Source organism: Aegilops tauschii, chromosome 7 (assembly GCF_002575655.3).
Source record: "Aegilops tauschii subsp. strangulata cultivar AL8/78 chromosome 7, Aet v6.0, whole genome shotgun sequence".
NCBI lineage: Eukaryota > Viridiplantae > Streptophyta > Magnoliopsida > Poales > Poaceae > Aegilops > Aegilops tauschii.
The window spans coordinates 570,532,447-570,604,535 of record NC_053041.3 but is presented as its reverse complement, the minus strand read 5'-3'; the positions used below and the strand labels follow the sequence as shown (position 1 = coordinate 570,604,535).

The window sequence follows — 72,089 nt, the reverse complement described above, 5'->3', positions numbered from 1 at the left end:
ATAAATATTCGAGTGAACCTCCAGTTGTCGTGTGCTATTCCTGTTGCTTCGCGATATGTTACAAATACCCGAGGCGAGACATGTTGGCATTCCCGTGGATCAACAACTTGTCCACTATGCTAATTACCTCGTTACCGGTATTGTTCTCTTTTCTCGTTATCGTGTTCGGCATCCCCGTGATCAAATCACAAAGTGTCTGGCCAGACGATGATGGATACCGTAACACCGAGAGGGCCCAGAGATATCTCTCCATCGTCGGAGGAGCAAATCCCAATCTTGAGCTATCAAGTTACTTGACACACTTTTCCCTGAACCCGTAAGCCGCCGTAATAGCCACCCATTTACGGATGACGTTTAACAAACCCCAAAGTTCATGAAGCAAGCGTGAAGAAACTCGATACTCTCATGGTCTAAGGAATCATGCAAACGTTAACCATCTCTGTGTTATGTACCAATAAACTTGTGACGAATGAATCTCATAGCATAACATCAATCTGGGTCGATTCAACACAAATGTTCTCTTAACATTGTGCCCTCAAAGTTGCTGGCATAGACATGCCCATGACCAGAAAAACAGAATCATCATGCAACACTTGAGCTAGTCTTAGAGGCCAGACTAGGAATACTTCTTACCGTTTATTATTCCACACGTGCATTTGAGTCTTCCTCCGAGCCTCGTGGATATTGCAGACTCGAGAATCATTGCAGTTATAGCATGGAACATAAACATAATTATGAACTCGGAGATAAATAATATCATTTATTATTGCCTCTAGGGCATATCTCCTACAGAATCCACATGAATTTTGGTGAAAATATAGACATATTTGAACCTCATAGAGAAATCTTGTACCTTTCATAAGGCTTATCTTCGTGAGTCCTAAGAAGCTTCAAAGTTTGAATTGCAATGTTTTTGTCCCATGTAGGATTCAACAAATTATCAAAATCAAACATTTTCCTTATTTTTTGCATTTACAATATGCATTCCAAATAGACTCCTTGAACTTCTTTTCTAATTAAGTTAACTCGAAAACATCCTTATCGGCTTACATCTATTCTAGTGCGGAAAGTGTGTGGTGATCAGATTGCCTGATACATTGGGGTGGGCATGGACGGCCAAAAAGATGGCTGCTTGCACAACTTCTACCATTTTTAGGAAATGCATTATATTTCCTCACTAATTCCATGTTCTTGCATAGGTCCCGAATAGTTTCAAAAATATTTGGGTCTCAAAAGTTTGCAATTGACCAATGCTAGGCTAAGAATAGGTGATTGAACTATTATTATTTGGACCAACCATGAGTCTCTAACTACACTCCGGGGATCTAATAAGATTATTTTCAAAATTTATTCGCCTGCATATGACACCTTGCAAATAGTTTGACGACCTACAATACACTTACGGCAAGTCTATTGACTTCGACATCCTCGCATTCACACTGTCGTAATTTTATTGGCGGAAAATGCAAAGTATTGACTCACTCATTTCCTTCCGTGTGCTCAAATCTTGATTAATTTTGGCAATTTAAGGCTAAAATACACATACCATATTAATTTACACTAACTCCCTTCCTTCCAAGCACTTTTGTATTATTTTCCTATTGTTGCTCCCTCGAACTAGTGTTGGTTGATTAGTTGCTCTTCATTTCCTCATAAAAAATATGTTCTTAACTTTCAGCGGTCACCAGGTTGATGACCAGGTAGTTGGATTGGAATGGGATGTACTGGGAGAGAGGTATGCGGCGAGATAGGTATGGTTAGTTTATAGTTATTCGTAGTCCACCTGGGCGATACCCAGCAGATACATATGGATCTGACGATGATATAGTCAAATGTGATATATGAGTTGTGTTACGTGGAACTGCATATGGATGGTTATAGTTGGGATTTGTCTTCAATATGGCTGGTGTACTTGTGCTCTGGAGAAAATTTGAACTTGTGCACTTGTAGAAAATGTTTAAAACAGTATGCAAAAAAAGAAGAGCGGAAGGTTGTCTTGGTATTGTATGAAATACCTCTCATCTCTTTTTCGAACCTTGAACCATAGCTTTATTTTAGATATTTTCATTAATATAAAGGATAATATGTACATAGAGAGGGAGAAAGAGAAAAGAAAAAATAAAGCATCCTAACCACACTATCCAATAAGAGTTGTGGGTGAAATAGTGATCATAGGGAAATTAATCTTAAAGCACCAAAATCAAAGTTGACTATCCTTCCAGGCGCAGAGGCCAACTAATTTATTTCCTTCACTTTGTGCCCAACTTGAGTAAGATCTTGCTTGAGAAGATATTTACAAGAGTCAAGTCCCTTAACTTCATTTCTGAAGATTTTCCAATTTCTGTACTTTCATATATTCCAGTAGCCCAAAATGGTAATTTGAATGCAATGTCCCTAGGTATGTTTTGGTGAGCCAACAAAATCACATCATAGAAGGAAATTCCTTTGTTTAATTGATAAGGATGGAGAGTAGGACACTGAGAGTAGGTGCAGTCCCAGAGGAGATATGGAGCCGTTTCTTCTACCTTTTTTTGTACAAAATACAACGATAGTAATCCAAGTACAATGATTTTCTTTGTAGTAGATTTCTGGTGTTAACTCTTTGATGAAGAAAAAGGAAAAAAATGTATCTATGTCTATTAGCACATTTTCATGACCATTTAAACATAAATATGTGAGCCTCTTGATTTCCCTTCATCCAATTGCAATTTTTATATCTAAGTATATGTTGCATATCCATTGGTAAGTCCAAGTATTATTGTCTTGGGAGGTACCATTTTGCTTGATAAGTTTTGGTGAGCCAAAAAAAATTACCTTTCTAATTATGGAAAAACAAATTAACAAATATCAATCACCATGACTAGTGGGTCCTAACGCTAAGTGCACCTCATGTCATTGTATAAAGATGCAATAATCTAATGACAGCCTTAGTTTTCTATGAAGTTCCTCATATGCCAAAGTTAGAAAAATACTCCCTCCGTTCCACAATATAGTGCGCCCGCGCTTCTCGAGATTAAAGTTTGACCGTAAATTTGACCAACGAGACCAACTGCGGCGGGAGCAAAAATTATATCACTGAATTCGTATTTTCGATATGAATTCAGTGATATAATTTTTACCCCCGCCGCAGTCGGTCTCGTTGGTTAAATTTACGGTCAAACTTGAATCTCGGAAAACGTGGGCGCACTACATTGTGGAACGGAGGGAGTATATGATAGTAGGTGCAGTCCCAGAGGAGATATGGAGCCATTTCTTCTTCCTTTTTTTGTACAAAACACAGTCACGGTAATCCAATACAATGATTTTCTTTGTAGTAGATTTCTGGTGTTAACTCTTTGATGAAGAAAAAGGCAAAAAAATGTATCTATGTCTATTAGCACATTTTCATGACCATTTAAACATACTGTGAGCCTCTTGATCTCCCTTCATCCAATTGCAATTTTTATATCTAAGTATGGTGCATATCCATTGGTAAGTACAAGTATTATTGTCTTGGGAGGTACCATTTTGCTTGATATGTTTTGGTGAGCCAAAAAAATTACCTCTGTAATTATGGAAAAAACAAATTAACAAATATCAACCACCATGACTAGTGGGTCCTAGCGAATTGCAACTCATGTCATTGTATAAAGATGCAATAATCTAATAATAGCCTTAGTTTTCTATGAAGTTCATCATATGCTGAAGTTAAAAAAAATATGTTTATACACTACTACAAAATGATAGAAGCAACCGCAGTTAGTCCATATAGAATATCAGCCAGGTGATCCCTTGCCCGTTTTCCTGTGTCCATGCATGTGTCATCGCTTGAGAGTGATGTCATGCCATTTTAAAAGTTAGTATACACCTGATGGTGATATTCCTTATATCCTCATATCCACTCATCTCTATTTACTCACATAGGTCTACTATTCCTCCCTATGTTGAAGTTCCAACTAACCCTCTTCACAATCTTCTTGACATCTCCATACTGTACTGCAAGCTCTTTGTCTAGCTTCATTTCCTCTTCACAATCATAACCCACATCGCTTCACCTTCATTTTTGTAAATTCATTGGCCTAATTATTCGTATGCTCCGTCAGAGTGAGTCAAGTGGTGCTCAATAGCCACATCAACTTTTGTGCTATTCGTGTACTTTTCCTCTATTTCGGTGCAAGTGGTGCTCCAAATGCTTTCTCATATGGAGTCTGGCAAACTTTGATTTTCTAGATGCCCAAGTGAAGATAGACACAGGCACTACCAGCAAGCAGCAAATAGTATATATGGTAAATGATGTCGCAGATGATGGATGGTGGATACATTTTCGTCATGAAAAGTTATGTTGCGGCATTAATTAGCCATATCAGTAGCCTCAACATATGTCTGACATGTTTTTGTTGAAAGTATTGGTTTGAATCTCCGCACGGAGCATAATGCAAAGTGATACCTTTGTTGATTGTAAACGCCAACAACGATGCACATGTGGTGATCCCTTCTAGAAGGCATGCCCTTTGTATGCCCTGTTCTCCGATAGTTCATGTGAGATTGTGTGGGGAATGATCCTTGTTGATAGGGATGTAATACATGGTAGAGAACACGACGGTTGTGAGGCACATTGCAATCAAAGATGATGACCTTGGGATTTGTTTATCTTTTGCAAAGAGATTTATTCATCCTTCATATCTAGTATAGTTGGAACATTTATAATTTTGTGTATTTGTGGCTAGCCTAGGAGGCTTGACTGTACCTCCAGTCCAAGCTAAAAGAATTTGTTTTAGCTTTGTGCTAAAAAAATATACACGTGAAGTTCTGTGACTCACTATGTTATTTACTCTTGGTTTTATATCATATTTTTATCTTTTATTATACTCACTTTTATTCTCCAACTATTACAGCTCTAGCCTTGACACATGGACCCTCTTTTTAGACTACTTATTTCGCTCCTCCCTTTGTACTAGCAAATGCTATAACTAATTTCTTGTGTGTTTAGATAATGCATATGTGCACACCAACAGACTAGTAGGCATACACTTACTCTAGTCTATACTGTATATGTTATATGGTGGTCAAGTTAGTTAATATTTATACATCATAAGATGGGAATTATATTCTTTATTTCTATTTTTTATTCCATTCTCCTAGACCCGTTTGTTTTACAATTTGGCATGGGAGGTATCAAGATGCACAAATGTGTCGGAGGTACGCCTTATTGTATCCGAACTCATGTGATGCTCTGACTCATTGCGAATACTTGTAGTGCGAGTATATGATTAGTTGCCATGTTGTACAAATGGCATATGCGGAAGTCATTGGCAGAGTGCAACCATCATCCAATTACCAGTATTAGTAACATCCCATCTTAGCCCATGTACATGAAGCAAACCATCATGGAGTGAGATGTTGGTAGAGTTGTATCCTTATTTTACTCCATGATTTTCAGGTTGAAATAGTAACTCTGCTTTTAACCCCCCCCCCTCCCCAATAATGGTTTTTATGGTTGGTGGTATCGTTCCATGAGTGAGGTCGCAATCGTAATTATGTGTTATCCCTCTCATTTTCGGCACTTTTCAGCTGAATGATTTTATCCTTACCTCGTGATTAGTGTGTAGTTGAAATAGTAATTCTCCTTTACCCTATCATTCAGACACTTTTCAATTCAATTTTTTTATCCATACCTCTTGTTCTGAGTGGACTGCACAAAAAATACATTCTGAGGTCGCCATAAAAAAGTAAACCATGACTAATCTACAATTAACATCTAAGTGCACTTTAGCATAGGAGGCATGAATATAAAAATTCCCATTAATCAACTCAATGACGGCATCCATGACTACTCTTGTCCACCTGACGGTTCAGCATAGCGTGTCACTATGCAACGTTCGCTAATACTAATTCTCCTATTTTGTCGGGAACAAGTGGGGTCAATAACACCATGGGCGAGCGTGACCAAAGGACTTTCTGACAATCTAGTGCAAGGCCAAGGTTGTAGTGTTGCTCCTAAGGCTAAGAAGACATGATTACATGAATGAATGTATGTGCTATATGGTTAAGTCTCTGGCTTGGTCATCAAGTGCTTCATGATGTCTTCTTTTTTGTAGAACTATGTCTTATTTTCCATTCTTATGCTATGATATATGGGAGATGTGCATCTTATTATGAAGAGGTTGTGTATGAGATATATGTGGCTATATCGCATCGATGTGTTAGTCAATTAAAAACCTCTTTTATAAAAAATGTGACTACGATCTAAAATTGAATTGCATGTTAGTGTTTCCACGAGTGCAACCGACTGGTTGAGGTTATTAATCTCAACATTGATAGTTTGTTTAGTAAGAGATTGAAGCAAGGAGGATTCTTGAAAATAGAAAATTGTTTTCCTGATAGAAAAAAGTTGTTGCTGGTGATTTGCTAGGACGTCATGTGGATACAAGCTTGTGTACAACAACCAATGAGTAGATCCGGCAGAGAGACTCGAAGAAAGAGATGACCTGCAACCAAAAAAGATCCCAAATCAACCAAAGGCGGGCAAAACAAAGGGAACCATCTCCTTCGCTGCCTCCTCCTCATCTTCCTAGCTCTCACAGGTGGCGGCGTACAAACAAGAAAAGGTGAGGGGATGGGCTGACCAAAGATCATCTCGTCCATCCCTGTAGCGGCGCACCTCTGCAGCTCGAGCTCGGCGACGAGAAGTGTGAGAGGAGATGGGGGTGGGGCAGCATGAGAGAGGCAGTAGGGAAATGACCGGCCACCATGGCGCGTTGCCGAGCCCCGGACCAACTCCGGGTGCCTCTCTCCCATGCGATGGCGTCTCACCTCAGTAGGAGATCCTGGTCACTCTCCTCCGGGGGATGGCGAGAGGCAAGCTCGATGGGACTGCAGTGGCGGCGGCGAGCTCGGCGACGGAAGAGGAACAGGGAGGAGGAGGGGTGGAAGCGCGGGGGCGACGGCTCTGCGATGGGGAGTGGGGCAACGCGAGTGCGGGAGGAAGACGAGGGGCGGTGGAGGAGCGAGTGCGGGAGGAGAAGGTGGCGGCTAGGTCTCCACGGAGATGTTGCAATATATACCTATATGTGAAATGAGGAAAATGCCCTTGGCGGGGCAGTTTAATTACATGTGGTGGCATCGCTGGACGCAACACTATTCATTGCGACAGTGTCGCGGCCTCAATCCGACGGCCCAGCTACTCCCACCGCTTGATCCAACGCCCAAAAATGCATCAAGCAACTCGATCGGATGGGCGAGAGTCGCTAAACTCTGAGAGAGCTTGGTTTCCCCCGCGGTTCTTATTTCTGGATTCACCCGTATTACTGCACGAGCTGTTTCAGCAAATATTAATGCACGCATCATCTTGTACAGGGAATACTGATACCTGTTGATAGGACTGAGGTAGATGGAAGATAAGTTGATTGCCTCAAGAGCCACTACACATAACAAAGCTGATGATCTTGCTAATTTGTTGTTTCTCTTTTGTGAAAAAAGAATTTGTCTTCGAGATGTTGTATCTTTGCAATAGAAGTCAGAGGCTAGCCCAGGCTAGGCTAGGCTAGGCTGGGAGGCTTGACCATACCTCTCTTTCAAACCAAAGTAATACCAATAATTGAGTTTTGTACTAAAACGCAATGTTCAAAATACCGTCTGATTCACCAATTTATCGGCCGATTTACCGCTTATCAGGGGGTGACCACTAAGATTATACCTTATCTTTGCTATTTATCGTTTGGACCGACTTATCACTGTGACAAGCGATTAATCGGAAATCTAGCAATTAATCGGGCTGGCCCCTCGTTGTAAGAAACCCCAAAACAGGCCATCCCCTTGAGTAGCCTCCTGCACGTCACACTTCTTCCCCCATTTGATAGGACATGTGTTGTAGTCTTGTCCTATTTTGTTTTTGTCATTGACTCATTGTTTGACATGTAATATATAGGTATGTATTAATGTAATGTTGTCATGTTTGAAGGCTTAGAGCACACTGATGGTTGTTTTCATTTTGCCTTACAAGTAGTACTTGAAACTTTGGAATTGCAAGCAAAGTTGTCCAATTAATAGTCGACCGATAAAATCGATTAATCGACCAATTTCCAATTAATCTCCCCGACCGACCAAAATGCTAACGATAGTCAACATTCCTAAAAAGTACATGCAACCTGTATAGCCCTTGTCATTGTAGTTAGGAGTGGCCAAATGATTTGCAGTTTGTTTGGTATATGATTTAAATAGACAGGTAATCCCCATGTCCCTCAAAGAAAATAATGATAACCTCTATGAATATCTATAAGGAAAAATGCAGTTGTATTTTAGTGGTTTCTGGTTGAAGTATATAAAGGTCTATAATCCACTCTTTTGTAGCTATACTATCTATTTTCCCATGGTTTTAGAGGATTTCCTCTAACGGGGCTTCTCTCATTTATTCTACTCATTTTCTCTCTTCAACTACTCTAGTTCTATTCTTCATACATGGATCCTCCTTTTAGACTACTTCCTCTCCTCCCTCTTTAGTGACAAGTACTATAGCTACTTTACTGTAAGCTCGGATATGCATATATACAGGCAAGCATTCAGTTCAGTCAAATACTATATAAGAGGCAGTTGAGTTGTCGATACATCACCAAGATGAGTAGGATATTTTTCTTTCATTTTTTGCTTTATTCGTTCTCCCTTGTACTCGTTAGTCTGACAATTTGCCATGAAAGGCAGGATGAACAAAGGTGCGGGTAGTAGAGATGTCAGAGATCCAACAAAAGTGGTGGTATCCTCCCTGGTGAACGTCTGCATAGCTAATACATGATTAGTTGCCATGCCCCCACTCACACGCACTTCAAAACTGAAAAAAAGAACTTGATTTGTCTGTGGAGCAAACGTTTAGGTGCCATGCGACACTGTCAATGAACTGTTCTGTATTTTCTGAGCGGATATACTACGCTTACGGATGTTATTGTTATAGATTAATATTACGAGATGACCAGCCCACACTTTGCCGATCTGCATATATCTTCCATTTCTTTCGTGTTCCTCATCGGCCGGACATCCTCGACCTGCTGCTGCTCGGCAGTGAGGCGAAGCCTCTCCCATATCCCACCACCACCGGTGCACCCATTTGCATGTCAGCTGCATGAACCAGGACGGCCAAGAACCAGAATTCAGTTGTGTAGCCTTACGGTGATGTACATTTATGGCCTTTGCTAGCTGAATAACTCTGCTTTATGTGCACGTCAGTTCACTCGTGTATATCCAAGCTGAGCGCGTTCAGACTCCTCCATGCGGCTCTCGTGGTAACCTCCACAATGCTGCCTACTCACTCATTGATAACCAATGTACTCACTCAGTGGTAACAAATCTTTGGCTCACGTGAAATCTTGATACGGATGTTGGACGAGTAATTAGTAGTTGGCCTCGAGTTCATGTCAGTATATTATCCTTTCTTTTTGCGGAAGTCAATATATTATGCTTGTGTTGAACATTTACAAGTTCGCATCCTCTACGTTCAGCTGAGAGGCATACCTTCCTCATCTGCCAAAACCCAACTGTCCCAAGAGCTATGATATCCTCATCTTCTCCCAAAAGCCAAAGCTCTACTGTTCTTCTCATCTTGTCCCTTTCTGTTCAAATTCTAACTTTTCCAGGATAGTTTCATTATGCCTCCCATGATGTACTAATCTGGCAACATTACCGGTTGATGATATATTGTCACCTTTTTTTTTATCAAGGCCTGCAGGTCGCTTTTGAGCATTGCCCATGTATGAGTAGAAGAATTTTTGTTAGTGAAAGTGAAAGTTCATGTCAACTTTTCAAGTGCTTGGTGTAGTTAATCTCCTCAGCTTGATGGGATTGACTTGACAAATTGAGTATGCAGCACAACACGGAGGAACAACTGTACGAATTAACAACACGGCCTAGTTAACAACTCCCTTAATTACTTCGTTTGTTCTCCCACTGAGATCTGCTTGGCTGCACAGATCATCCTCAGGATCAGCCTCATGAAAATCTTATATTCCCTGAGAAGGTTCTACCACGTGGAAACGCTCTTTAATGGAACTTTCGTTGTATAAATTTGCGGAATCAATAAGTACCGAACGCACCGTATTCTGGCGTTTTGACCCGAACGCCTCCTTAGCCGTTTGATTTCTAGCACAAATCTTATAGCGTGGATATCAGCCACGTCACGTTCTTTTTTGTTCGGTAGAACAACGACTCGTCCCGAACGCCTGTCGCTATCTTATACTGATCTCCCAGTCCCTTCTCCACCCCTCACTCGCATCACACACACTCGCCTCGCGGAGAACTGTCTTGCGCCGGCGGTGAGGCAGGCGACGTCAGAAATGAGCTAGGGGGCGACGGAGACGAGCAGCTGGAAGAACGCCGTCTAGCAGCTCCACCGGACCCAACATCGGGGGTGTCCCGTGGCGGAGACGAGGCGGGCTGCGCCATCCTCGAGACGTTGCGGCTTGCGGCCATGGGGGAGGAGGCTGAGGAGGCCCCCTGGTTGTGCTCCGACGGATCCCGGATGGAGAGCCCGAGCGCTAGCGTGGGGAGGAACCGCCGGTTGCAGCGGTGGCGACGGAGAGGAGGCGCGGACGAAGGAGCAGTGATGGAGGTGGCCGGGCTTAGGTGCGGCGGGGGCAGGCGGAGAGGACGCCCGGCGAAGGAGCTGTGATGGAGATGGCCGCGCTTAGGTGCGGCGGGGGCGACGGAGGGGAGGCGCGGCGAAGGAGCTGCGCTGGAGATTGCCGCATTTAGGTGCGGCGGTTGTCAAGATGCAGCCGGAGACCTACGCTGCGTGGTGGCACTGCTTCCGTCGGCGCTGGCCGCACACTTCCTGGTGCACCACGGAGCTCCACCTTGGCATTCACGAGTTTGAACTGCGCAGGGACGGGACGGCTCACTGGACTAACCATGCCATGTCTACTACCAATGGCGCCCGAGCCGGCTGTCAACGAAGAGATGGTGTCATGAGGTATGCCATGTTTCTCAGTTGTTTTCATACGAATTGTGCATAGCTCTTGACCACGGAGATTACAAGTTCGCACATCTACTGAGCGTGTGAGAAGCTCATCTGGTTCTGGTAGAGTGTGGAGTTAAGGGCTTTCAATCAAGTTCATGTCAAAATGTTGGCAACACGTTCTATATTTCAATGGCAAATATCAGATGGCAAGATCTAGAAATTGTTTGCCTTGCATTTTTGAAATATGACCAATTTTAATCAAAATCCATGGCAAATTTGCATAGTTGGGCAGTGAAATGTAAAGTTAACAATTCTGGGATTTTGTACATTATGCTATATTACAACAATAAAAAACAAAAAAATGTGCCACCACGTCAGATTTGTTTTGTATGTATAGGTGGGGAGGAAAACATCCCATAGCTGATATATCGTTCATTGACAAAAATGATAGTAAAATGGTTAATAGTCGTGGCAATTGCTAGAAATTATTTAGTATTGGTATGATGGCAAGTTTAAAATTTGTCCTTACAACAAATTTTCAAGTTTGCCACTCTACTGACTGAAAATCATTTGTTTTGTGTGATCTGAACAAAACAGACATACTAGTCTTCCAGGACATAATGGTATTTTTTGTGTCCCTAGTTTTTGTTTTTGTGGTGATAGGCTATGAGTTTTGAGAAGAAAATAAATGATTTGTGGCTGAATTGATCAGGGTAAGTGTGCTGATGCTGTAGTGGGGAAAGAGATTTTTAGAGGTTGTGGTCATCTTCGTTGAACAACATCAGCGATAATTAAACTGAAAAGGGATATGGAGTAATCAAAGCTTGCTTTTCATTTAGAGAGAATGATTCAGGACTAAACATGTACTGTATGATACATTTTTTCTTAAATTTGCCGTCTCACTGTACAATTTTTTTAAACTTTTCCTGGAAGATGGGAAATATTGTTATCAAATGATGGTAAATTCATTCTCGGCTCAAGGAAAAATCATTGTTTTCTTGCCATGGCAACTTTCAATTTTGGATCATGGCGCAAATTTACTGTTTTCTACCATGGCAACTAATCTTATACTTTTTTGCCATGTAAACATAAAAAAATTAGTTGATTGATCATGGCAAAATTTAGTTTACGCATCATAGCAAACTCGCTTCCTGTAAGATGGCAAACATAGTTATCGAATCATGGCAAATTTAGTTCTCGAATCATGGCGAATTCCTTGCTTTCTTGCCATGGCAACTTTTTATTTTTAAAATTTTCGTGGAAATTCTTTAAATTGTCGAAAACAACACAGAATGGCAAATGTTGCCATGGCAAGTTTTACTAATTATTTCACCTTCATTAACATGGCAAAATTACCTACATCCCCATGGCAATTTTAACACTTTATTGCTATGGCAAGTTTTACTATTTATTTTTCATGGCAAATTTACCTTTATTAACATGGCAAATTCACCTAAGTCCCCATGGCAATATTTAACTTTTATTGCCATGGCAAGTTTTACTATTTTTTGGACTTTTATTAACATGGCAAATTTACCTAAATCGCCATGGCAATATTGAAATTTTATTGCCATGGCAAGTTTTACTATTTATTTGCCATGGATAATATACCTTGGTTCAAGAAGTTGTGTAGTTGATACTTGCAAAGCTCATGGCAATTTTATCTCTGTCCTTGTTCATAAACAACAGCAAATTTATACTGTATAAGGCTCTATCTGTCAAAATTCATGTCATTTGCAGTGGCACCTTTTTATTTGAAAACATGGCAAATTTACCATGGGAAGATATGATTTTCAGAAACATGGCAAAGTTGATAGATGTTCAAAAACATGGCAAACTTGCCATGGCAAATTAAGATGTTAAAAAAACATGGCAAATTAATATGTACAAAAACATGGCAGTTCTGGGGCCTACAAATATTGTAATTTGTTTTTAATTCTTGAAGGCAATTGTGTTTCTGGGCTGGGTTGGTCCGCTAGAGGGGAGTGAGGGAGGTCGTTGGGGAAGGAGAGCTCATTCGATCGAACAAAAACATTCGTCGCGAGGGAGCTGATTTACCGAACAAAAGGTTCGGTTTGGGATGCCCCCAGACCGAACGGTCGGTGGTTATTGGGGTCTAACTTTTTCTATACATGCACAATGGCAATTTTTGTACAAATATTTTTTGTTCTATATTATATGGCCATTTTTCTGTTTTTTTGTGTTTTTTCATAATATCATGGCAAAAATTTCACACTCATTTGCCATGAAGGGTGCATGAACATCATGGCAAATCATTTCTGTAATATACCTTTTTTTCTTGATCATATGGTAGTTTTGTTGATTAAAGGATGGCAACTTTTTGTTTCTAGATTTTTTTCAGGCGGTGTTTTTCTTCATCCAGTTCAGTTTTAGGCCTTTTCGTGTGTTCTCTTTTTTTGGGACAGAAGCAGTTTTGGGCCTTCAATATTGTAATTCTTTGTTTTTTTTAATTTCTTCAAGGCAATGATGTTTCTGGGCTTGTCCAATTTTGGGCTGGTTCGCTCGAGGGGAGGAGCCAGATCGCTAGCGACAAGTTTGTGCGATAGGAATGCAAGAAACTGGATTTTTTCAATGCATGAGATACTATCACAAAAGGAATTTGTTCTCCTGGTGGTAACATTGTGGTCCGTGTGGAAAGCTAGATGGAAGGCCATCTATGAGGGTGTTTTTCAGAGTCCCCAATCCACACATCAGTTTATCCAATCGTATTTGAGGGATCTTAACTCAATTGAGGAAGAGAAGAGAATCAAACTGATGGTGCAGGGAGTACCCCGACCCGCACAGTGGATCCATCCTCCGGATGCAAGCTGCAAGGTCAATGTGGACGGAGCAGTATCGCAGAACCAGAAGAGGGGAGCTGCAGCGGCACTATGTAGAGATCATAATGGCACTTTCCTGGGGGCATCGGCTATACTTGTGAAAGGTGTTTATGATCCACCAACACTTGAAGCCCTAGCGGTTCGGGAGACTCTAGCACTTGCTGAAGATCTAAATGTGCAAAGTATTCACGTTGCTTCAGACTGCAGAACGGTGGTTGAGGATATCAAGGAACGAAATCCGGTGAGCTATGGAGCAATTCTACATGAAATCATAGACCAAGCTAGTTATTTTACCAAGTGCAATTTTGTTCATGAGTATAGGAGCTCGAATGTCGAGGCTCACAATCTAGCGAAGCATGTATTAAAGTTAGGGGTGGGTCGCCATGTTTGGTTAGGGCATCTTGGTAATCTCTGTTTTGTACCTGTAAACACTGAGTCAAGTTAAATAAAGCTTCGTGTGATTGTCGAAAAAAAAAGTTTGTGCGATTTGGGATCGTTCGGGCTGGAGGAGTACTTCTACCGAACGAGTTTATTCGTTCCAGTGACCCTTAGCACGAACGATTCGTTCGGGCTGGGGTACCTCCAGACCGAACGTACGCGTGTTATCGGCGTCCTAAATTTGAGGCACACGACACAAGCCCTTATATTGCGCTTCATTTTGTTGGAAAATAATCCAACTATATTCAAGTTGGCAAATCAGGTACGTGCTACTCCCTCATCTATTTTGGAACGGAGGGAGCAGTTGTTTACACGTACGAGTTTAAGTCGAGTCCGTGTCCTAGTATTTGTTGGTAGCCGTCTATACCAAGTAGTACTAGTATATTTGGGAGTAGTATGTGTCCGGTCGTACTCTAGCTCGTGATGTCCGAGTCATGTATGTATGTGATGGAAGTCATGAAGGATTAGGAGTCGAGTCGTCACTTGTGTTGGGTCTTGCCGGACTTGAATATATATATATAGATAGACCACAGCTTTGTAAGATGGTGGAGAAAATTGAGCAATAAAAAGAGAAAATAAAGAACACGATACACGCCCTTTCCTACAAGTTTTTTGTGCGCGTGTGTATTTGCGCATATTGATGTGATTGATTCTGAGGGCAGAATTCCAACACATTTAGTTTTTGAGGGCACTCCCGATAACTGCCACACGTGTGGTGTATCGGGTGGTTGTGCCGCACGCCTCGTGTGGCATGGATAGGAACCCGCCCGCACGACCGCGTCCGGGCGCGCAAAGCCACAGCTCGCACGTCCGGTGTGTGGCAAACCCGCCCACACGTCCGGGCCAGACGACCACGCTGCCCGCACGACCCAGCCGTCCCGGCCTTCTTTCGATCCCCAGTCCCGACTGCTGCCATCGTCTCCCACCTCTCGATCCCCTACCTCCATCGCCGGCCTTCTCTCGTTGCCATGGCAACCAGAGCAGATCCGTAGGGCCTTCCCACCGCTAACCACACCCCCCCTCCCCCACCCCCCCACCCCCGCCCCCCACTCCAACCCCGCCCTCCAAAGACAACCAGCTAAAAGCATGTGAATCTCCGATCTCCTACTGCTTCTCATCCTTCTTCTGGGCAGAAAATTGCAAATTTACCAATGAAGGTGGCGACTGTATCCACGCTATGGGGGCAAAACACTACATGGTTTTGTGTGTCTTCGCATTTGCCAAGCAACATACACCAGATCTGCCATGTACTACGCTAGAGTTAAGCTTAAGTTCTCAGTTCGCTTGGTGCAAGTAGTTGTTAATGAATGGATGCGTAGGAATTCCTAAAAAAAGGGAGAGAAATGAGAAATTTGGAATAAAGGGGGGTAGGAAAATTAGTTGCCACTTGTGTCTAACGTCAGTTGCCACCTATCGTTACTGTTAACGGCCACCATGTTAACCTGTTGCTTGCCATCCTATGGTGGTGGCTGTTGCCATCGAATCGAAAGGATAGCTGGCACCCAGATTTTAGAAAAGAGAGTGGATGTCCATGTCCTACTTGCCATGATGTGTTGGTTGCCTACACATGAAAATGTGATAAGACTGTCGTGTTATCTTGTACGTGCAAGCAGTAGAAGAATACATTTTTTGCGGATTGTTGATGCGTTCTTGTTCATGCAGTGATTGAGAACACATTGGCAGAAACAAAATGCGGAAAGAATGAATCACGAAGATGGCGCTGATCCTTGGGTTTCTCAAAGGCCAGAAACGCCCCCTTGGGATGCAGCAGAGTACAGTCAACTCATTTCAGGCATTGGTCACGAAGATGGCGCTGATCCTTGGGTTTCTCAACCTGCTGCCACTACTGGAGCAGTACGCAGGCATTGGTATGATGCATGATAACAAAGAAAAGAACATTTGCCATGTTCGCGATGATGAAGATGACATTCTACTTATGTCCTACACTGTCATTTTTCGCAGGTTCTTATGACCAAAACACACTCAGGGGGGCACCATGGCAAGTTCAGTCACAGGGCGCTAACACTGACAAATGTACGGGCAGCCAACTTCAACTAGCTAATGTGGCAAATCAAGGTAACGCATACGAAAATGAAACATACTGGTGTGGACATGAAAAATAAACTTGCAAAGGATGGCAAAAGACTCACGAGTTATGTCGGGAAAAATGCAGAACCTTCATGCAGCACGTGGCATCAGGCGACACCCATGTACCTGCCATCGACGTCATACACAGGTGAGTCCATAAAAAAGTGAAGTTGCAGATGGTGAATTAGCAGAAGGAGCATAGTTGACAACTGCAGTTGCCATGACTGAACAACTGCAGTTGCCATCCCTGGACAACTGCAGTTGCCATGTCTGGACAGCTGTAGTTGCCATGCCTGGACAACTGCAGTTGCCATGCCAGGACAAACTGCAGTTGCCATGTATGATCAAAAATGTGATTGCAATGTACAAACAACCGTGGATGACAAGTGTGAACAAATCTGTGTGGCATGGTTGGACCACTGCATGTTCCATGTTGAAGAAACTACAGTTGACATGCATTGACCAACTACTACCATGATTACAGGTTATTACGGTGGTGCTACCTCGGCAAACGTCTCATGGTAAGCTTCACAGATTGCAGACAGAGCACGTCAATTTGGTGTGACAGACCACACAAGATGGGCGCATGCGGCACAACAAGGTAAGGAAATTTGAACCACAAAAACAGAACTGCATTTGTTTTTGTGGGAATAGCATGTGAGGAAAAGAAGATTTGTAGCAGTGATGGTGGAAAAAATCAAACAGAAAAAGCTGACAAGTGGTCGTGTGCAATGACTCATATATTGTCTTCGGGATTTGCCAATTGCTAAAAGCATGTGTGCAGCACTAATGATTGATCACATTTGCCTAGTGAGCTCAAGCCTAGAATACAAAGTTTTGATGCTAGAATATACTGGTTGCCATGTATTGGCAACAGTATTTACCATGTATGTAGGACTGCAGCTGCCATTGATATAGAATCCAAGTTTTGGTACTGAAAGGAGCTGGTTGCCATGCATTGGCAACAGTAGTTGCCATGTTTGTTGGACTGTAGCTGCCATGACTGGAGAACTACAGTTGCCATGCATGTCCACATGCAGACTCACGGCTTTCTTTTTGAATGATGTCATGCCAAATCACTTGTAGTTTATGTACTCCGTTACGATAAACATGTCATTCAAGCAAAATCTTACGCTCGTACATGTTTTTTTTATTACAGGGCCTTCAACTACAATCAACAGCGGCGCGGGGACATCTACTGCAGGGAGCTCTGAGCGCATGGAAGACGCGTTCCACCAGCCAGCCAACAATCATGCTGCAAACAATGCCGAGTCAGAGTCGAAAATGGCAATCATTCCAGCAATGCCGACAAGCACACCTTTGAACACAAGCACTGGCAACACTCAAGTAGATGAAAGTGCCGCCGATACTGAAGTGAATGATGAAACTGATGACGCAAGCACAAGGGGATGAAGATGGTGGGCAATCAGAGATCATGGTACCTCAGCCACCTTACGTTGGGCAGAGATTTGAATCGTTCGCAGAGGCAAAGGAATTCTACCAGACATATGCAAAGTTCCGTGGATTTGCGGTCAACACCGAATACCATAGGAAAATTAAGAAAACTAACGAGTACAGCAGAGGTGAGATGAGGTGCCACAAGGCACGAAGGAACAAGAAGGGGAAAGGTGTTGCGCCTGTCGTTCCGGAACGAAAGAGAGGTATCATTCTCAAGACGGAATGCCCTGTCCGGTGTAAGCTAAACGTAGATGGAGCACAGTGGGTGGTCACTGAATATTTTGATGAGCACAACCACAAACTCATAAAGAAGTTCGACCTGGTAAAATTTCTGACCGCCCATAGAGGATTCACCCCCCTCGAGAAGAAATTCATAAAGCTGCTACATGATTGTACCGTCGGTCCATCAAGAATGGTCCAGATACTATCACTCATCCACAGCAAAAAAGGGACTTTGAGTAGCATGCCCTACATACCAGCTGACGTCACAAACCTAAAGGCAAAGTACCGTAGAGAGAGCAAGTTGGCTGACATAGAGGCCACAATGGCCTACTTCGATGAGAAAGCGAAGGAAGATCCAGATTTCTTCTACAGGATAAGATTGGACGATGAAGACTGTGTCAGGAACATGTATTGGGTGGATGGTGCTGCAAGAAGAGCCTACAAACATTTCCGAGATTGCATTTCATTCGACGCGACATATCTCACTAATATGTACAAGATGCCATGCGCTCCATTCATAGGAATAAATAACCACAATTAGTCGTTGTAGTTCGGATGCGGGCTCATTCGGAACGAAGACACGGATGGGTACGTTTGGCTGTTCAAGACCTTCTTGGAGTGCATGGGTGGACTTGCTCCGATGAACATAATAACAGACCAGGATTTTAGCATGCGTGCAGGCATAGAGGAGGTCTTTCCGTTGGAGTGCACAGGCACTGCAGGTGGCACATTATAAAGAAGGCTGAGGAGACCCTAGGACCCTTCTTTGCTGATCGTCCAGACCTGCACAAGGCATTCGAGCTGTGCGTGGACTACATCTTGACCGTGGAGGAGTTTGAAAGGAGCTGGATGGCTATGATTGAAACATATCGAGTCCAAGACCACGAGACGCTTGCTAGCTTGTGGGAGAAGCGAATGTACTGGGTGCCGGCCTACTTCATGCAGTGCTTCTTCCCGTTTCTGCAGACTACACAACGCAGTGAGGGGTTCAATGCTGTTTTGAAGCGGTACGTGAGCCCTGGCAACTCATTACTACAGTTTGCCAAGCAGTACACCGCTTTGCAACAAAAAATACTGGGATCCGAGCTACAGCAAGAAGCAAACACCGCGCTCAAGCAGCCAAAATTGCTAACGTATTTATCAATGGAGAGGCAGATGAGCAAGATATACACCAACACGATTTTTAACAAGTAAGTCAGTTGTGTTACAATCTTATTTGCACAAATCATGAAGGTACCAGGTGCCATGTAGAATGCAATGCAGTTGAAATGCTTATTTGAAAATGATGATTGTGTTGAAAAGTAGCCATTAGGTACAGAGTAAACATGATATGTAGTTGTCGTGCTTAATGAACTACAGTTTGCCATGCTTAATGAACTGCAGTTTGCCACGTTCACTCAACAACAGTTACCATGTTTGCGTAACTGCAGTTGCCATGTTTGATGAACTGCAGTTGCCATGTTTAGTGAACTGCAGTTGCCATATTTAATGAAATGTAAATTCCATGGCCATGATGGTATGGAATGCAAATGCCAAATTGAAGTTGTTATGTAGTTGCCATGTTTAAATGAAATGCAGTTGCCATGTTTAATGAACTGCAGTTGCCATGTTTACTCAACTGCAGTTGCCATGTTTAATGAATTGTAGTTGCCATGTTTGAACGAATTGTAATTCCATTGGCCACAATAAACAAAAGGTGCTACAAAAAACTGCACACAAGAGTTTAAAAAAAACACACAAAACTTGCAGATTCCAGGAAGAAATAAAGTGTGCCAGCATGTACACGGCTTTCCACGTGCACGAACATACATTCAAGGTGTGTTCTATCATGGGCATGTCGGATTCAGAACCTGAAGACCCAGACAAGGGAAGGAACTACTTTGTGAAGGCATCGATAAGCGAAGGCGAATACTACTGCCAATGCTGCAAATTCGAACGGGACGGGATTGTGTGCTGTCACATTCTAAAAGTAATGGATTTGAATGCGGTGACACGAATGCCCCGCCATTTCATAAGGCGGCGATGGACTTGGGACGCTGACGACGCATTGGCGCCGCAAACATCAAGCGCAGTTTTGGCCGTGCATGACGAGAGACCAGAGTCAACCATGGAAGCCGTGAGGCACGTTGTGTTGACAAAGAACTATGCTGAGCTAATTGATGAAGCGTGCAAGAGTGATGAAACAGCAAAGGTCGCAGAAAACACAGGAAGACCCTCAAAAGAGAGCTTGATGAGATCAAGAAGAGGAAAGCCGAGGAAGCCTTACACAGGTTCCCCCGCACATCAAGTGTGCCTTCGTCCACAGGGCCATCATCTGAAAACTCGGAGTTAGGATCTGGAACAGCAAGCACACAAACACAAGTTAGGAACCTGCCCCGTTCCATCACAAAAGGGCGTCCAAAAGAGATATGATACAAATCGGGATTGGAGATTCAAGCAAAACATAAGAAACCAAAGAAAGGGACGGGCAATCCGTAAACAACATTGGAGCACTTTGACTTGGTCCATGGTGACATTTTTTTGTAATCCAGATGTTCTAAATTTTGTAAAAACTGTAGAATGACTCTTCAGGTGCATCAGAATCTGAAGTAAAAATGCCATGAAGGAATAGCTGCAGTTGCCACGTGTATGGCACTGAATTTGCCATGTTACTTGAACTGAAGCTGCCATGCAATTTCTGCTGAATCTGCCATACCATTTCTACTGAATCTGCCATGCCATTTCTACTGAATCTGCCATGCCATTTCTACTGAATTTGCCATGTTATTTTTTTACTGAATTTGCCATCTTATTTTTTACTGAATCTGCCATGTTAGTTGTACTGAACATTCCATGTTAGTTGTACTGAATCTTCACCGCGTAGATTTCCATGTTCAGTCAGCGCATTTTAGTCACACATATTGTATTCTGGTGCAAACTATGGGAAACAAGCTGAAACGGCCTCGTGTAGAAACCGCACAGGTTACTGCTCCGTGATCAAACTACCATGCTAGCCGGTACAGTTAGCAGTGCAAAAAACCCAAAAAGCCAAACAAGAAAGAACGATAACTTTCACTAACCATGACTGATCAACTACATTTGGCATGTTTTCAGACATCAAGGACGCATTCAAAACACCATGCTGGTACTACCAACCCACAAGCACATAATAATACTGAAAACACATAAACGTATCTGCTGTCAAACCTAAGTAGGTTCACATCCACACATATATTACAAACTATTCAAATGTCACTCACACGCCACCACTGTATACTAGACTACGGGGAGATGCAGTCATAGCATATTACAAAGGACATAGTTTTGAAAAAACAAGGTAATACCTTACATTCCTCGACAACAGAATGTAAGGTAGGCGTTCGGTCAGGAGCACCACGTGATCACTTGTACTTCTTGGTGGCTATCTTCACAGCTTCCTTTATGAACTCACGTGCGTTGGACCGCGTGTTGAAATCTTCATTCATCAACCAGTTCCATGTGTAAATTTTGCGGAGCTCGACGACCATTCCAGCTGTGACGACATGAACCCGTCGACCTTCCCACTTTGCAAGGTATTCCAACATGTGGAAGCCGCAGTCGTGCCTAAACAAGAAAAGAGTCAGGTTAACTCACAAGAACATATAGAAAAAATCATAAACTTCAATTCAGAGGTGACAAAAAAGAGAGGGTGAGCACTGGTTTGGAGGACACATGAGGAAAAGATGGGAAAATACTGGTTTCCATGCTTCGTAGTCGCCACGTACTCAATTGGAAAATGTCTGATCTGGACCTTTAAGTTTTCATAGTGACGGTTCCATGTCTCTTTGAGGTTGTTGATGAAGTATTCAGCATGCGTAGTAAGGTCTGCATCAGCTTCTGAACGCATTGAATCAAGCACCTCAAACCGTTGGTTCTTCAGGTCAAGGCAGATCGCATAGTGGTGACCACACTTGTCGTGTGGGTCATGTGCTGCAAGCTCCTGGAACATGGGGGAACAAGACCTGCAAACAAAAATGAAGAAAAGAAAAGAAGCAGAGCTCACATTAAGAACAGAAATGATGTAGTTGGGAAAATGACATGTAAAGATATCACCGGTTACACTAACAGGCACATGAGTGACTACGAAAGCATCAAGGGTCCAAGAAAAGTGGACAAACGTATAATGTTTAGTTGTAGTGGGTAATTGAAAGAAGTTGCCATCCATGTATGAACAAAGTTGCCATGTATTTTAGTTTGAAGTTGCCACATAGGTTGTATTAGGAAAGCAAATCAGAAGTCATTTTACATGGCAGCTGTTGCCACATGAAACAGCTGTCACAAAACAGGGTGTAGCCCACATTTGAAGCATAGCTACTGGCAAAAAAATAACATGGGAGGAAAAAAATGTGCAAAAAAGGAAGGAGTACTCACACATTTCTTCATTGTGAGCTTGAAATCACCATGCGCAGCAAAATGCTTCCTCATGATTTTGTGGTGGAAGTCGCCATCCCATATTTTGCACGCCACAGTGTATTGCATAATTGTTTTTTCGGGAGACATATTCATATGCCTGTTGGTGAAGTCAATCCCACATGCAACTACATTCTTCGACATTTTACCGAGTGGCCTCACAGACTCGGCAAGATCACCCAGGTCGACGCACGTCGCATCACATTGTATGATCTTGGTTCTGTCCAAACATGAGCTGTATGAAAATGATATAACATGAAAGAATCATGTCTACTAAGTGAAAAAAAGAAATAAAACGTAAACGGAGCATATCTAGAAATATCAAAAAGGATGAATAGTAAAAAGAGCAAAGCAAATGAGAGGTTTATGTGGGTGTGGTCATTACGTTTCAGCTCCTTCATGTGATTGATGTTGGACCTCGCATTTCCAAAGCGCTTGACAATATCAGCTGGTTCTGATCCTTTGTGGCCTTGAATTCTGGCTCATAATCATCCGCGGGTGGCGCGTGAACTACCCTACGCTGCCTCACAGAACCAGGGGTGGCACTTCTAATGGTATCCTCAGATACCGACTCAGCAGGCGCGTTGGAACTTGATTGGCCCTGACCTCGTGAGGACCTCCTCTGCAATGCTGCCTCCTCAATCCTGCGGTAAGCTTCATCAAGTGATGGCGTAATCTCCTCGGGGGTGGCTGCAAGGATCAAAAAAGTGGGTTAGGATACCTGGAAAACAAAACAAATTTAGTATGAAAGAAAGGTTGAAGAATATGAAATGTAGGCACAGAAAGTAGGGAGTTGCCATGTGCAGGCAACTCCAGTTGCCATGTGCAATGCATTATAGTTGCCATGTGACAACAACTACAGTTGCCATGATCTATCAACTGTAGTTGCCATGTGCTTGCAGAATGGAAAATGCAGCATGGCGACAGAAAAATGTAGGTGACAGCATGCAAGCAAATCCAGTTGCCATGTCCATCAGATAACATTTGCCATCACAAAAGTGAGAACCCAAAAAAAATGCTTGGGACAAAAGTCATACTAAAAAGATGTATACACGAATATGATAAACGCATAAGAAATGTACCTTGCACAACCGTCTCTGCGAACTTCACAGCCTTCTTGCCCTCGACCATTGGCTGCACCATCATTGGGGCCATGCCTGCCGGGAAAGCAAAGGCAACTGGTGAAGGATCTTGCACCACTGGTTCATCTTGACTGCGATCGATGCCAAGGCTACAGCTCGGTGGGGTGAAGGCCATTGGGTGCCTCTCCTGCCTACTGGCCGGACCGCGAACAACTTGCTGGGCAGAATCCAAGGGTGAAAGATCAACAAACATTTCTGCATCGGCCGCTGCAGAATCATCGGGCTTATTCGTAGGGCGGGGCGTGCTGTCAGCGGTATCAGTCGCAGCTTTCTTGACAATCTTCTTGTTTGGGCTGTAGGGGACACCGATGTTGACTGGGAGCTTAGAAGTGCGCAGATTTAAGCTGGGGTTATCCACTGCGGGTAAAGACGCAGTCTGCTCCGCACGTTCACCCCCGTCAGTCGTGCCCGGCTTGCCACCTAGGTCGGTTGTACTCCGGTCTTCCGTTCTCTCCATAACATTGCTTCTGGCAGGTGGTGGGAATAGTGTGGACGCAGGCACATAACCAGAGTCATCTCTGCTGCTCCTAGCTACAACAGGCGCGTTGGGTGTGTCTGCAGATTGCTTGCGGGGGCTACGACGCCTAGGTGGAAGACCAGCTCGCGCAAAGGTCACCTTGGCAACCTCTGGAGCACCAGAAGCTGGAGCTGTTGTGCCAAGAGTCTCACCTATGGATGGCATATCATTATGAACTGTCGCCTCAGCCCCTTCTTTCGTGGACGAAGATGTGCCACCACCCACGTGCTTGGAATCACGGTCAGATGAGCGGGAATCTTCCTTGCTTAGGTTGATTTCGGGGGCGTCCACTTCAACACTTGCTGATCGGGTCGCATGGCTCACAGCAGCATCCTTCATTACTAGCAGAGTGGGCAATATTTCAGCAGTCCTGGCAGATACCGACTCGTCACTCCCAGATGTACGGATGCCTGCTGTCGTAGCCTGCACATCTGCAACCGGCGGAGATGTTCGGCCGCTTGCATCAGAGCTAGTGGGAACAGTGGACGGTGCAGCAGCAGGTTTGTGCACTGGCGCCTCATGAACGTCTGAGTTGCCACCTGTCGACAGCTTTGAGTGTATGCGTTCGAGTGGGTCTCTGGGGTTCTGCTTCGTCACGCGTGTGGTAGTCTTCTTCACCCTGAAAAAAACACATGAACATTGTTAGATGAACAGATGATAGTTTCCATGTAGGTAGAATAAGAGTTGTCATGTGGACCAGTTAGTAGTTGCCATGCGTAACAAGCAGTAGTTGCCATGGTAGACATCTTAAAAAATGTAAGAAATGTGTGATGTGCCAGGAATGCCATTTCAAAACTAGGTGTGGATGAGTGCACAAACAGATGGAAAAGCTGGTAGTTGCCATGTAGGTGGAATAAGAGTTGCCATTTTGCCTGGTTAGCAGTTGCCATGCAAAAACAGGCAGGAGTTGCCATGTAGTAAGAAGAAATAGAGCATGGGAGAAACAGTAGTTGCGATGTGGAACTGATGGCAGTAGCCCATGTGGCAAGCTGAACAGCTGCATTCAAAGGCAAAAATATAGAAATATGGCGATGAAGAAAGAACATGGATAACCTACTTCTTGACTGTCTTCCTCAAATCTGGCAACACGACAGGATCACCGGTGTTGGATGTCGACGTACGAGGAGATGACCTAGTGGAATGCGTGTCACCAGCAATAGGGGCACCCTTGTTCAATCGAGCAGAAACACGGGTTGGCGTTGGTGCTTGTTTCTTCGTAACTGCTCGTCCACCAGCTGTCGCCTCACTGCACATAGAAGATAGCGGCAAAAAAAGGTGCCAAGTGTCAGACACGAAAATCGTTGCCACGCTTAGCAAAGACAAATGGAAAAAGGGGGTCAGTCTGTTCGAAAGGATAGACAAAACAAAACACTAAAAAAGAAGTCGTACCTCCTCCTAGCAGCTAAGGGATCGGTCCTAGGTCTCTTGACAGGAGAGCCCTGCCCAACCTCCTCTGGATCCCTACCCCTCTTTGAGGGCGACACCCCCTTGCCTCTCGCAGCTGTCTGTTCTTTGACTTTCTCCGGTGAGGGGACATCTGGTGCACCCTTGCCCTTCTTACCACCTGCACGAACGTCGACATGTTCATCATCGTCGGTGTCATGTTGCACGTTCTCCATGTCATCGTCGTCGTCCTTGTTGAGAGCAGCATCTCCATCTAGTTCATCTTGTGTGTCAGGAAGCTCCTGCGAGCTGTTGTAGTCGTACCGACCACGGCAACCAGTTGGCCGATGTGTCCGTTCTGCAACAAATGGAGTGAACTGCCTCACAACCGCGTCGCTGTCAGAGCCATTAAGGGACGTCCAACCCTCAACCAACTTCCCGAGCAAGCTGGTCATTCCGGATGCAAACTGCCCAATTAGATGCTCAACAGGTGCCCTCGCCTGTGCACGAAACAAGAAGCAGCAGTAACCAAACCGTATTAAAGTCACGTGTACAAGATCAAAATAAACCAAACACAACCATAGATATATATATCCTTGATTACCTCAACAGGACAAGACGGAGCTGAGTGCACGTCCATCCACTTTCCAAAGTTTTGAGCCCCACCAAACACGCTGTAGTCTATAGCATGCTTGGCCATCAGTTGGAAAAAACCAAAAAAACAGCTAGCATGTAAAGAGAAAAAACAAATGAACACTAACTAACAGTTCATGTATTGCAAAAATAAAAATAAAAAAGAGGAAGAGGATAGAAGTTTCAAAATGGATGGCAGAGTTGCCATGTGGCGTCAAACATGGATACCATGCTCAGAAAGCCATGGCTAACAAGGTAGTCATCTCTTGTTAGCCACAGACGGTTGCTGTATGGGGATTTTTTCATATGTTATGCAGCGTCAAAATTAAAAGAATGTCGTGCAAAGAAAGAAGCCAGAACTAACCTGCAGTTTCCCGTATTTCGTATCAGTTATCTTGTCCGCGGCAAGCACAACCTTGACAGCATCGTAAGTCCACGCAGAAACAGGAAATTTGTGTGGAGGCGGCGGGCCTCCTATCCCAGTAAAGTCCACAGTGGACAGATCAAGACGATCGACGTACATGAGCTGATGTACAACAATTTAAAAAGAAAAAATATCAGTTGCCATCATGGTATTTTGCAGAAAAAAAGCTAACGTATGTTCCTTCAATCATCAAGTTGGAGGGCATGAAGAAGGAAAAAGTTGTCATGTATTTCTGTTAGTTGCCATCTATATGTGTTAGTTGCCATCTAGTTATGTTGGCAGTTGCCATTCTAGTTATGTTGGCAGTTGCCATCTTGTTATGATGGTAGTTGCCACAATGTTACCATCATGGTTGCCATGCATGCTCAAGGAGCTAGGAGTGTTTGCAAAAAAGTAGTACAAAAATACCATTAAATGGAGTCGACAACCCTTCTGGTACATCTTGTTTGAGAATGCATCATGCAGGAAGTCCGCAATGAACTTACACCAATTCATGTTCTTCACTTCTTTCAGTTTTGCCTGCACAACACAAATTTCAGGACAAGAAGTTGCTGCATCAGAAATCAAAATGGGAAAACATAAAAAAAACTGGCAGTGACTAGCTTACATATGACATAGGAGTCAAAAGATTGAAGGAAAAAATGAAGGAGTAGCGATAGAGCATTCACCAGGATGGGGAAGCATTTGTTGCTTGGGCGAAGAGATGTGGTCGGCGCAAAAACAGCTGAGATCAGGTACATGAGTAGCTTCATCTTAAAAACTTCGCCATGGGTTTTCATGCCCTCCAGCGAATTTGCCAGCACGGTCGTGTTCGGCATGGATGTCATCCCAGGAAACAAACGGGCAAACAACGTTTCCTCAATCGTATTATTGACCTCATACGGGACTTTGATTTCTCCACGGGGCACACCCAACGTGCAGAACACGGATTCCTCGTCTAACGGCAGTCTTCCACGTCCCGGAATCACAAATTCCCTGGAGGCGGGCTCGTAAATCTCACCGAGCCAGTCGCATACTGGGTTCACTAGATTCTTGCACCGAACATCCATCAGAGCCTACATCCCCAACTCAGCAGCAACTCCGTTCAGATCGTCGGTGAATCTCTCGGTCAATATAGTCAGGCGTTCCTGTGAAGCCCTATTGCGATTACGTTTCTTCTTCTGCAAAACAGCGAAATGATCATTTGTTGCCATGTTTCACTATCATGAAGGTTTAGACCCTATCAGACGATTGCAAACTCAACATGACATTCAAAACATATGGGGGAAGGGGGCTGGGGGGTGGTGGTGGACAGTTACCTCATCGCCGTCTGTTGTCCGTCTAGTTGCGCGATTCTGCCGCGGTAACTCCATGAAATCATCATCATCGTCTTGATGATCGCCACGAGCCATTCTGCTGAGGTAAGAACAAAGCAAAATGCCAGGGTGAAAATGAAAGTATGAAGTAAGTAGTTGCCACCTAACAGAATGTACTTGCCACATGGGCTCAAATGAAAGTGGCAAAAAGTTTAGGCAATATCGTAAGAACACCCACACCCCCTATGATTGTCCAACAATAAATGTGGCAACAAAACACATTGGCTTCATTTGAAAAATGTACAGATCATAAGGCACTTGAAACAAAATGCTGAAGTTGCCATGTTAGCACAAGATAGTACGAAAGAAAGGCACAAATCATCCCCTGCACAAACATAAAATGTGGCAGCTCACACCCTGTCCTCATACAAAAATGAGTTGCCATGTGTTCAAAGGCAAAATGTGCTAGGTTGAAATTGCCATGTTAAAATGCAACACAAAATTCAAAAAAGCGCTAAAAAACATCTACTGAACAACCTGAAATTGCAATGCACACACTGACCTCATATTAAAAATGAGTTGTCATTTAATACGGCCAAATATGTTCAGATATCACAAGTCAGCGTGGCAAAACACGAAACTGGGTCTACAGTACAGTGAATTTGCCACATTATCCTGCCTACAACATGGCAACAGCCATGCTGTGTTCACAGAAATACTTAGCACATGGAAAGCATATATATGGCAACTGACACAGTTGATGTGGAAATTAGTTGCCATCCAGTGCACATAGTTGCTGAAACTGACATGACAACCTAGTTACTATACTTTGCCATGCCACACTATCATGTCATTTGCCACAAGTCAGCGTGGCAAAACACAAATTTCGGTCTGTAGTACAGTGAATTTGCCATATTATCCTGCCTACAACGTGGCAACAGCCATAGTGTGTTCACAGAAATACTTGCTACATGGAAAGCATATATGTGGCAACTGACACAGTTGATGTGGAAATTAGTTGCCATCCAGTGCACATAGTTGCTGAAACTGCAATGACTACCTATTTACTACACTTTACCATGCCTACAGCGTGGCAGCAGCCGTAGCATGTGCACGAAATTAGTTGCCACATGGAAAACATATTTTTGGCAACTATCACAATCAATCAGGAAATTAGTTGCCATATGGTGCAGATAGTTACTCAAACTACCATGTTTGCATTCATACTGCACTTTGAAAAACAACTACCTAGATCTAGGGTTCAATGGCAACTATCATAACTTGAAATTCATCACCAAAATTCTCCCTGCACTGATCGCAAATAGCATTTCGAAGCAATGCGCAAATATCGGACAGAAAAACGACGGCCCTATCCCAAGGCACAACCAGGATGTGGCTCCGGACAGGCCGAACCACACCGGCGTGACCGCCACCGTGGCGGCGACGAAACTGCTCAATGCCACCGAAAACGGCAACCACAAGACTCCGCCGCCGGCGGGAACGCCGGCGCATCGCGAACCCGCCTGAATCTCGATGAATCTCGAACGAAGCATCGACCACGGAGGGGAGGGGAGAAATGCAGGCAAGGATTTTGAGCGTGGGAGGAGCATTCCTTCAATCTGTAGGCGCTCCGGCGAAGACGCTCCGGTCCAGCGAGTCCCATCGACGGCCGCGAATGCCGTCGACTCTTCCGCCTCCGCCGTCGCCTTCTCCTCTCGCCTTCTCCTCCAATCGACTGAACTGCGGGGTGGGTTGTGCGAGTAACTGAGGGGAGGAGTAAATGGAACCGTGAGGGGAGGGGGCGAAGTGCGCGACGTGTTTGACGGCAACCACGGTCGGGCGTGGCGTGCGGGCGCAGAGAAGTTCCACCGCACGCCCCCGAGTGGCAACCACTGACCGCGGGGAGGCAACCGGTGTGTGGGCGAACTATGTCACACAACACACACGCCTTGTCCTACGTGGCACACAAAATCAGTCAAAACGTGTCAAGATTCGTGCAGATACTGCTGGACGGCGATGGAGGCGTGTGGTTGAGATGGCTAACGCCCACACGTGTGGGCGTTAACATTTCCGATTTCCAAATGACCGGACAGGCTGTTATGTATATATAGAATATGGGAAACGCTTGTATCCGGATGACCGGCCGAGCGTTCGGCCGGTCGCGTGCGCGCGCCGTGTGTCTTGCAGCACCCTACGCTAAACACATGCCCCGTGGGCGGTGGGCCACACACACAGCATTATCTGTTACGATCTGAAGACTTCGCCTCCTTCGTTCCCCAATCCTCGCTCTTATCCTCTCATTCCTCACCTCCCCTCGCGATAGATCGGGCCAGGCCGCCATTGTCACTGCACGTCGCTGCAAACTCCTCTCTCCCACCTCCCATGTCCTTCCTCCCCTGCCTTCATGCCAACAAGCCAGACCGTGCTCCATGGATTTTTTTTGTTTCAAAACTCCATGGTCCTGCAAGCCGTCAAGGGCGGGGGCAATCGGGCGTCGCTGCCGGAGCTGGGACCGGCGCCGCCTGGTGCTGGGAACGACGCTACGCTGTGCTGGGACGGTGGGCACAAGATTGGAAACGACGGCGACAAGCACTGCCACCAGCACCCACCGGTGCTGGAGATGGTGGCGGCAAGTGTTGGAGAGCCGCGGCGACCGGCGTTCAGGGCAACAGCGGGCAAGTGCTCAAGATCGGACCAAGTTCTTTTTTGCTCGAAGCAGCCCCTAATTCTTCTGCCATCGTGTTCTTCTTTTGTTGGAACCAGTCAAATGTTTTGCTACCACGCTTGTGTTTTGCTAGGACCAGTGTACCAATTTGCTACCAGCATGTTTGGTTTTTGCTGGAACCAACCCAAAAATTTGCTACCATGTTTTTGTTTGTAGAACCAGTGTACCAATTTTGCTACCAACATCTTCGGTTTTTGCTGGAACCAATTAAAAAATTTGCTACCATGTTTTTGCTTGGTAGAAGCAGTATACAATTTTTTTGCTACTACCGTTTTGAGTTTTGCTACTATCGGCGTTGTCAATTGTTACATCCATTTTCATGATGTGCCGAGACCCACGACTGTGTGTTTTTGTTGCAACCATTGTCTCTTATTTTATCCATGATTTGATACATGTGTTGTTAGTTTTTGCTACTACCATGGATGCACCGGGGAAGGCAAAGAAAATGCTGCTACTGGGTCAATGGATTTTTTTGTTGCGTTTCACGACGGCGAGCGTCGCGACGGGAGTGGCAAGCAGGAGGGGGTGGGGGGTGACGAGCAAGCAGGTGCTGCGGGTGGAGCTAGTGGGAGGAAGGAGGAACATACAGCTTAATCGGGCTGTTATGGACGCCCGTATCGAGCGGTTGCGCGGTGACCTGCCCAAATTTGAGCCGGTCGACCGGCGCCTATCATCCCCCATAGAATATTGGGTTGCAAACTTCACATATATCTTTTTGGATCTCAGTACACACATGCCTAGAAGGGACTCCCAAATTTGTAGGTTATTCAAATGGTTCTTTTAATTAACAGGTTGCTCAAACTAGAAAATATGGACTTGCACCTTACTTCGTATTGAGTTCTTGCAACTGGAGAAGATGAACAGCTGCTTGAATATATTTTGCTCCAAGTACGGCTGATATTGAAGATGATGGACGCCTGTAGCCAGTGGCTTGTTTAAACAATGACTAATTATCTTTTCCATCGGAGAATGTATTGTACACATTCTACTTTGTTTCTCAAGTAGCTTTTTTTCCACCAGAAGTTACCTTGTTCATTTGAGTTAATCATTTCTTCTCAGATTTGTCAGCACATCACGGTATTGCATGTCACATACGGAAAATTTCCATCCCGTAGAAGATTAGGCAGGCTCCATCGTTCCACCCGCGCGCAGAAGATTAGGCAGGCTCCGCCATACCACCGGCAAGGGTGTACCCATGTTCACAACTGCTTGCATATTCTCTGGGTTGAACTTAGCTAAATCTGGCATGTCCTTGCTGTTTTGGGAAAGACATGGGCCAGGAGTCCGTCTGCTCCCCTCCACCGCAAAATGCATCGATCTTCTTTCCCACAATATACTGGGAGAATGGCAAGGACCAGAGTTAATCAAAATGTCTGCGATGGCTGAACCAGAATGCATTACTGTACAGTTGACCAACTCTAGGAAACTTTTACATTTTATGTAATAAAGACAATTACTGCATAGTGTATAGACTCCGCAATAATTCATGACCTTGAAAGGTCATGAATTATTGCGGAGTCTATCGGGCATTATTGCCAAGACCAAAAGGGCACGGTCTAGTCTATAGGTCTACTCCATGTTCGTGATCTTGTAGAGCGAGGGAGATATATCCATCCTTGGAATAATGTTGAGCAGTTTGGCTTTGATCCGCAGAAGTTTGCAGGATCAGAATAGCGACCGAGTCATTCATTTCGTCAGCTTCCAATCAATTATTATCGGAAATACTAACGCCCACACGTGTGGCAGTTTTGCAACTCGCTCACACACGTAAATCATTGTCCAGTGCAGTTTGCATGAATCTTGACACATTTTGAGGCAGAATGTGCACGCAACATAGGACGGGGCTGGTGTATGGGCGTTGGAGAGTTTGCCCACATGCCCCGCACCACGCTGTTTGCCAGCTGCGCTGTGTGGGCGAACTAGTTTCTGCCCACACAGCCACCACCTAGTCCATGCGCGTGTGGGCGAACTGCTTTTCGCCCACACGACACTCCTACGTTGTGGATGGCAACTGCAGTTACGCGAACATAGCAACCAGATAAACACACATGACAACTGTGATCCTTTGCTAGAGGGCAACTGCAATTGCGCGTACGTGGCAACCAGATAAACACACATGGCAACTGTGATTAACCATACATGGCAACTATGGTTGGACCACACGTGGCAACTATGTAAACACACATGGCAACTACTGTTTGACCATATGTGGCAAGTAGTTAATCACACACGGCAACTACGGTTTGATTACACGCAGCAACTATCATAAATTAGACATGGCAACTATAGTTAACCAAAACAGATAGAGTTGCCATACTTTTACAACTACACTTGCCATCCCGGATAACTACATATGCCATCCAGGATGGCAACTAAATCGTTATCCCGCGGGTACCTAACGTCGCTGCGCCAGGACGTGTGGGCCTTTTTGCTTCGTGCCACACGTGGGGGGTGGAGATGAGTAGTATTTGTTGGGCGTGTGGCACGAAGTAGCTGCGCCCACACGTGTGGGCAATTCTAATGTCCGTCCACACACAACCCATGTGGGCTGCCTACAGCTCACGCCACACACGGTGTATGGGCGCATGTCTAATATACCACACGTGTGGTGGATATCGGCGTCCATTATTATACTCTTTTAGAGTTTTCAAACATACATTGTCCTAATATTTGTTTGTAATATTTGATTCATTTTAGTAGTCTAGCATCATAAATGATACATGTCAACAAGTGTTGACTGATGGTTATAGCAAGCAGCTACTACTTTGGATAACTGATTTGCAGAGCAAATGTCGGCTGCTGCATTGATAATAAGTTATTTCTGTTTCGATTCGACGTTGTTTCACTGTAGATCTGGGAGGCGGATGGATCCGACCAGGAATATCGTTTTTCTTTCGTGGATATGTATGTGTGCATTCATGATGTATGCAAAAAGTGCGCAAGAAAGACCAGTGTTATTTGCATGGCGTTTGGCCTCGAATTCTCTTGCTACTCGGGTGAACAAGCATACACGCAATACTGAGCCATCTGATCTTTGCCCGCCGTGTGTGATGAAATCGGAGGACACGTTCCACACTTTTTGTAGGTGTCCAAGGGTTGTGGCCCTATGGCAGGCCATGGCGGAGCGATGGCAGCTTCCGGACATCAGGGCACACAGGACCTGAGTGGCTCTTTGATCTGCTGCACGAGCTACAAGATGATGAGCGCAGGCGTGTGCTCATGGTGCTATGGAGAAGTTGGCATGTCTGGAATGAGGTTGTCCATAATAAACCGCCTCCCCCTGTTGAAACACCTCTACGCTTTCTCGTCAGCTATGAGGAATCTCTCCGATGCATACAACAATTTCCTGCTGGTGACGTGATAAAAGGGAAGATTGTAATGTTGCATGTTGGGTGCAAGTCGTCCACAACACATACCCCAGCATCGCCACCTCCTACAGTGTGTTGGGATCCTCCTCCTGTTGGCCGAGTAAAGCTCGGCGTTGATGGTTCGTATATTCAAGCCACTGGAGAAGCGGAAGCGTGTCGGTGTACAGAAAGAGGGGCGCACTTTTGTACCCCTTTACATGTGCACGGGCAGTCGGAGCCGCGCCCGCGGTCGCACCAAGCAGAGCAGGAGAGGTAAGCCAAGGTAAGACCGAAGCCCAAAACAATCAAAGCAACGCCAAGGCTAAGACCACGAAGAGCAGAGGGACGAAGCAGGTTCCCCTGGCAGGACCCTTGCCGGGGCAGCCTCAGCAGCCCCGGCAAGACCCTTGCCGGGGCAGCTCGCCCCACACCAACAGAAGCGAGCCACCCTTGAGCCCACGGTCCCCAACGCCATCATCCACGTGGGGCCAGGGCTCGGGAAGGCACCTCTGTGGTGGCATGCAGATCTTTGTGAAGACATATTCAAGATCAGATGAAGATTAGAAGACGACGATCCTCGGCAAGATCCTTGCCGAGGAAGGCCACCAGACCCCCGGCAAGGCCCTTGCCAGGGACGACAGCACGCCATGGCAAGACCCTTGCCGGGCAACCCGGCGAGGCCCTCACCAAGGACGCCAGCAGGGCCACCGCCAGGTCGACGCCAATCAAGCTTACCGCCGTTCAACATGCAGCTGCCAGCCCAACCAGCTGGGGGGGGCACCTGCGTGGCAACATGCAGCTCCCAGGCCAACTCATCGAGCGCCTGCGTGGCGGCATGCAGATCTTCGTGAAGGCTCCATCACCGCGCCACCTCAGCTGCCTGCCTGCCTACATGGCGCCGCACGCATCGCTGGCCAGGGCGCGTGTCAAAGCGAGGAGGAGCGGCGACGGACGGGACGGGCCTCGCCCACGTCCCCAATAAAGCAAAGGGACACCTAAGCTACGCATTAAATGTGCCTTGTCCTGTAATTCGAGCGATAAGCTTAGGGCATTGTACGCCTTTCCACCTTCTGTGTGCCACTGTGGTAGCCCCTTTCGCTATAAAAGGAGGCCCATGGCATACTGGAGAAGGATTCGGCTCTTTCGAACCACGCACTGACCACAGCTAGTTCGAGAGCTCAAGAACTCTCTGAAATACACCCACCAAAGCAGGACTAGGGTTTTACGCATCCTCGCGGCCCGAATCTGGGTAAACGATCCTTGTGCTGCCTACTAGCCCTGCTCTCCTCGCAACCCCGCGCCCCGGCAACCGTAGTAGGGATTCTTGTGATCCCATAGGTGTCGTTCCGCACCGACATCTTTGGCGCGCCAGGTAGGGGGAGCAATTGTGAGAATCTGGTCTAGTAGTTAGCCTAGCAGTTCTTCATCGCCATGGCTCCCAAGAAGAAGACGGCCACGGCGATCGGCTCGTTGGAAGCCGAAGCCCGTGCTGGTGCGCACGAGCAATGGACCGGTCAAGGACAGGACCCGGGCCGCGGTTCGCGAGCACCAGCATCGCCCTGGCAGTCAGAGCCTGGCGAGCGGCGTCGTTCGCGCCCCAGGTGACCGGCCGCACGTTGCCAGATCCAAAGACGGAGCTGGTCCCCCTGCAGGCGGCGTGGGGCCCTCCATGGGTGTCGTTGTGCCGCCTTCGGGCGGCGCAGCGACCTCCAAGACGCACACGCCGGCGACCACTGCGCGCTCTTCCCATGGTGTGCGCGCTGAGCAGCATCACCACGCTGGTGACTCTGGGCACCACCGTGGGAAGAGCCCTGTGCGTCATCCGCGGGATGAAGGGGATCAGCATGCCCGTCGAAGCGCTGGCGAAAATGGCACGCAGCCGCTAGGTCGTAACGGAGCTCCTTCTAACATAGTTAGAAGTCGAAGCGCGCCACGATCCACGCAGCTGCCACCGCCACCCACGCCAGCAGAAGCTTTGGCGCGCGCGCAACTGCTCCTCGACTTCCCTCCTGCTGCAGAGAAGCTCGACGAGTGGAGGGCCACCATCCGGAGCCTCGCCGCCGTCGCCAACAAAGACGAACCACGACAAGCGGGCGCCTCGGGTCGGCGCTCCACCGAGCCACCACGTGCTGGCGCTGGGAGGACCGGGGGAGCTGCGGCCACGGTGCACTCTCCTCTTCCTCGCCAGCCGCCGCGGGCGTCTGCCCGTCGTGACGACGCTTGCGATAACATCTCTATAGCGTCGTCCGACCCGCGGACCCACCGCGACCAGCGCCAAGTTCTTCGAGAACAAGCTCACGAAGACGCTCGAACCACCATCGCGCGCCGGCGCGATACACACCACCAGTCGGACAAACGAGTGGGACCCACTATGGACCACCCAGCACCGGGGGGCTCCGGCGGCCTACCTTACGAGGTGGGCTGCCCGGCCTTCACCCGTGAGCTGCGGCAGTTCTAGTAGCCGTCCCACCGCACGTTCAAGCCCGACGTCGGCGAGAAGTACACTGGCAAGACCCATCCGTCCGAGTTCCTCAGCATCTACACCATCGCGATGTAGGCTGCTGGAGCTCGCGACGACAAGGTGCTCGCCAACTATTTCCCGCTGGCGCTGAAGCCCAATGTTATGTCCTGGTTGATGCACTTGCCGGCGGATTCCATTTCTTCTTGGTCGGACCTATGGCATGAGTTCGTTGGCGCCTTCACAGGAGGCCACCAAGCTCATGGCCAGGCCAGTGATCTGCATATCATTCCCTAGAAGGAAGGGGAGACCCTGCACAAGTACATCCAGAGATTCAGCCGGGTGCAGTACAACATCCCCGACGTTCATCCCGCCGCTGTGATTAGCGCGTTCCACCAGAATGTGCGCAATCGCAAGATGCGCGAGGAGCTGGCAATGACCAAGGTTAAGGATGTGGCCGAGCTCTACGTTCTGGCCGATAGGTGCGCCCGGGCTGAAGAGGGGAGGAAGTACCCCGGCGAAGACGCCGGCGCGGAAACCGACTCTACCGATGAGGACGCCGCTACCCCGACGAAGAAGGGCCGGCGTCGCAACAGGAAACGCAAAGGCAAGGCCGTGCTTGCCGTTGAAGGATCTGATGACACCGGCGCTGCTAAGAAGGTCAAGGCAGACGCCTCCGGCAAGGAGATTGCCGGGTGCGCCGCCTGTCGGGCCTTGGCGGCTACCGACAAGCCAGGGAGCTTCGGCAAGCAATATTGCAAGATCCACCGCACCAAGGGCCACGACCTCCAGAACTGCCGACAAGTCGAGCTGCTTGCTGAGAAGCAAAAAGCCGAGTACGAGAGGCGGGACAAGGAGAAGGACCTGGATGGTGCCGAGGGATCCGGCAAGAAGCGTGGCGGCCAAGAAGGCCGCCGCGGCAAGGACAACCAGCAAGAGAGGCCTGCCCGGGGCCGCGGCAAGAAGCAAGAAGACGATGATCACGACGAGTCTGGTGAGCAAGGGTTCCAGAAGGCTACAGAGGCCATGTGCGTCGATGGCGGCGCCTCGCTGCATACCTCTCACCGCCAGCTCAAGCAGTGGGCGCGTGAGATTACAGCAGCGGAGCCGTCGTTCGACGCTTAGAAACCGCTGAAGTGGTCTAGCATGCCCCTCATCTTTGACACCGAGGACCACCCTGACCGCACTACCGCGGTCGGGTGTTTGCCATTGTTGGTCTCACCAACAGTACACAACCTCAGGGTAAGCAAGATGTTAGTTGACGGCGGGGCCGGCCTGAACCTGATCTCGCCTGCCGTAATCAAAAGGTTGCAAATCCCTGATGGAGACCTCGAAGAAACGGGCATGTTTCAACGGGTCAATCCGGGGAGGAGCCAGCCGAAGGGAAAGGTCACACTGCCCGTGACATTTGGAGGAGAGTTGAACCACAGGACGGAGAGGATCGTCTTCGACGTGGCCGAGATCCCCTTGCCCTACAACGGGATCCTCGGCCGCCCGGCACTAGCCAAGTTCATGGCGGCGTCACACTATGCCTACAACATGCTAAAGATGCCCGGGCCGTTGACCGTCATCTCCGTCCCCTCCGACAAAAAGGACGCGCTGATTTGCGCCGATCAGCTCTACCGGGAGGCAGTTTCAGCAGCTGCCGCCAAGGCGCCTGCTCCTGCTGCTGAAGCCCCGGGAGGGAGGAAGAAGCCCGGCAAGACCTCTCGCACCCACTCCGGCAAGCACACCTCCATGGAGTGTTGTGCTACCGTCGAGGATGTGCCAGAGAGCTCTACCGACAAGAGCAAGAGATCCAGAGCCGAGCCGCCGCAGACCAAGAAGGTATCCGCTAGGGAGGATGGCACGGGAGGGGCCTTCACCATAGGCTCCACCCTTGACAGCAAATAGGAAGGCGCGCTCGTCACCTTCCTGCGGGCGAATGTCGACGTGTTTGCGTGGCAAGCATCCGACATCCCCGGTGTTCCCAGGGAGGTGATTGAGCACCACCTAGCTGTCTGCCCCCATGCGCGGCCCGTCAAGCAGAAGGTCAGAAAGCAGGCTCTGGAGAGGCAGGAGTTCATCACAGAGGAGATCAAGAAGTTGGAAGCGGCAGGGTTGGTGAGAGGAGTGCTCCACCCGACGTGGTTGGCCAATCCGGTAGTGGTGCGCAAGGCGAATGGGAAGTGGAGGCTGTGTATTGATTACACAAATATCAATAAGGCTTGTCCTAAGGACCCCTTCCCGTTGCCGCGCATCGACCAGATTGTTGACTCCACAGCCGGGTGTGATTTGTTATCATTCCTCGACGCCTACTCAGGCTACCACCAGATCTTCATGACAAGAGAGGATGAAGAGAAGACAACATTCATCACCCCATGTGGTACGTATTGCTTTTTACGGATGCCTTTCGGGTTGAAGAGTGCTGGCTCGATGTTCGCAAGAGCAGTCCAAATTGGTTTTGAGCCTCAGCTCCATAGAAATATGGAGGCATACATGGATGACATAGTGGTCAAAACCAAGGATGGGCCAACTCTTGTGCAAGATCTGGAAGAGACATTTGCCAACCTGCGCAAGATCAACCTCAAGCTGAACCCTGAGAAGTGTGTCTTCGGCGTTCCATCCGACAAGCTTCTCGGGTTCTTCGTGTCGCAGAGCGGGATCGAGGCAAACCCAGACAAGATCAAGGCTATTGAACAGATTGAGGCGCCCAAGCGGATCAAGGATGTGCGTCGGCTCACCGGCTGCGTTGCCGCCATGAGACGATTCATCTCCAAGTCCGCCGAGCGCGCCCTTCCTTTCTTCAAAATCTTGAAGAAGGCGGGCCCAATGGAGTGGACCCCAGAAGCCGAGGCAGCATTGCAGGATCTGAAGAAATACCTTTCCTCCACGCCAATAATGGTTGCGCCTAAACCACAAGAGCCGTTGCTGCTATATTTGGCGGCGACGAATCAAGTGGTCAGCGCCGCACTGGTGGCACAGAGGGAGGTTGAAGAGGAGGCAATGACGGTGGCAGAACCAGCGGATGGCAAGTCAAAGACTCCCCCGGCAGGGCCTGGTGCCGGCAAGGCACGGCCCCCGGTGGAGTCTGATGCCACCAAGGCAGTGCCCGCGCAGTCGAGTGAGGTGGTGCAGAAGAAGAAGATGATGCAGCACCCGGTTTACTTTGTCAGCTCCCTCTTGCAGGGGGCTAGGTCGAGGTATTTCGGTGTGCAGAAATTGCTCTTCGGCCTCCTCATGGCCTCGAGGAAGCTGAGTCATTACTTCCAAGCCCACGAGATCACTATCGTCACCCGCCTCCCATTGCAACGAATACTGCATAACCCGGATGCAACTGGAATGATTGTGGAATGGGCCTTGGAGTTGTCAAGCTTTGGTTTAAAGTTTGAAAGTACCTAGACAATCCAGAGCAGAGTCTTGGCGGAGTTCATTGCAGAATGGACCTCAATGCCTGACGAAGAAATCCAAGAGACCACTCTCCCCGGCAAGGAAGCAGACCGCGACTGGATCATGTAGTTTGATGGGGCTTTCTTGTTGCAAGGCGCCGGTCCCGGTGTGCTACTCGTCGCGCCCACCGGAGAGCACCTCAAGTACGTGATCCAGATGCACTTCCCCAGGGAGATGTCCACCAACAACACTGCTGAGTACGAGGGATTGCTTGCCGATCTCAGGATCGCTTCAGACCTCGGGGTTAAGAAGCTCATCGTCAGGGGCGACTCACAGCTCGTTGTCAGACAGGTCAACAAGGATTATTAGAGCCCATTGATGGAAGCTTACGTAGATGAGGTGAGGAAGCTGGAGGAACGCTTTGACGGTATCCAAGCGGAGCACGTCCCTCGAATGGAGAACGACATCGCCGATTACCTGTCAAAGCGTGCTGCATTCAAGCTACCTGTGGAACTAGGTACCTTTTTGCTCCGGTTAACTCAACCATCTGTCGAGCCATCAACAGGGCAGAACAAGCGGAGGAAGTCAGGTCCCGGCAAGTACTTTCCTACCGAGCCCCCTGGGGCTGTCGGCAAGGGTGCTGCCGCGGACGCTGAGCCTGCCCAAGAGCAGCAGCCTCCGGCAAGGCGTCAAGCCCTAGCCGTAGAGACAGCCACTCCCATGGAAGAAGAAATGCCTTTGGTCCTTGCCGTCGAGCCCCAGGCTCCGGCGTGGGCGCAGCATACCTTCTGATTCCTCCAAACAGGGGAGCTTCCTGAGGAGCAGGAAGAGGCGGGAAGAGTAGCCCGTCGGTCCGCCCTGTACCAGTTCGTCGATGACGTCCTGTACATGAGAAGGCCAAACGGTGTGAAATTGAAGTGCATCCCCCGGGAGGAAGGACTCGAGCTGTTGGCAGAGATACATGGAGGCATATGTGGCTCCCACATAGGGTCGAGGGCCCTTGCCGGGAAGGCGTTCCGGCAAGGTTTCTTCTGGCCCACCACCCTCCAGGATGCGACGACACTAATAACCAAGTGTGAAGCGTGTCAGTTCCATTCAAAGAAGCTTCATCAACCAGCTCAAGCCCTTCAAACAATCCCTCTCTCCTGGCCATTCTCGGTCTGGGGGCTCGACATACTGGGCCCTTTCCCCCGCGCTGTCGGGGGCTTTGAGTACTTGTACGTTGCAATCGACAAGTTCACAAAGTGGCCGGAGGTGGAAGCAGTGAGAAAGGTGACTGCTCAGTCACCTGTCAAGTTTTTCAAAGGACTAGTCTGCCGTTTTGGTGTGCCAAGCAGAGTCATCACCGACAACGGCACACAGTTCACGAGCCACACCTTCATGCAATAAATTCAGGACCTCGGCAGCAAGGTCTATTTTGTTTCCGTGGCACACCGACGGAGCAACAGCCAAGCGGAGAGGGCGAATGCTGAAGTGTTGCGAGACCTAAGGACAAAGACTTTTGACAAGCTGCGCAAGAGCGGAAGGCGCTGGATTGATGAATTGCCGGTGGTTCTTTAGTCGATCAGGACGACGCCAAATCGAGCCATCGGCCAGACACCTTTTGCCCTGGTCTACGGGGCAGAAGCAGTTCTCCCCACGGAACTCATATACGGGTCACCTTGAGTGCTCGCTTATGATGAGCTTGAGCAAGAGCAGTTGCGCCAAGATGACGCGATGCTCCTTGAGGAAGATCGTCTTCGGGCGGCTGTGAGAGTAGTGCGCTACCAGCAAGCCTTGCGCCTCTACCATAGTCGGAAGGTTCATGCCCGAAGCTTTGAGGAAGGCGACCTTGTTCTTCGGCGCGTTCAGTCGGCCAAGAATACCAACAAGTTGACGCCGAAGTGGGAAGGCCCTTATCGGGTAATACGAGTCACCAGGCCCGGCGCAGTCCGCCTAGAGACCGAAGATGCCATCCCAGTGAGCAACTCCTGGAACGTCGAGCATCTTCGCAAGTTTTACCCATAAGGCGCGGCTTGCCGGGCCTCCTGGCAAGCCACCTTTTGTACAAGCTTTGTCGGCAAGGCATGTGACCGTTTTTACAAAGCCAGGCGCAGACCCTGAGCATAAATAAATGAAGCGCTGGCGCCCTAAGTTATAGCATGCATGCTAGGTCGAGTCTCTTCCTTGGTTAGGGTTGATAGTGCTCAGCAGCGACTAACCCCTAGCTTAGAAGTCGTGTGCGCGTCTATCTGTTTCTCTTCTGTCTTCTTTAGGTTCGCAGGGCACATGAGCACTTCTGCTGAGCTACTTGGAAGAAAGAAAACGGACCGGCGTCCCGATCCCGGCAAACCAGAGTTGCCGGGGGCTGCAGGCACAAGGATCCAACCACGACAAGATGAGATTGCCGGGGGGCTGCAGATCTAGATAAGCCTTTTATCCTCTGTCATGCATTTCGGAGCAGAACTGGGGCATGTGAAACCTCGTTTTTATCTCTAGGCTGTCGTGCTCCCCTTTTTCCTATACCTAGGGATTATCTCCTGGGTCCGGATTTTGTTGTAGCCGCGGCGGCAAGAAGGTAGAATGAGGAGCCTAAAGCCCATTTCATCCCTGCCTTCGCCAAGAGCGCTAGAACGGTCGAGTGGAGTGGGGGACGGCAAGGCCTGTTGCCGGGCGAAAAACTTTTATCTTAAACAATAACAAGGATTCGCTCCTTGTCGCGGGATTTACCCACGAACGAAAAACCCGGCAAGCATCCCTTTTTCATTATGTGGCGAATGTGCAGAATCGAGGGGACGGGTGAGGCGACCTCTCCCCACCCCGTGATTATGGGGAGTGGACGCCTTGAAGACTGCGACCTGGCCCCGCGCGGTAAATGAGCCGCGCCTCCACACCTCCCTCTTTTTATGGGAAAGGCGCGAGCCGCCTCTTTACTACGATATGACGCATGCATGCGGAAACCACCCCACGCATGCCGCCCACGTCACGCACACCCCTCCACGCCGCGCCACACGCGCGGATCGTGGGAAGCGCCGCGCGCGCGAAAAGTCTTACCGCGGTAAAAACCGCCCCGCCTGCCTGCGCACTGTTTTGGGCCTCGCCCAACAACGTGTCGCGCTTATGTGTGGCCCAGGCCCGGGGGCTCCTGTCGGTGTACAGAACGAGGGGCGCACTTTTGTACCCCTTTACATGTGCACGGGCAGTCGGAGCCGCGCCTGCGGTCGCACCAAGCAGAGCAGGGGAGGTAAGCCAAGGTAAGACCGAAGCCCAAGACAATCAAAGCAACGCTAAGGCCAAGACCACAAGGAGCAGAGGGATGAAGCAGGTTCCCACTGCAAGACCCTTGCCGGGGCAGCTCGCCCCACACCAACAGAAGCGAGCCACCCTTGAGCCCACGGTCCCCAACGCCATCATCCACGTGGGGCCAGGGCTCGGGAAGGCACCTCTGTGGTGGCATGCAGATCTTTGTGAAGACATATTCAAGATCAGATGAGGACTAGAAGACGACGATCCTCGGCAAGATCCTTGCCGAGGAAGGCCACCAGACCCCCGGCAAGGCCCTTGCCGGGGATGACAGCACACCACGGCAAGACCCTTGCTGGGCCACCCGGCAAGACCCTTGCCGGGCCACCCGGCGAGGCCCCCGCCAAGGACGCCAGCAAGGCCACCGCCAGGTCCACGCCAACCAGGCTTCCACCGCCGTTCAACATGCAGCTGCCAGCCCAACCAGCTGGGCGGGCACCTGCGTGGCAACATGCAGCTCCCAGGCCAACTCATCGAGCGCCTGCATGGCGGCATGCAGATCATCGTGAAGGCTCCACCACCGCGCCACCTGAGCTGCCTGCCTGCCTACATGGCGCCGCACGCATCGCTGGCCAGGGCGCGTGTCAAAGCGAGGAGGAGCTGCGACGGACGGGACGGGCCTCGCCCCCGTCTCCAATAAAGCAAAGGGACACCTAAGCTACACATTAAATGCGTCTTGTCCTGTAATACGAGCGATAAGCTCAGGGCACTGTACGCCTTTCCACCTCCTGTGTGCCACTGTGGCAGCCCCTTCCGCCTATAAAAGAGGCCCAAGGCATACTGGAGAAGGATTCGGCTCTTTCGAACCACGCGCTGACCACAGCTAGTTCGAGAGCTCAAGAACTCTCTGAAATACACCCACCAAAGTAGGACTAGGGTTTTACGCATCCTCGCGGCCCGAACCTGGTTAAACGATCCTTGTGCTGCCTACTAGACCTGCTATCCTCGCAACCCCGCGCCCCGGCAACCGTAGTAGGGATTCTTGTGATCCCATAGGTGTCGTTCCGCACTGACAGAGCGGGAATGATTCTCCGAGATAGCGAGGGTAGCATCATCTTCTCTGCATGCCGTTCCATCATGCACTGCTCTGGGGCACTTCAAGCCGAGCTTCTTGCCTGCCAGGAGGGTCTGAACATTGCTCTTCAATGATCTACCCTGCCGGTGGACATTGAAATGGACTGCATGGAGGCAGTCAAATTAATCAAAACACCTTCTATAAATACATCGCCGCTTGTGATGATAGTCAATGATGTTAAGAGTTTCTTTGGTGAAAGGGATGTAACCATTGCTCATGTAAGTAGGAGTCAGGATGTTGTTAGTCACTACCTAGCTGCATTTGGCCGTGTCGAGGGTCATACTACAGTATGGTTGCGCTCTGGACCTGCAGAAGTTCCTATGCTTTGTAGGAACGAACTTGTAATCAACTAAGCAATGAATCCCTTTTAACCCCGCAAAAAATAAAAAAGACCAGTGTTGGTCTATGAGCCCAGCCTAGATCCTAGGCACTCCCTCTGTTATAAAATAATTGATGTTCTTGATTTATCCTAAGTCAAGCATATTTAAGCTTCACGACGGCCTTATCCTCAAGATACTAACAATGAACCCACTTCAATTTTCTGATGGTGAGTGGCAAGCTGAGGTACTTCACTCGGAAGGTAGTGATTATTAAAGGGAGATCAATGGAAATGTGTTGAAGGTTGATGCGCGCTATGGTACCGAATGGGTGCTACTTGATTCTTGCTGAAGTTGGTAACAAGGCCGGTCACATTGCCAAACTGCCTCAAGATGTTGGAAAGTGTGCAGATGTCCTCTTTAATAGTTGCCACAAAAATCGCTGCATCATCCGCATAAAGTAAGGTTTTCTACTGCATACCTCGCACATGTAACTGGTGCAATCTCCCCTACTAAGTGGCATGTTCATGGATGTGCTCAATAGGGTCGATGGCAAGGCTGGATAGTAAATGAGATATCGGATCTCCATTTTAATAGGTGCCACAAAAATCATTGCATCATCCGCATAAAGTGAGGTTCGGTACTGCACAGCTTGTTCAATGTAACTAGGGCAATCTACCCGTGGCAAGGTCAAGGTTGTGCTAAATAGTGTCAATGGCAAGGCTGAATAGTAAAGGATAGAGTGGATCTCTCTGCCGGAGAACCCTCCCACCCCCCACCCCCCCCCCCCCCCCCCCCCACCCCCCACATTCCTGATGGCCACTCCAGGGACTCCATTGAGCACAATTCTAGAAGATGCGCCGGAAAGGAGCGAGGCATTCCAAGCTCTATATTTGGCGGGAAACCCTATATGCTTCAAAAGGTCAAGCAGGTAGTCCGACCTAGAAAGTATTTTGAGTGAGGGCATGTTCTCTGGAAAATTCAAAGAATTTTAGCATATTTTCAGAAAGTCCAAGCAAACCTTACACTCCGTTTGGATGTAGACATTGGGAGGCTTGGCATTGAATTGGGGCAATGCCAAATCACACAGGACATTGATATTGATATTGAATGTGAATTCTGCTGTTTGGATGTCAAGTAATTGGCACTTGGCATTCGGAGAGGGTGGTTCAATTCCATGGCTTGTTTGGATGGTCATAAGTTGCGTTGGAATTGGTCATTTGTTACTGGATCTACATTGTACATTGTTCTATTAATTGAAACTAAATTTTATACAGAAAATGAATATATTTTTGAATGATTGTATATATCGAAATAAAATAAAATAAACAGTGGCAACACATATACATGTAACAAAACTTACATACGTACCGGCAACAACACGTGTACAACAACATCATATAACAACAACACTACTTATATATAGCAGCATCACTTGTACAAGAGCATCACAAAACAGCGGCATTTGACATCAATAAAAGTGAGTGTCAGACATGTAGCAACAAGTTATATCTAGTTGACGACAGCAAGCTCAAAATACATGTTTTAACCATCATAAAGACACGATACATAATATCCAAAAGATACATGTTTTTAACTATCATTAGAACCACATGCTCTTAATGGTTACATTGCAGCCAACCAGCATACATAATATTCCCTAAAAAAAACCAGCATACATAATATCCAGAAGGTACCAATCAAGCACTGTTCTTCTCATTCAACATCAACAGCCAATCCTTCCTCAAGATAATCCCAAAAAGAACCGATTCAAAGTAGAGTTCCGTCAAGATAATAGTTTTCCTCTTTTTCCTGTTGTTCTTTTCAGTTATATAAGAAACCAATCTACTTGATCTGACAGTATGCAATTGCACAATAATTAAGTAATTAGGCATCCATCATTTGTACAACATATCAATTTACCTCAGGTGAAAATTGCACTACTAATCCAAATCTACATGACAAGTGAAGATACGTACCTTGAATCGGGTTGCTGATGGGGATCCATACACCCACCAAATTTGGGATTAGAGGGAAATTTTAGGGATAAGGTTCTGAACAAGGGGAGGGCCGGCTGCCATGGGGGATTTAGGCGCTTGTAGGGAGGGCAAGGGGGCGCTCACCATGGCAGTCAAGAGGCAGCCGCCACCGCTGCCGATTGGGACCTCCTCGGACCTCGGTCGCCATGACGGGGAAGACAAGGGACAGGGGGGCGCTCTCCATGGCGGGCAAGAAGAAGACTTGGTATGGATCGACCTTCGTTGGGGAGAAGAGAGGAGGACGAGGGATTAGAGGAGGAGGAGGGAGAAGGCAGTCGCCTGCGCCGCCGTCTCCTGAGTCGCGCCGCTTCTCCTCTCCAGTGTTGGCACAGGCCCGACCTCGACGCTGCGATCGCCGTGTACTCTTGGGCGAGACGCACGTACGAGCTACTGCGGCCGATTGCTTTCCGGCCGATCGAGCATAAACACGCTAGAACACAACAAGCAAGTAGACAAGCAAGTGGATGGATTCTCACGTAGTACCAACACGTACATACGTAACAACCCGGACGCTGGCTTGATTGATCGATGCCTGAACTTGACGGAAACACGCGCACACACACACGTGAACACGAGGAGGGCACAACAGTTTATGGCTACAGGAGCGTGTCGCTCCTGATTCTCTATTACTTTGATCTGAGTTCGGTTCAAGTTGATTACAAGGGGTATACCTGGGTATTTATATTAGCTAAGCTAGCCTATACAATACATATTCGGTGATGTGCTCTGGTCCGAGCGGGACACAGACTAGGCAGCGTGGTTAATTCCAACAATCACCCCTCTAAACACGATGTCCTCACTTCACAGCTTGGAAGCCGATCCTTCGCCGCATCTTCACGAACTTCTGTCGTCCCAAAGGTCTGGTTAGGATATCAGCAAGCTGATCATCGGTGCAAATGTAGTTCACGCCAATCTTGCTTTCTTCCATGCACTCCCTTAGGTACCGATACCTCGTATCGATGTGCTTCCATCTTTCATGATGACACACTGGATTCTTCCATAGAGAGATTGTAGACTTGTCGTCAACTTTGAGCACCACTCGTTCCTTACCTGTGAGGTCACCGAGTAGTCTTCCTTGGCACATGCCTCGACACACCGCGGTTGCAACTGCAATATACTCTGTTTCACGGGATGATAATGCAACCACTTCCTGCTTTTGTGATGGCCAACTCACCATGCTTTCTCTCAAAAAATATGCCACGCCCGAGGTACTTTTACGGTCGTCCACATCTACTGCCATGTGGCTATCACTATAGCCAAGTAGCTCCATCATCTCCTTCTTCTCTCTCAAATAGACACAACCGAAGTTTGATGTCCCTTTGATGTACCTGAGTATATTTTCCACCGCTTCCCAATGCTCCGTCGTGGGTGCTTCCATAAAGCGACTCACTATGCCAACGGAATAGGCCAAGTCCGGTCTTGTATTCGTGAGATACCTCAACTTTCGGACCACACTTCTATACTCCGTTGCATCAACCGCGGGTGCTTCACCTGTCTTGCTTAGTATAAGACGAGGCTTCATCGGAACATGACTTGGATTGCAATCTTTCATGCCACAGCTTTCAAGTACCTTCTTTGCATATGCCTCCTGGCATATTGTGATCCCCTCCGGCTTTTGTTGTACCTCGATCCTAAGGTAGTAACTAAAGAGCCCTAGATCAGTCATCCTGAATAGCTCCTCCATTTGTAGCTTGAAGTTTGCAATCACCTCTTCGTCTGCTCCAGTTATCAACAGATCATCCACATAGATGCCCACTAAGAGACGATCATTTCCTTTACCTCGCTTATACATCGTATGCTCCAGTGGGGCTTTCTCAAATTCAAGAGAAATCAATGTACTGTCAAGCTTGATATTCCATGCCCTAGGAGCTTGTCGTAGCCCGTACAACGGCTTGTGTAGCTTCAATACCTTGTGTTCCTCTCCTTCTTTGATGTACTTCGGTGGTTGCTTGACATACAATTCTTCTTCTAACTCTCCAGTCAAAATCGCGGAGTTCACATCCATGTGATGTAACCTCCGAGATTCTTGAGCCGCGAGAGCTATAAGTAGTCTCACCGAGTCCATCTTTGTAACTGGACCGAACACTTCTTCGAAGTTCACACTTTGCTCTTGCACGTTTGCTTTAGCCATGAGCCTTGCTTTATGCTTCACCAAGGTCCCTTCGGCATCCTTCTTGACTTTGTACACCCACTTGAGATCTATGGCATTATGTCCGTTGGGAAGATCCACCAGCTCCCATACTTAGTTGTCTTGGATCGACCACAACTCTTCATCCATAGCATGACACCAACACTCTTCTGTCTTTGCGTCTACAAAATTTTCCGGTTCCTTGATGTGCAAACATCGTTGCCCTTTAGGCCAACTCCACCGCGCGACCCTATCCTGTCCGGGTGTGTCCGTTTGAGGTAAAACGGACATACCAGGCGGCCCAGCGCGCGACCCCATCCTAAAAAAACGTCTGTTTTGTGTCCGCTTCGCCCCATCCCGGGAGCAAAGTTGGGCTGGCTTTGGGTCAAAAACGGACACGAGCGGACGATTCTTGTGTCCTCCTCGTCCGGGCCGTGTCCTCTGCATGTGAGGCCTGACCCACTTGTCATCCACTCTTTTATTATCTCCCATGGCCCACCATCCTCTCTCTCCACCTTTTCTCCTCTCTCTCCTGCTCCACACACCACACATGCCGGTGCACGCCACCTCCGCCTACTACATGCACCGCCGCGGCATGCAGGTGCTCCTCGGCGCAACCGGCGGCGTGGCGAGCATGCGGGCGCGCGGCGCGGCGTGGCGGGCGCGGCTGGAGCTGCTGCGGGGCGGGCGGGCGCGCGGCGCCGCGGCGGGCGCTGCTGCGGGCGCGGGCGGGCGTGGAGTGCACGCGGCCGGCGGCGAGCGCGGGCGGGTGCTGCTGCGGGGCGGGGCCGAGCTCGCGGCGGCCGGGCGAGCTGCGGCGCGAGCGCGCGGGCGACGGCGGGTGCGCACAGGCTGCGGCGAGGGCGAGGGACGGCCGGAGCGTGCGCCTCGGCAGCCCCGGCGAGCTCGCGCGGGGGTGGGCTGGCGAGCTGCGGCAGTGCTCGTGCAGTGTTTGATGAAATGCCTAGGCCGGACAAAGCCGGACGCATTTTTGGGATGGGGCAGCCGCGGTGGGCGCCTCGACACTGCGTCGGTCCGACACGGACATCGGTCACCCTATTCCCACCCCAAGCGGACGATTTCCGGACAAAACGGACGTCTGTTTGGGGTTGCGCGGTGGAGTTGGCCTTAGTCTTCATCTTCACCGAATTTATTTGAAGCGCTTTTTCTGAAGAGATGCCAAACACACGTCGTTCTTGTCCTATTGGAGAAGACACACTTGCTTCTGAACTTGCCAAAGTTCTATTTTCTGGCGATTTTTCTTCTCTTCCTAGGCCTTTAAGCCTGCTTTTTCCTGGGCTGAATCCCTGCTGCCTGTTACCATGTTTTGAGCCGTTCCCATCTTCCGTATGGCCTCTTGGGGAGGCGCCTTGGTCCAGGCCTCGTGAGCCACATGATGGGCTGGCCTGTTCTGGTAGTCCTTGCGGAACGAAGCGTGCAGGCTGAGAGCTGCCTGGCGTGCCGTATGTGCTTTCGAGCACGTCGCCTGCTGCTGCATGCCGCCGTCCAGGAGAGCCACTGCTGCAGCCTTTGATGCTCACATCACTCGTCTGCTCACGTGAGTTGGACAGCGCATAGCTCGGTGCAGTTCGTGAGGCTTCCCCTGCATCAAGACTTGCCACGTCGGAACCGCAGTGACTTCCGATGTCTGCATTCTCTAACATCATGCACACGTCACGCTCATCTGGTCCGACTGCAACTCGGCTTGTCCCGGGATTTTCTGGCACTGCCACATTGGAATCGTCGTGGACTTCTGGCTGCACATCTTCGCCTGTTTCTAGTGCGATCACACTGTCACGCATTGCGACGTGTTCTTCTGGCGACACGTCTTCGCCGTCTTCCAGCGCGATCACACCATCACACATCGTTTCTTGGTCTTCTGGCGCCACGACATCGCCTGGGTCTAGCGTGATCACACCGTCACGCCTTGCTTCATGGTCTTCTGGCGCCATGACTTCGCCTAGTTCTAGCGCAACCATACCGTCACGCCCTGTGTCCTGGTCTTCTGGCGCCACCACTTCGCCTGATTTTACTGGCATGACCACATTATCACGCCTCGTGTCATGGTCTTCTGGCGCCCCAACATCGCCTGGTTCCACCAACACGAATGCATTCACCGGACCTGTCTCCATCTAATCATGATCATCTGGATCCTCTTCGTCCACTAGCTCGCACATCAGCATCATATCCTCGTCGTCTCCTTCCTCGGCCATGAGCGCCTGTTGCTTCGGTGTTTCCTCGCAGTCAGTCTTGAAGTGACCGAGGAGGCCACACTTATAACACCTTACTTTTTTTATGTCAAACTTCCTCCTCGGTGGTTCAGGTGCAGCCTCGTCGTCCGAGTCGGCGAAGTTCTTTCTCGCCGAGCGCTGCTTCCCCTTCCCCTTCTTCTTGCCGCTGCTCGTGGATCCGCCTTGCTTTTCTTTCAATAGTGCGATCCATTGCGTCTTTGTCAGTATGAGGTGCTCACTCTCCTCCGAGTCGCTCAAGCTGAGACGGATTCTCTCATCATGGGCCTTGAACCTTCCGATGAGATCCTCAACCGTGAGAGTTTTCAGGTCGAGACATTGTTCGATCGATGTGACGATCTGGATATAGCGTGCCGGCGCGGCACGCAAAAGTCGTCGGACGATCGCAACTTCTTCAAGGGTTGAACCATAGCTGCGTATGTCATTGACGAGGCACTTGAGACGGGAGGCAAACTGATCGACCGTCTCACTTTCATCCATCTTCAGGCACTCATAGCTTCTCATCAGGGACTGAAGGTGTGCTTCCTTGACACGGTCATGACCCTGGTGCAGGATCTTGATGGTCTCCCATGCCTCCTTTGCCGAGTTCTTTCCATCGAAGTGTTGCAGCACATCCTTCGACATGGCGGAGTAGATCGCCGTTAACGCCTGATGATCCTTCCGGTACTTCGCCGCGCCCTTCGCGTACTCGGCACCGCCGGGGTCCACGGCTTCCGAGAACTCAGCTCCCTCCATCGCGACCTCCATGTTCATCGCTCATAGTGCGTAGTCCTCTCGATCCAGACGGTGGAATTGTGATCCCCCACCATCGGCATCGGTGCTCCCGCTGCCGCCGTCACGATCTCCTTGCCTGTGTTCGACATGATCCTTCGACTGCTTTCCGAGAATCACGCCAATACACCAAAGCTGTAGATATCAATTGTTGGCACAGGCCCGACCTCGACGCTAGCTGCGATCGCCGTGTACTCTTGGGCGAGACGCACGTACGAGCTACTGCGGCCGATTGCTTTCCGGCCGATCGAGCGTAAACACGCTAGAACACAACAAGCAAGTAGACAAGCAGGTGGATGGATTCTCACGTAGTGCCAACACGTACATACGTAACAACCCGGCCGCTGGCTTGATTGATCGATGCCTGAACTTGACGGAAACACGCGCACACACACACGTGAACACGAGGGCACAACAGTTTATGGCTACAGGAGCGTGTCGCTCCTGATTCTCTATTACTTTGATCTGCGTTCGGTTCAAGTTGATTACAAGGGGTATACCTGGGTACTTATATTAGCTAAGCTAGCCAATACAATATCTATTCGGTCCGAGCCGGACACAGACTAGGCAGCATGGTTAATTCCAACATCCAGCGCCTATTTCTTTTCCTCGAGCGGGACGAAGCGGTAAGTGGGGCGGGGGGCTCGCGCGCTACCGAATACCAAGGAAAACCGAGCGGTGAGGCTCTGAATTGAAGAAGTGGAGGCGCGTGTGTTGCCGCGGATGGGCCAATATCTTGGTCCGTTTCCAAATCTGAATACCAAAACCATCTGAACAATGGCATTCAGGCCTAACCAATGCCAATATCAAATTCAGAGGCCCAATGTCTACATCCGAACGAGGTGTTATTGGAATTCAGAATTTGAGTGGGGCCTAGGCCCCCACTCACCTCAAGGTAGGTACGCCCCTGAGTCCCGTCAAACAGTGCCAAAAGCTTTCTTGAGGTGTAACAGTGTCAAGCGCTGCATATGCTAGCTCCGGTATACAAAAAGAGCTCCGGTATACAAAAAGAGCTGGTCACCTTCAACGCGAATGTATGGTTTGCGTTGTATTTTCTGGTACTGCGAAACGTAGATCACCAACTCCCAGCCTCACCTTCTCTCATATTTATTCTACCCATTTTTCTCTTCAACTGCTCTAGGTCTATTCTTCACACATGGATCCTCCTGTTAGAGTACTTTCTCCCCTCCCTCCATATTGACAAGTACTATAGCTACTTTACTGCGAGTTTGGATATGTATACATACACAACCACCAAGTGTTGTCATGCACTCAGTTCAGTCAAATAATATATATGTGAGGCAGATAAGTTGTCGCTACATCACCGGGATGCGTAGGATATTATTCTTTTGTTTGTTGCTTTATTCATTCTCCCGTGTACTTGTTAGTCCGACAATTCAGAATGGAAGATATCAGGATGCACAAAGGTGCTACAGGAACGGACATATGAGATCCAACAAAGTGGTGTTGTGCCCTGGTGAACGTTTGCATGGCTAATAGTACATGATTAGTTGACATGCCCCCACTCACACACACTTGAAAACCGAAAAGGAGAACTTGATTTCCTGCTCTAGCAATGGTTTACGTGCTAAGATGCACCGACTTCAGCCTGGGAGGTATTTTCAGAGCGATAATGCTACGCTTATGGATGTAATTTGTCACGGATTAATATTACATGATGGCCAGCCCACACTTTGTCGATCCGCATCTTCCACTGGTGTAAAAAAAACGCTTTTTATATTATAGGATGGAGGGTGTATTTTTTTTCTTCCTCCTCATTCGGACCACCTCGAGGTACAGCTGCTCGGCGGCGGGGTGAAGCCTCTCTCTGATCCCACCATTACCGGCGAATCCATTTACAAGTCAGCTGCATGGACCAGGACGGCGAAGGAACAGAATTCAGTTGCGTAGCCTGACACTGACAGTGATCTATATTTATCTCTTTTGCTAGCTGAATAACTCTGCTTTATGTGCACGTCACTTCACTCGTATATCCAAGGAGAGGCCGTTCAGGGGCTGTTCGGTTCCTGCCCAGGTCCGCCCCGCCAAATCATGGGCGCCGTTGGCACACCAAAAAATTGGCGAGCAATTTGTCCGCCACTGTTTCGCCACGGCGTTTGCGCAAAAACAGAGAGGAGAGGCCACGGCCACACACCGGCCACTAACAACTCCCTAGCTACAAGCACATGGCTCTCCTCTCTCCCTCCTCCCCCCTCCTGCGCTCCTCCTCCTCCTCCTCCTCCCCATCGCCCTGCTCCTTCCGGCAACTGCGGTCCGTCCTTGCCTCTTCCCTCCCCCACGCTTCCCCTCCATCTCCGGCGCCGACCTCCCCTCTCGATGTTCCCCCTCTTCCGTCCCATGGCTCCCCTCCTCGTCCTCTCGCCTTTGGATCTGGCTCTAGCAACAAATTTTGGGCCCTATCTTCCGATGGGGGCGACGATGACTCTGACTCCGATTCCAACCTTCCCCCTCTCGCCACGGTCTGTCCTCCTGCCGTAACGCCGCCGCTGAGGTTGGGGCCGACGGGGCGCGTTCGGAAATTTGCCTCGGGTGGGCGCGGCCGACCGGTGCTCTCTGATGCTGTGGTTGGATCTGGTTGGATCCAGGTTGGGCGTGGCCGTCGACGGGGTCGTTCGCGGACGGCTTCCTCGCCGGACCGTGCCGCTTTTGGGGCTGCTCCTCTGCGGGTTGGTGGTCTGCCGCGTTCGCCTTGCTCTCCTCCGTCCTCGTCGCCGGCGGGCAGGCTGGGTCCGGTGCTGCTGGCGGCGGCGACGGCCGCTCCCCCATCGCCTCCAACCCTAGATCGGGTTCCAGTGCAGGAGGCTTGTGGGCCCTCTACTCAACCCACTTTGGCTCGGTCTAGGCCGTCCGTTCTAATTGGGCCACCTTCGCTGTCATCTACTTGTGATCCCCCCTCTCCATTCTGGGCTCTGGGCCTATCTTGGCCCAGTTGCCCCCTCCCCCTCTGGCGAGCCCGGCCTGGCTAGCTCTGGATATTTATGGGTTCGCAAGGGCTCCGCCCCCCCATTTCTAGGGTTTCCTACCTCTCAATCTGATCTGCGTCGCTTCCGTCTCCGCATCCCACTCTACCGCAGATCCCCTCCCCCTCCACCTTTCTCGCTCTCCTTCTTGGCTGTTGTGGCCATGGATCGATCCCGTGGGTCCTCGAGCGAGGTTGTCTCGGGCCAGAAGCGGCGGCAGGAGGATTCGTGTGACGGGGCGCCGGATCTGGAGCTCGAGGCGTCCCTCCGCTCGAAGCTTGAGGCCGAGCAGGCGGCTCGGTCGCAAGTGGCCCGCGAGCGCAAGGCCTGGGCGGCGGGGCCCGAGTGGCTCTAGAAATATGAGCGCGCTCGGTCGGCTGCGGCGTCAGTGGCGGTTTCAGGGGCGGAGGCCCTCGGATCGGGCGGATCTGGGGTCGATCCCTGGGAAGCCACGGCGGCTGCTGGCGGCTTTGGTCCTGGTGCCCGCCTCCCTCCTCCTCCTCCGCGCGGCCCGCTTCCCTTGGCTCGTGGCAGTGGTCGGGCTTCTGGCCCCTCGTCGGGGCTTGGCGAGCGCCCGATGGGGCGTGTGGGCATTGGATCTGGTTCCTTTGGGCGTCGTTCTCTGGCGTCTGGTCCCGGCTCATCTTCTACTGCCATGGGCAATGGGATCTTGCCCCTCCCCCTCTTCCGCCGGCTCGTCCGTCCCCTCCGCTCCCCCAACCACCAAACCCTAACCTCACTTGCTTCGCTTGCCACCAGCCGGCCATTTCCAATCCGGCTGCTTCAATCCACCTTTTTGCCTGATCTGCAGAGAAGATGGCCACCTTACGGTGGACTGTCAGAATCGTCGCAAGCCTACTTCTTTTATGCTCTTTTGTCAAGGTCTCCCTGGGTGCTCTTTCTGTGCTCTCGACAGCGAGATCCCTCAGGTGGCTGTGGCCCCTGCGCTCTCCAACGCTGCTATTATCACCATCAAAGATCACAAAATCTCCCCCAGACCCTCCTGGACAAACTCAAACTGTGGGACGACGGAGGTTGGGATTGGCAGATCCGGCAGCTCTCTGACTTTGATTTCGCCGTGGTTTTCCCCTCCAAGAGTAGCCTCAGGATGATCTCCTCTTGCACAAGTTTTACTTTACCTCTCAACCAGCTCGTTGTGTCTGTGAAGGCGGCTTCCAATGGTGCTAAACCTATCTCCCCCCTCTCGGAAACCTGGGTCGTTGTGGATGATATCCCCCTACGTTGCGCTCAGCTGAATTCGCGATGGCCTTTGGTGTCTTAATCGGCAAGCCCATCATGGTGGACCCGGAGTCCCTCTCTGTTCTTGGCCCCGTTTGTCTCAAGCTCTAGGCGGTGGACCCCCTGTGTATTCATGGATCTGTCGACATCTTTCCTTCGTCTGATGGCTTCAGGATGCGGGTCCGCGTGGAGGGTGGCGCCAATCCCAACATTCCTCCTCCCCCACCTCATCCACCGGCTGAAAATCATGGCGGAGGGGGCGATGATGCTGCCAACTTGAGCGGGGGATCGCAACCACACTTTACGGCCTCGGAATGGGCTCGGAATCCAGGGAACTCTTCAAGGACAATGCCCCGAAGAGCAAGGATGTTGGAAAGTATGTGATGGCGGAGAAAGTGTCTGTTGAGGCTGTCCCGGGTGCCCCCCAAGCTGGTACTCCTGTTTCTGGGGTCTGCTCCAACCTGCCGGTCCATCCAGGCTCGCCGTCTCTGTCCGCGTGCTACGACCTGCTCCCTCCCCAAGCGCAAATCTTCTGTCCGGAAGTTCTCGGCTTGCAGCCGGGCCTCTTCGGGCATGAAGCTCTCCACGGCTAGGCTCTGTCGCCGCTTGGAAGCTGACATGGGTGCCGCGGTGTGCCAGGCTTCGCCGGTGGCGCCACGCTCTACTCTGATCCGTTCCCCTTCTTCAACGGCGCGCAAGAGTGGTCGGATCCGCGACAGTGGAGTGCGGGTGGCTGACAAGGCTTCACGGCGTGCGGCGGCCCGTGATCTTCCAGCTTCAGGTACTCTTCTAGCCCATCCTTCTTCAGTTCCATCTAATTCTCCCTCCTCCCCTATTAGGCTTGTTTTTCCTTCTTATTTAGATGATCATTTGAAAAAGGTTCCCACGGATGTTGGTATATCGCTTGATCATAATGTTGGATCTCCCTCCTCCCTGCTTGCTCTAATTAGGGTCGATGAGGTGGCTCAGGCTGCTATCGCCAAAGCAAAAGAGATTGCGGCGGCTTCTCCTGCTCCTCCGGTTGTGGCCTGGGGGAGGGGGTCGGAAGGGGGGGGAACCAGCTAGTTCTATTGCCCCTCGGGTCTCTGTGAAGAAGGGTGCCCCTAAACGCGCTAAAACCTGCTTGGCACCCTACAGGTCGAGTTTACGTATCAAGAACTTGTCCTTCAAATGAAAGCGCTTTTTTGGAATGAGAGGTTTCGGGGCTCGGGGGCACCGGGACCAAATCAAAGGCGTCGTCAGGGGCTCTGATCGGACTGGTTGAGACCTTTAAAACCTCCTTCTCCCCCCATGAGCTTTCTGCAGTTGCGGGTGCTGATCGTTTTGACTCGAATTTTCTTCCCTCCTCGGGCCACTCGGGTGGCATTCTAATTGGCTCTAAACGTGATGTTTTCGACTTTGTAACCTTCGACCATGTTATTTTTTGGGCCAGTTCTGTGGTGTTCCACCGCCAACTCAATATATTCTGGGAAATAATGGTGGTTTACGGCCCGGCGGACCATTCCATTTCCCCTTTATTCCTGGACGAAATCTCTAATAAGGTCGAGTCTTGTGCCCTGCCCCTCCTGATTGGTGGTGATTTTAACCTGCTGCGCTTTCCGACTGATAAGAAAACCAATAACTTCTCATGGGCGCTGGCTGATGCTTTTAACAAGCTTATTAGTACTTGCGCTCTTCGTGAGATTCCCAGGGTGGGATCTAGGTTCACTTGGACTAATCATCAGGTATCTCCTATTCGCTCTGTCTTGGATCGTGTTCTTGTCTGCCCGAGATGGGACTCCCTTTTCTTGCTTGCCACTCTCAAAACAAAGGCTATTGTAGGCTCGGACCATGCTCCACTCATTCTTGACGCGGGGCTTCACTGCGCTTCCACGCCTCCCCGGTTCCAGTTCGATGTCTCTTGGCTCCTAATCGAAGGCTTTGGTGACCTGCTCGGTTCTAGAATATCTGAAATTCTTTGGACTGCCGAGCACTCCTTCGGCCCCATGGATGACTGGCACCATTGCTCGTATTCTCTGCGCAAGTTTTTGCGTGGCTGGTCTCATAATCACGCGGCGCAGGAATGCCGTGATAAAGCCCTCCTCTTGGCTCAGATTGATGCTCTAGACTCTCAGGCTGATTCTTCTGGCCTCTCTGATTCTGAATGGGCTTTGCGCTTTTCTCTTGAGCAATCTCTGGTGCAGTTGCATGTCTTGCTGAAATATATTGGCGCCAGAGGGGCACGATCAACTGGATGCTTAAAGGAGATTCCCCCACTGCTTACTTCATTGCCATTGCCAATGGGAGGCGGCGTAGATGCATGATTGACAGCTTGATGATCGAAGGGGTTAGGGTTTCATACCAAGACATCGTCATGAATCACATAGTTCATTTCTTCTCCTCCCTCCTTTCTACCAAACCTGATAAGGGGTTTAGAATCTCTTCTACCTTTTGGAACCAAGGGGACAGGGTGTCCCTAGATGAAAACCTTGCTCTTATGATACCTTTCTCTGAAGAGGAGATTTTCAATTCTATCAACAAAGCTAATACTAATTCTGTGTTTGGACCGGAGGGCTTCTCTATTCCTTTCTTTAAAACTTTTTGGCCTCAATCAAGACACTTATCTGTGCGGTTATTCAAGGGTTCTGTTTGGGGATGGTTGACATCTCTAGGCTCAATTATGCGGTCATCTCTCTCATTCCTAAGATTAAGGGTGCGGAGCTCATTTCCCAGTTCAGGCCTATTGCTCTTATCAATAACTTTGCCAAATTCCCCGCCAAATGCCTGGCACACGTCTTACTCCTGTGGCTCACCGTACCCTCTCTCCTACTCAATCTGCCTTTGTCAAGGGGCGTTTTATCCTCGATGGGGTCCTCTGTTTGTTTGAGATTGTCCATGACATCCACAAATCAGGCAGCAAGGCTGTTATTCTTAAACTGGACTTTGAAAAAGCCTATGATTCTGTTAGCTGGGGCTTCTTAAGACAAGTGTTGTTCGCTAAGGGCTTTGACGGTGGTGTGGTTCATAGAATTATGCAGTTGGTTGTGGGTGGCCATACTGCCATCTCTGTCAATGGGAAAGTTAGCAAGTTTTTTAAAAACTCTAGAGGCCTTAGGCAAGGTGACCCGGCCTCTCCCATCCTCTTCAATTTTGTGGCGGATGCCCTTTCTAATATTCTGTCTAGGGCCGCGGGGGCTGGCCACATTACTCCTGTTAGTTCCCATCTTATCCCGCAAGGGATTACTCACCTTCAGTATGCTGATGACACGATTATTATGGTGGAACTTAACGATCACTGCCTTGCCCACCTCAAATTTCATCTTCTTCGCTTCGAGGCAATCTCTGGTCTAAAAATCAACTTCTCCAAAAGTGAAGTCATTGTCACTGGGGTCTCGGACACCAAGGCCTTACGTGTTGCTCGCTTACTGAATTGTTCTCTTGGCTCCTTCCCTCTTAAGTATCTGGGTCTATCTATAACCTCTGACAAACTCTTGGCTAAAGACTTTGCTCCTACGGTGGCCAAAGTTGGCAATCGTGTCATGCCCTGGAGGGGTAGATATAATACACAGGCTGGTAAAGTAGCCTTGATTAATGCCTGCCTTACTTCCCTCCCTATGTTCCTTATGGGATTTTATCTGCTTACTAATGGCACTCACGCTGGTTTTGATAAACATAGAGGTGCCTTTTACTGGGACGCGGCTGACAACAAACGCAAGTATCGCATGATCGAATGGGACATTATTTGCAGACCAAAAAGCCTTGGGGGGCTGGGTACCATTAATACTTTAGTCATGAACAAATGCTTGATCATCAAATGCTGGTGGAAGATCATGACCATCACCTCGAATAAACCTCTATGGTACAACATCCTCAAAGCTAAATATTTCCCTTCTTCTAGCCCTATGTTTGCTCGCGCCTCGGGGGCCTCTCAGTTCTGGAAAAGATCTTGTTAAACTTAGGCCTATTTTCCAAGGCCTCGTCAAGTTTGTTGTTCACAATGGCAGATCCACTAGATTCTGGCTTGACTGGTGGTGCGGTTCGACTACGCTGGCAAATTCTTTTCCTGTTCTTTTTTCTTATTGCCCTGACCTTGAGATCTCAATCTTTGAGCTCGCTGCCAATAATTGCGATCTGCAACTACGTCGCTCTCTTTCTCCTGAAGAGTTAGTTGACTGGCAGCGCCTTGTTGCCTTCTTCCCTGTGCTCTCGGAGGAGGAGGAGGACTCAGTGGTTTGGCCCCACACTACTGCAGGATGCTGCTAACGCGACATTACGATCAGAGACCCTTCGAGAAACTGTTTGCGATCCAATAATTGCAAACGGTGCTTTATGAAAACCTCCAGAAATGTATAAAACTTTTGCGATGATGGATGCATCAAACACGGTTCAGGTTTAGTTGCGTGTGCGATGAAGGGCAGACGGTTCAGTTCAATTAACTGTTTGCGATGAGGAGGAACAAAAGAAACGGGCAGCCAGATGAAGGAGTGTGCGATTCACAGCATACGGTTCACTCGGATGAACTGTTTGTGATTAGGCCACACAAAACAAACGGTCAGCCAGATCAAGGTGTGTGCGATATACGGCATGCGGTTCACTCGGATGAACTGTTTGCGTTGAGACATGAGAACAAAAACGGTTCAACTTAACAAGATGTGTGTGATACGCGGCAAACAGGTCTGTAATCAGAAATGTGTGTGAAGACCGATAATAACACAGACGGTTGCTTCTAATAAGACGTGTGTGTTGTGCGATGGGATTGCATACAGAACAACATATATATATATATATATATATATATATATATATATATATATATATATATATATATATATATATATATATATATAGACACACAAACACACACTTATAAGGACATGCTTGCATAACCAAATTAAACATCCACTTACATAGGTGGCTACTACAACCATGGCATTTGCACACACCAAAGTAAACTATTACATGCATAATTACATAGGTGGCTACGACACACATGGAATTTCCACACACCAATAAAGTAAACTATATATTACATGCATGATTAACTAGAATAAACGATCATCTGATCATCATCTACTTCTTGTGACGCTTGCTCTGCTTGTGGCTCGATCCGGGCTCGTCGATTTGGGTAACGAGGCACTTCCTCATGTCAACGATCCGCATGTGCATCTCGTAGCATGTGTACACGCTCCTGGCCGCAAACCTGAGGTGAGGTTCATCCAGTTGCCGCATCCAGGCCCCGTGCCAGGATACGGGACTTGTTCTCTGGGCATCCTGCTTCATCTTTTCGTAGTAGGGGTCGATGATGGCCGAGGCAAGTTCGACCAGGGAGTCCTGCTTCGTGCTGCCCGAGACCCTGTAGTGGTCACGGATTTCGACAAGGTTCTTGCAGGCCAAGCCCGTAACACTGAGCGCTTTTACATCGTCTTTGGTTTCCACCGTGGCGAACTTGTAGTCGGTGCTGTTGACAAACCTGTTGAAACGGTCGCAAGGCTCTGTGGCCATGCAGTAGTGGTAGATGAGGACATGATGGCGCACGCACAACTGGGCGACGACAACCTTCTGATCTATGCCGGGACGACCGGCGGTGTACTGGAGGTCGATGCCGACCACCTTGTACTTGTCTCGAGCAAGCAACTGCTCAACCCTATTGATGTAGTCGTCCACCACGGCCGGGTCGATGGTGTACACATGCTACCTCTTGAGCACTGCGTTGGTTTTTCCCTTCAAGAGGAAAGGGTGATGCAGTAAAGTAGCGCAAGTATTTCCCCCAGTTTTTGAGAACCAAGGTATCAATCCAGTAGGAGACCACGCTCAAGTCCCTCGCACCTACACAAACAAATAAGAACCTCGCAACCAACGCAATAAAGGGGTTGTCAATCCCTTCACGGTCACTTACGAGAGTGAGATCTGATAGATATGATAAGATAATATTTTTGGTATTTTATGATAAAGAGAAATAAAGATGCAAAGTAAAATAAAAGGCAATAGAAATAGCTAAGTGTTGGAAGATTAATATGATGGAAAATAGACCCGGGGGCCATAGGATTCACTAGTGGCTTCTCTCAAGAGCATAAGTATTACGGTGGGTGAACAAATTACCGTCGAGCAATTGATAGAATTGAGCATAGTTATGAGAATATCTAGGTATGATCATGTATATAGGCATCACGTTCGTGACAAGTAGACCGACTCCTGCCTGCATCTACTACTATTACTCCACACATCGACCGCTATCCAACATGCATCTAGAGTATTAAGTTCATAAGAATAGAGTAACGCTTTAAGCAAGATGACATGATGTAGAGGGATAAACCCATGCAATATGATATAAACTCCATCTTTTTATCCTCGATGGCAACAATACAATACGTGCCTTGCTGCCCCTGCTGTCACTGGGAAAGGACACCGCAAGATTGAACCCAAAGCCAAGCACTTCTCCCATTGCAAGAAAGATCAATCTAGTAGACCAAACCAAACTGATAATTCAAAGAGACTTGCAAAGATAACCAATCATACATAAAAGAATTCAGAGAAGATTCAAATATTGTTCATAGATAAACTTGATCATAAACCCACAATTCATCGATCTCGACAAACAAACCTCAAAAGAAGATTACATCGAATAGATCTCCACGAGAATCGTGGAGAACTTTGTATGGAGATCCAAAGAGAGAGAAGAAGCCATCTAGCTAATAACTATGGACCCGAAGGTCTGAGGTATACTACTCACACATCATCGGAGAGGCTATGGTGTTGATGTAGAAGCCCTCCGTGATCAATGCCCCCTCTGGCAGGACGCCGGAAAAGGACCCAAGATGGGATCTCACGGGTATAGAAGGTTGCGGCGGTGGAATTAGGTTTTCGTGGATGCCTCTGATGGTTTGGGGGTACGTAGGTATATATAGGAGGAAGAAGTACGTCCATGGAGCAACGTGCGCCCCACGAGGGTGGAGGGCGCGCCTGGGTGGGGGGGATAGGCGCGCCCCTGCCTCGAGCTCTCCTTGTTGCTTTCTTGACTTGGACTCCAAGTCCTCTGGATCACGTTTGTTCAGAAAATCACATTCCTGAAGGTTTCATTCCGTTTGGACTCCGTTTGATATTCTTTTTCTGTGAAACACTGAAATAGGCAAAAAACAGCAATTTGGGCTGGGCCTCCGGTTAATAGGTTAGTCCCAAAAACAATATAAAAGTGTATAATAATGCCCATTAAACATCCAAAAAAGAATATAATATAGCATGGAACGATAAAAAATTATAGATGCGTTGGAGACGTATCAAGCATCCCCAAGCTTAATTCCTGCTCGTCCTCGAGTAGGTAAATGATAAAAACAGAATTTTTGATGTGGAATGCTACCTGGCATAATTTTCAATGTAATTCTCTTAATTGTGGCATGAATGTGCCGATCCGAAAGTTTCAAAGAAAGTTATCCCTACAAAGCTGTGCTTTATCTTCATCACAGAAAATATTTAAATCATGCACAACCCCGATGACAAGCCAAGCAATTGTTTCATACTTTTGATGTTCTCAAACTTTTTCAATCTTCACACAATACATGAGCGTGAGCCATGGACATAGCACTATATGTGGAACAGAATGGTGGTTGTGGAGAAGACAAAAAGGGAGAAGATAGTCTCACATCAACTAGGCGTATCAACGGGCTATGGAGATGCCCATCAATAGATATCAATGTGAGTGAGTAGGGACTGCCATGCAACGGATGCACTAGAGCTATAAGTATATGAAAGCTCAACAAAAGAAAATAAGTGGGTGTGCATCCAACTCGCTTCCTCACGAAGACCTAGGGCATTTTGAGGAAGCCCATCATTGGAATATACAAGCCAAGTTCTATAATGAAAATTTCCCACTAGTATATGAAAGTGACAACATAAGAGACTCTCTATCATGAAGATCATGGTGCTACTTTGAAGCACAAGTGTGGTAAAAAGGATAGTAGCATTGTCCCTTCTCTCTTTTTCTCTCATTTTTTATGGCCTTCCCCTTTTTTATGGCCTTTCTCTTTTTTTTAGTCCGGAGTCTCATCCCGACTTATGGGGGAATCATAGTCTCCATCATCCTTTCCACACTTGGGACAATGCTCTAATAATGATGGTCATCACACTTTTATTTTCTTCCAACTCAAGAATTAAAACTCAATACTTAGAACAACAATATGACTCTATGTGAATGCCTTCGGTGGAATACCGGGATATGCAATGAATCAAGAGTGACATGTATGAAAGAATTATGAACGGTGGCTTTGCCACAAATACGATGTCAATGATGGAATGTGTCATAATAAACGGAACGGTGGTAAGTTGCATGGCAATATATCTTGGAATGGATATGGAAATTCCATGATAGGTAGGTATGGTGGCTGTTTTGAGGAAGGTATATGCTGGGTTTATGATACCGGCGAAAGGTTTGCGGTATTAGAGAGGCTAGCAATGGTGGAAGGATGAGAGTGCGTATAATCCATGGACTCAGCATTAGTCATAAAGAACTCATATACTTGTTGCAAAAATCTACAAGTTATCGAAACAAAGTATTACGCGCATGCTCCTAGGGGGATAGATTGGTAGGAAAAGACCATCGCTCGTCCCTGACCGCCACTCATAAGGAAGACAATCAATAAATAAATCATGCTCCGACTTCATCACATAACGGTTCATTATACGTGCATGCTACGGGAATCACAAACTTTAACACAAGTATTTCTCAAATTCACAACTACTCAACTAGCATGACTCTAATATTACCATCTTCATATCTCAAAACAATTATCAAGCATCAAACTTCTCGTAGTATTCAACACACTCATAAGATTTTTTTTACTAATCTTGAATGCCTATCATAATTAAAGCAAATTACCACGCTGTTTTGTAGGAGTCTCAAAATAATCTAAGTGAAGCACGAGAGAACAATAGTTTCTATAAAACAAATCCACCACCGTGCTCTAAAAGATATAAGTGAAGCACTAGAGCAAAAACTATATAACTCAAAAGATATAAGTGAAGCACATAGAGTATTCTATCAAATTCCGAATCAAGTATGTCTCTCTCAAAACGTGTGTACAGCAAGGATGATTGTGGCAAACTAGCAAATAAAGATTCAAGTAATACAAGACGCTCCAAACAAAACACATATCATGTGGTGAATAAAAATATAGCTCCAAGTAAATTTACCGATGGATGAGGACGAAAGAGGGGATGCCTTCCGGGGCATCCCCAAGCTTTGGCTTTTAGGTGTCCTTAGATTATCTTGGGGGCCATGGGCATCCCCAAGCTTAGGCTCTTGCCACTCCTTGTTCCATACTCCATCAAATCTTTACCCAAAACTTGAAAACTTCACAACACAAAACTTAACAGAAAATCTCCTGAGCTCCGTTAGCGAACGAAAACAAAACACCATTTCAAGGTACTGTAATGAACTCATTATTTATTTATATTGGTGTTAAACCTACTTTATTCCAACTTATCTATGGTTTATAAACTATTCTATTAGCCATAGATTCATCAAAATAAGCAAACAACACACGAAAAACAGAATCTGTGAAAAACAGAACAGTCTGTAGTATTCTGTAACTAACGCAAACTTCTGGAACTCAAACAATTCAGCCAAAATAGGACGACCTAAACAATTTGTTTATTGATCTTCTGCAATTGGAATCAATATTTTATCACGTTCTGGTAATTTTTAACAATTGTTTTCATGAACAGAAAGTTTCTGGAATTTTTAGCAAGATCAAATAACTATCATCCAAGAAGATCCTATAGGTTTAACTTGGCACAAACACTAATTAAAACACAAAAACAAATCTAACCAGAGGCTAGATCAAATATTTATTTCTAAACAGAAGCAAAAAGTAAAAAAAACTAAAAATAAAATTGGGTTGCCTCCCAACAAGCGCTATCGTTTAACGCCCGTAGCTAGGCATAAAAGCAAGGATAGATCTAGGTATTGCCATCTTTGGTAGGCAATCCATAAGTGATTCTCGTAATAGATTCATAAGGTAATTTAATTTTCTTTATAGAGAAGTGTTCCATGCCTTTCCTTAACGGAAATTGGAATCTAATATTCCCTTCCTTCATATCAATAATTGCACCAATCGTTCTAAGGAAAGGTCTACCAGGAATAATAGGACATGAAGGATTGCAATCTATATCAAGAACAATAAAATCTACGGGCACATAATTCCTATTTGCAACAATAAGAACATCATTAATTCTTCCCATAGGTTTTTTAATGGTGGAATCCGCAAGGTGTAAGTTTAAAGAGCAATCATCAAATTCGCGGAAACCTAACAAATCACACAAAGTTTTTGGGATCGTGGAAACACTAGCACCCAAATCACACAAAGCATAGCATTCAGGATCTTTAATTTTAATTTTAATAGTAGGTTCCCAGTCATCATAAAGTTTTCTAGGGATAGAAACTTCCAACTCAAGTTTTTCTTCATAGGATTGCATCAAAGCATCAACGATATGTTTGGTAAAAGCTTTATGTTGACTATAAGCATGCGGAGAATTTAGCAGGGATTGTAACAAGGAAATACAATCTATCAAAGAGCAATTATCATAATTAAATTCCTTGAAATCCAAAATAGTGGGTTCATTAATATCTAAAGTTTTAACTTCTTCAATCCCACTATTATCAATTTTTGCATCAAGATCTAAAATCTCCGATTTTTTGGAACGCCTTCTAGGTAAAGGTGGATCATATTCAGTCCCATCATTATCAAGATTCATATTGCAAAACAAAGATTTAATAGGGGACACATCAATAACTTTTAGATCTTCATCTTTATTCTCAGAAAAAAATTCCGGTTTAGCGGCCATCTTATTAACTAAGGTAGCCTGCTTTTCAGAAATTTCAGCAATTAATTTCTCGAGATGAGCAGTCTGAGATTTCAACCTATAAAATTCCTTAGACATATCGTCGAGCTCTTTATTCATGTAACCCATAAAGCTTTTTTGTTCTTTAAGCTCGTTTCTAAAGAAATTGTTATGCTCAAATTGTAAAGTCATGAAACTTCTAACGTTGTTTTCAATCTCCTCTAACCTTTTAAGGTGAAGATCACCAAATCTAGGTAGAGCCATTGTGGCAAGCAAGCAATCCAACACACGAGCAAACAGGAAGCAAGCGAAAAAGAGGCGAACGAAAGAGAGAGGGCGAATAAAACGGCAAGGGTGAAGTCGGGGGAGGAAAACGAGAGGCAAATGGCAAATAATGTAATGCGAGGGATAAGGGTTTGTGATCGGTACTTGGTATGTCTTGACTTTTGTGTAGACTCCCCGGCAACGGTGCCAGGAATCCTTCTTGCTACCTCTTGAGCACTGCGTTGGTTTTTCCCTTGAAGAGGAAAGGGTGATGCAGTAAAGTAGCGTAAGTATTTCCCTCAGTTTTTGAGAACCAAGGTATCAATCCAGTAGGAGACCACGCTCAAGTCCCTCGCACCTACACAAACAAATTAGAACCTCGCAACCAATGCAATAAAGGGGTTATCAATCCCTTCACGGTCATTTACAAGAGTGAGATCTGATAGATATGATAAGATAATATTTTTGGTATTTTTATGATAAAGAGAAATAAAGATGCAAAGTAAAATAAAAGGCAATAGAAATAGCTAAGTGTTGGAAGATTAATATGATGGAAAATAGACCCGGGGGTCATAGGTTACACTAGTGGCTTCTCTCTAGAGCATAAGTATTACGGTGGGTGAACAAATTACTGTCGAGCAATTGATAGAATTGAGCATAGTTATGAGAATATCTAGGTATGATCATGTATATAGGCACCACGTCCGTGACAAGTAGACCGACTCCTGCCTGCATCTACTACTATTACTCCACACGTCGACCGCTATCCAGCATGCATCTAGAGTATTAATTTCATAAGAACAGAGTAACGCTTTAAGCAAGATGACATGGTGTATAGGGATAAACTCATGCAATATGATATAAACCCCATCTTTTTATCCTCGATGGCAACAATACAATACGTGCCTTGCTGCCCCTGCTGTCACTGGGAAAGGACACCACAAGATTGGACCCAAAGCTAAGCACTTCTCCCATTGCAAGAAAGATCAATCTAGTAGGCCAAACCAAACTGATAACTCGAAGAGACTTGCAAAGATAACCAATCATACATAAAAGAATTCAGAGAAGATTCAAATATTGTTCATAGATAAACTTGATCATAAACCCACAATTCATCGGTCCCGACAAACACACCGTAAAAGAAGATTACATCGAATAGATCTCCACGAGAATCATGGAGAACTTTGTATTGAGATCCAAAGAGACAAGAACCCATCTAGCTAATAACTATGGACCCGAAGGTCTGAGGTATACTACTCACACATCATCGGAGAGGCTATGGTGTTGATGTAGAAGCCCTCTGTGATCAATGCCCCCTCCGGCAGGACGCCGGAAAATGCCGCAAGATGGGATCTCACGGGTACAGAAGGTTGTGGCGGTGGAATTATGTTTTCGTGGATGCCTCTGATGGTTTGGGGGTACGCAGGTATATATAGGAGGAAGAAGTACGTCGGTGGAGCAACGTGGGCCCCATGAGGGTGGAGCGCGCGTGGGGGGGTAGGCGCGCCCCCTGCCTCGTGCTCTCCCCGTTGCTTTCTTGACTTGGACTCCAAGTCCTCTGGATCACGTTTGTTCCGAAAATCATGTTCCCAAAGGTTTCATTCCGTTTGGACTCTGTTTGATATTTTTTTTCTGTGAAACACTGAAATTGGCAAAAAAAACAGCAATTTGGGTTGGGCCTCCGGTTAATAGGTTAGTCCCAAAATAATATAAAAGTGTATAATAAAGCCCATTAAACATCCAAAACAGAATATAATATAGCATGGAACAATAAAAAAATTATAGATACATTGGAGACGTATCAACACCATCGAGAGATCCGTCTCCCTCGCGTGGGTCTCCACTCTATGCTCGCCGAACTCCATTGGAGCACCACTGGACATCCCCTCTCTATGTGTCATCGTGTGTGTGCTTGTTGTGTTGTGGGGCACGATCGAAAGGTTGAAGAGACTAAGGTTATAATGGCTGCGGGAATTAAAGGGGAAGCCGGACGGCGAGGAATATCGGCAGCCCCTGATGGCAGTTATGATTTGCAGCGCGTAACTCCATCTTGCCGCACGTAACTGCATCGCGTGGCAACATGTGCGGCGCAACCGCATGCATATCGGGCCCTCGACGTGATCGTGCGCACGCCCAACCGCTGGCAGTGCGCGCGTGGAGGGACGCGAGCAGAGCTCTCCGTGGTCGCCTCAAGGAAAAGCTGTCCACAAGCCGAGCGCGCCGACAGACGCGAGCAGAGCGCGCCAATGGACGCGACGAGCGCGCCGCGGTGCCTAACGGCGAGCAGAGCTTGCCGAGGGACGCGAGCAGAGGATGGCACAGTGATACGTGGCAAATAAGACGAACTGTGCGAGCGATGTCGGAGACATCAAGCATGAATCATATTAGTGTTACGTGTGCGATACGTGGCAGACAGTTGATCCGTCAGAGCTGTTTGTGATGGAATAAGCTGTGTGTGTTACGGGCAAACGCTTGCTGGTGTATAACCTTAAATTTAACCAAAAAATTGTTAATGCATGTTACAAAAATTGTATAGCTGGAAACTATGTTCAAATACGACTCCAACGATATAATCTATGCCGACATGCATTCGTATTTTATTAGTGAAATCCTACTTATAAACCAAGACGGGGGTATAGTAGGTAATTAAATCACAAACTTTTTTATATTAACTGTATGTGTACGTGTCCTCTCGTCCTCCTCTCGCACGTTTTGTCACCCCGCTGCCGCAGACAGCTTACAGCGCAAGCTTGCGCAGCGCGCGGGGGCGTTCTTTTCGCCAAACGGTGGCGCCAATGAATCATCGGTGAGCCCGCTCCCACGCAACCTCGCAGGTTCCCGCACAAGCTTCCCGCCCGACTCGGTGAAATCCCCCAAAATCCCAATGCTTATCGGCCTGCTATAAAAATCCTCATGACCGGCGAGTCCTGCGTTGCATTTTCCCCTCCCTCCCTGTAGCTTTTCTCGTCTGCTTCTCCCACAATCGCCAATGGCACCGGTCCGTCATCGCCGCTCAGCCACTCCACCGTCATCAGAGGATAGCTCCAGCTGGGAGGCTACACCGCGGCGACGGCGCAGTCCCCGGCATAGTGTAGTGCGCGTGGCGTCCCTATTGGGTGTGCGCGGAACACCCACCACACGCTCCGCCGCCGCTGCCCGTCGGCTGCTGTTGCCGGCCACCGTTGCCGCCACACCACCGTCGAAAGCCAGGGACATCTCCCGCTCCGCTGCCGCGGCCCGAAGGCGGGAGGTGGCCGTCGTGGCTGTCACCCCACTGCCGGCCACCGTGGCCATCACCCGCTCCGCCACCGCGGCCCGAATGCGGGAGGTGGTGGTCGTGGCCGCCACCCCATCATCGGCCGCCGTGGCCGCCAGCCCACCGTCGACCGCCGGGATCATCACTCGCTCCGCCACCGCCGCCCGAAGGAGGGAGGCGGAGGTGGAAGCCCGCACGTGCGTCAGCGACCTTGCGCGCTACATGAGTTCCTGCGGGAGGAGGAGGAGCGCCTCGTCGAGCACGCAAAGAGCCTTACCGCAGCCGTGGCCGCAGCACACGCCGACGCAGAGGCGAGGAATCAGGAGATCTACGAGCAGTCTGGCCGCTTCGAGAGGGATCGTCTGGAGCAGCAGTGGGCGTTCGAGCTGGCGAGCGTTGCTGAATGTGCAGCAGCGCCAGGCACCGTATTGCATTTGTCCAGCTCGTCGGTAGGCTCCTCCTCCTCCTCTGCCTCTTACTGAGCGCGCTCGGCAGAGGAGAGGCTGCCGGAAGTAGCACAAAGCCTCTCCGTGGTAGTAGTAGTATTTAGAGGCTATTTTGTTCAGTTCATCTGACTATAGATGTGTGGTCGAACTGTACAACGTACTTAAAATTAACTAGTATATATAGTTGAACTAGCTATTTCAGTACGTGGTTGGCAACAATTGGGGAGAAGTTTGGTCGGTCAGCTGTCGGGTTGAACTGTTTGTATAAATTAAGAACGACTGTTTAATCTATGAATGAAATCTATGCTTAATTACTGAGTTTTAGTTGCAAAAATTACATAGTGCTAATGATTTCTAGCTGCATATTTCGACAAACCGCCGTGTTACAAGGATTGACAAATGGCAACGTTACTAGATCAACAAATGGAAATCTTTCCAGTTTGACAAATGGCAACATACCAATATGACAGATGCAAATCTTACCAAATTGTTTGTACGTGGTTGCACACGGGTCATCCAGAACAACCGTTTGCATTGAAGGGATGCACAAATCCTGCGCTGCTCACACTTTGCATACGAGTGTTCTATCTAAATCGTTTGCGATCAAGAGCTACAGAAATCCTACTCGGCACATTTTCTCTTGGCTTCCTGGGGAAGCTGTCGGTCTGCATACGGGTGTTCTAAGTAAAACGTTTGCGACGAGTGTTTTATATTTAAAAAGCGAATTAAACTGTAGCTTGGGCGCCATTAATGGAGAGGACGCGAGCAAGGCGGGCGGCCATGGAAATCAAAGGGCTCGCTTCCCAGTGAGCCCGCGCAGCGTACAACTCGCATGCTTCCCGGTGAGCCTGCGCACTCGAGGACAGCTTGCACGCCTCTCGGTCAGCGTGCATCGGACGGCGCTCGCACGCCTCCCGTTCAGTCAAGGTCAAGCATCTGTCCGCACGGCACCTCCTACAGCCATTAAAACCAAGACACATGGCGTCACGTAAATGGTTAACAGAATTTTGGATTTACTAGAATTTAAAAACCAGGCATCTCAATGTTTTGCCGGCAATCAACGGTGCCCTGGTGTTTGAAATTCATGCCCATTTCTTACATGGGACTAAGCATGCACCCAAGGACACAGATTTCATTTTTCAACAAATTTATATCCACTGGAGCATGTGCATGCTGTTCAAATTTGAATTATGCACATAAATGCATTGAAAACTCAGTTAATGCATAAAAATGTCTGAACGAACCCCGAAAAATCACAAAAATTCACACAATACTCCTGCTGTTCTATGTTGACACGAGAAAAAAAATTGAAAGCAATAAGGGGCAATGGATATCGTTTCGTCCCCAAAGGTGGGACGTTCCCTACCGAAAACCATCATGCTTGTTGTGAGAACCTCCGGTTTGTGAGAAGCATATACCCAAACCTTCCCCAAATGGGACAAATTTTTTACCACGGCATGTTGATGCCGCTCCGTGATAGCATGCCAAGTTTCATGAATTTCAGACGAGTTTTGAATTTACTAGAATTTAAAAACCAGGCAT

General features: G+C 48.0%; 2 protein-coding genes across 2 annotated transcripts; one reads left to right on the top strand and one right to left on the bottom strand.

Annotated features, from left to right (window-relative positions):
• Nucleotides 1–17,722: 17,722 nt before the first annotated feature.
• On the top strand, nt 17,723–19,161 carry LOC123494978 (protein FAR1-RELATED SEQUENCE 5-like). Its single transcript, XM_045231557.1, has 2 exons — nt 17,723–18,375; nt 18,648–19,161. The coding sequence occupies exons 1-2, from the start codon at nt 17,723–17,725 to the stop codon at nt 19,159–19,161; spliced, it is 1,167 nt and encodes a 388-aa protein (XP_045087492.1).
• Nucleotides 19,162–50,661: 31,500 nt separating this feature from the next.
• Nucleotides 50,662–51,513, bottom strand: LOC141027418 (uncharacterized). Its single transcript, XM_073504447.1, has one exon. It carries the CDS (start codon nt 51,511–51,513, stop codon nt 50,662–50,664), a length of 852 nt encoding a protein of 283 aa, XP_073360548.1.
• Between the last annotated feature and the right edge of the window lie 20,576 nt (nt 51,514–72,089).

Coding starts and splice junctions, on each gene's coding strand:
- LOC123494978 (XM_045231557.1), top strand. CDS start 17,723: ATGGTACCTCAGCCACCTTACGTTGGGCAGAGATTTGAATCGTTCGCA. Junction 18,376..18,647: donor GAAGACTGTGTCAGGAACAT/GTATTGGGTGGA, acceptor GCATGCGTGCAG/GCATAGAGGAGGTCTTTCCG.
- LOC141027418 (XM_073504447.1), bottom strand. CDS start 51,513: ATGGAGGGAGCTGAGTTCTCGGAAGCCGTGGACCCCGGCGGTGCCGAG.